This window comes from Cajanus cajan, chromosome 9 (genome assembly GCF_000230855.2).
Source record: "Cajanus cajan strain Asha chromosome 9, NIPB_CcT2T_4, whole genome shotgun sequence".
Lineage (NCBI taxonomy): Eukaryota > Viridiplantae > Streptophyta > Magnoliopsida > Fabales > Fabaceae > Cajanus > Cajanus cajan.
In genome coordinates this window covers 12,489,852-12,561,940 of record NC_138525.1, presented here as the reverse complement: position 1 = coordinate 12,561,940, position 72,089 = coordinate 12,489,852, and the positions used below count along the sequence as shown (strand labels likewise).

Below are 72,089 nucleotides of genomic sequence, written 5' to 3'. Positions count from 1 at the left end.
ATTAACATTTTACTTTATAATTTAGAATAAATAAATATTCTTGAATATTTAAGATTAATTGCTTTTCCCTATGTTGCCGAGTATAATGAATAGTTGCTTATCATATATAATGTAATTAAGATGAATAACCTTAATAACGATATGAAGTGAATTATGAACTCGTGACGTATCATCTACTTGGTATTTTTTGACTAAGACTCATTGAGATCCGGACATATTACAATTAGTATAAATAGTGTCACATATCAAGATAAGATTATTGTTTATGATATGTTCGTATTTATTATATTAAGTGAGTTATTTACTTAAATATTAAAGTATCTTTACAAATATATCCCTTTGACATAGTAAGATAATCGATTTAAAGAGTAAAAAGTAAAGAAAGCATCGAAGAGAGAAAACATGAGGTATTTCAAGACTGATATAATATTTTAGTTAAAAAAACATAAAACTTATTTTAAGAGCTGAATTTTTTTTCTGTATAATTTAAATTTTAAACAATTTTTTAAAATCAATTTAAACTAAATTATGTTTTTGTTAGTTTTTTTTTTTAACTATATAAAATAAAAGTTATACAGATACAAAGTTATGTATTTTTATTTTCTTGGTTTTTATGAATAGATATAAATTTGAAAATATCAAAGAGTTTAAAATCTAAGATATTTTTAAATCTGAATGTGAAATGAAACCTAAATTTTTGTGTAATCAACATATTAAAATTAGATATTAGGTATTTAATTGAAATTGTTTAAAATATATAGAAATAAAAGAGTAATTAGTGTATTAAAAGGTGTTTATATACCCAATTGTCATAAGTTAACGAAATTTTAACAACTTTAATGAGTAGATGATTTAATTACGAGATTTTTGAATTATAAGGATTTTTTTAGAGTGTTTTTAATTATTGGGACCTGATTAAAATTTTTGGAAAAACTATAGGAACTTACAGATTAATTTAATAAATTATTTTAAAGAATAATTAAATTATATATTTTAAAAAATTAAATAATTTACTTTCTTAATTAATTTTAGTCATTGAATATTCATAATATTTGAACAAACGAATATTATGAATGCAAATGTTTATTAAATCCACCTAATATCAACTCTGGAAGATCATTATAGAAGGAGATGTCAATGTCACAAAATTAGAGAACCAACTTACATAGGATGACTACAACATATTGTAGCTTAACACCCAAGCTAGATACATATTGGCTTGTTCATTATCTAGAATCGAATACAAGAAGTTTTGTAGCTGCAAAACAATAAAAGAAATGTGGAAAGATATCAGGATAATTCATGAGGGTACTGAGGATGTCATACATAGACGAGCTGTCACTCTTCAAAGAAACTATGAGTTGTTTCCCATGAATAAGAATGAAATCATTGATGAGATGTTTGGAAGATTTTAAACAATTATTTATGAGGTAAAATCCCTGGGAACTAAGATTTTCAAAGCTCAGAATAATCTCAAGATCTTGATAGTCTTTCTAAGATCTGGAAAGCTAAAACCACGACCATATTAGAAGCACGTGATCTAAAGATCCTTACCCTTGATGAGCTTCTAGGAGCTTTAAGAGTTCATGAGGTTCACTTGAACAATAGGGACCATTTTAAAACAAATGATTATGTTGCTTTAAGAGGTGATGAATCTAGTAAGTGGGAAAACGATAAAGTTATGAAGGTTGAATCTAAGCCCAATAGCCCAGATGAAAGTTTTGAAACCTCAACAATAGATGAGATATCTCTTATGTCCAAAAAGTTTAAGAACATGCTTAAGGAAAAAGGGAAGATTGGGGATTTTACACAGAGTGACAAATTCAAGAAACTTGGCCAAGATGACAACAAAGAGGTCATTCGCTATAAGTGCAAGAAGCATGGACATATGAAGACCGAATGCCTTACACTCAAAAAGCAATGGACCAACAAGAAAAAGGCCAAGAAAATTTTAATGGCCATATAGGAGGATCTGGACAACTATATTAGTAGTTCAGACGATGAGAAAGCCAACATTTGTCTCATGGTAGACGCAGGCACAAATGATTTAGGGATAGATGTAAAATCTGACTCCAACTCTTATTTTTCTAATTATTATAAAGAGGAAGAGATGCCCTACGAAACTCTTTTGGCAAACTCTCATATGATATCTCCTGAGTGTAAAACATTTAGAGAAAAATGTAAAGTCTTAAGAGAAGAAAATGACAAACTCAAGAAAAACATGATCACATGCTACTAGAGAGATTTATATTTTCTAACAAGAGATCACTAGCAATGTTTCTCCTGAGATTACAACACTATAAGCTAAAAATACAAAACTTAAAAAATATCTTCCTAAATTTGTGGAGCGGTCTTCTAAAATGAACATGTTTTTAAAATATAGAAGACTCCAATTTGACAAAAATGGCCTTGGGTTTGAATCCAAATCTAAGACATCTCACTCCAAACCCAAGAATACTTTCTATCTAATCGGCGAAAAAGGAAAACAACCTCCAAAATATAAAAATAAACAAAAAGGAAAGTCTAAGGTCATGTATACTAACAAGAAAAGACCCAAGAAAATTTGGGTATCAAAGTCTAAGATAATCTCAATTGTAGATATCTTTAGTAGGAAAAAGGAAGGATTCACATTGGTATCTAGATAGTGGTTGCTTATGACATATGACAGGAGAAAGGTCTATGTTCCTAGATCTTCAACCTCATGAAGGGCATGTCTCATTTGGAGGCAATAGAAAAAGAAAAATTAGAGGTACAGGTAAGATAGGTAAAAATTCTATACCTAGTTTTCACAATAATTTATATGTTGAAGGTTTACAGTACAATATGCATAGCATAAGTCAATTTTGTGATAACGAATATATTATGATCTTTGACAAAGATGCATGCATAGTTAAGTAAGAGATAGATTTGTGCTTTTTACTGCCTACAGGAAGAATAATCTCTATGATATTAATGTAGGTAATCTGGGCAAACAGAATGTAACAAGTTTGGTCTCCAGAGAAGATGAAAGATGAATTTAAAATAAAAAGCTTAGGCATGTCAATCTAAAACATATTTCAAAATTAAGCAAAAAATGTTTAGTAAAAGGATTGCCTAAAATTTCATGTAAAACTCATCTTCTATGTGAAGCCTGTTAGAAGGGGGAAACAAGTTAAAAATTGTTTTAAACCTAAAAAGATTATTTCCATTTTTAGACCTTTAGAATTGTTACATATGGATCTGTTTGGTCTAACTAGAATTTTAAATCTAGGTGATGAGAAGTATGTACTAGGTAATGTTGATGACTATTCTAAATATACATGGATATACTTCCTAACCCACAAACATGAGTCTTTCAAAATATTTGAGATATTCTACAAAAGAGTTCAAAATGAAAAAAATTCTAATTTTAAAATTTTTTGCGAAAAGAATGATGTTTTTCACAACTTTTCTTCCCTGAAAACACCTTAACAAAATAGGGTAGTTGAAAAAAGAATTGAACTTTACAAGAAATGGCTAAAATTTTTCTTTATGAAAATTCTTTGCCAAAACACTTATCGGTAGAGGCTATTAATACAACTTGCTATATTCAAAACAAAATATTAATTAGGCCTTTGATAAATAAGACTCATTATGAATTGTGGAGCGGAAGACGATCCAACATATCATACTTTCATCCCTTTGGATGTGAGTGTTATGTCTTAAACCCTAAGGATCAACTTTAAAATTTTGACTCCAAAGTGGATAAAGGCATCTATAGAGAAAAGATAGACACTAGAAGGAGTTTGAATAGTATATATAAAAAACTTGCATGTTTTTAAGTCAGTGAAGTAGTATCTATGACAGACGAAGTGTTAGCAAGAATAATCAATGAACACAAGAAGTTTTTATATTAGTTCACCTTAACCATCAAGGCTACATCCAATTTTCAATCAAACTAAAATGAGTTCAACTAAATTTTAACAAAATTATAAGTTTTTTTTTCACCAAGCCACTTCTGCCTCAAACACAAGTGTTCTTTGATTGGCCTCTTCAAGCCACTACCAAAGTCTTCTTTTTTACAAATAAGTCTCTCCAAGCTCAACCCCAAGTATTTTTTTATAGATAAGCCTCTATGGGCTCTACCTTATAACAATGGTTATAAAGGTATTACAAGGTTGCTATTGTTGTCTCCTTAATTTAGACATGATAATAACAAAAGTTTAAGTGCAAGAGATCTTTTGAAGAATATTTTCTATGTATGTGGTTCTCTCTTATGTTGTACGTGTTCCATGTGTGTCTCTTGAGTTTTAGAGCTTCGTATATAGTAGCTTCCAAAGAGATGATTGTTGCAACTTCTTGAGAGAGAGGAAGTATCCAATATTGGTGTCGTTCACCAAAACGTACTCCTTATCTTTGATAGATCAAGCTACGCATTAGAGCAAAGTAGAAAAGAGAGAACAATTGGAAGTAATGTCAGTGTGCAACAAGGATGTAGAGTTTTTCTTGTGTCTTTTTCGTAAGATTCAGGATCTTTGTCTTTTGTTCTAATACTCTACATACCTTTGTACACCTTTAATAGAATGTGGGTTCCATGACAATGGCTTTCAATCTATTAAGGTATAAAGCATTCATTTGAAAATTCAAACGTGTCAATCACAATAAATAATAAACATTAAGAACATAACAAACAATTGTATGCTTCATTTGATTTGCTTCGTCTTACAAACGCTACTTCATCTTACATAGTCTAAAATAGTGAATTTTCAAAAATTATTTTTTGTCGAAAGACGTAGAGTTTGTTATCATTAAAACTTACGAAAAATGAGGGATCTAAGATCATTTTTTGACTTAACAACATCTTTCTTTGAAGATACCTCAAAGGCATATAGAGTATTCAACTCTACAACTTTATAGTAGAAAAATTTATTCATGTGACATTTAATGATGCTCAGACAATTGATAGAAAATTATCATATCTAAAAAAGGAATTTAAAGATTTACAAGTAAACTCTGAAAAGATGAATGAGGCAAACATACTAGTTAGAGATAGCTGAATCTAAAAAGGAGATGAATTAGTCAAATGAAGCTAATTCCAAGACTCACAAAGATTGGAAGTTTTTCAGCTATCATCCATAGGATCAAATTCTTAAAGATAGGACTAAAGGTGTCAAAAACAAGGTATTCTCTCAAAGACAATGTTTCCTATGCTTTAGTATTAGACATTGAACCAAAAAACATAGATGAAGATCTTGGTGATAACGAATGGATTCTAGCAATGGAAGAATGACTCTATTAGTTTGAAAGAAATGATGTCTAAACTCTAGTTCCAAAGCTAGATCATCAAAGCATCATTGGAATAAGATGGTTATTCAAAAATAAGCTAGATGAATAAGGTAAAGTTGTAAGAAATAAAGATAGATTGGTAACACAAGGCTACAATATTAATAGGAAGATATAGATTTCACGAAGACCTTTGCACCTATTGGAAGCTATCAAAATTATATTAGCTTTTATAGCTCACAAAGATATTAAATTGTTTCAAATGTACATAAAGAGAATTTTTTTAATGGAATAATTGAAGAAGAAGTTTATGTTAAACAACCTTCTGATTTTGAAAACCCAAATTTTAAAGAACATGTTTTGAAATTGTAAAAGGCTCTTTATAGTCTCAAACAAGTCCTTATGGAGCTTGGTACGAAAAACTAAATAGTTTTTTTTGAAACAATAATTTTGTGAGAGTTAAAATTGACACAACTCCATTTAAATTGGTTCAAATTTTATTATAGTACAAATTCATGTTGATAATATTATCATTGGTGTTATTAATGAAGCTTTGCGTGAGAATTTTTCTAAGCTGATGAAGAATAAATTCGAAATGAGGAGAACTCAAGTTCTTCCTAGGTTCCCAAATCATCAATTTTCTATATTGGTTATGATTGTATAAACCTTTGCTTTTAGTCTTTATAGTCGTATGAATTTTCCGTGTTATTCTCTACAAAAATAGATGACGGAATTTAAAAGAGAAAAAAATGGTATATATAAAAATTAAAATGAAATGTATTTAAATATAAATATTATAAGGTAAAATTTATAAAAGTATAACGACGAAAAGAGGAATTAAACAATAAACATGGCATGCATACGAGAATCTGTACTGTCATCGTATTCTTTCTTTCTCTCGATCACTTTCTTCCTCCTTTCAATGCCTCTCAATTGCGTCATGCAATGTCTACTATGTTATAATCTTTGAACTTTCTTTCTGTATTTTTGGCTCAGAAAATTCTTCATTAATTTTACTAATTAATAACTAATAATCAGCCAACGCCGTGAGGAAAAAAAATCAAATTTTGAAGTTTATAAATAAATGGAACTCTCATCTCTCAGACCACAGTGCAGCGCAAGCAAAAGTACTCAATCATCTCCAAAAGCCTGTTTTCTAACTTGTTACTCAAGGTAATGGAAAACTTGCAACTGGGTATGTTGGGTTTAGCCCTGGTAGTAGTAGTAGTAGCTGCTGCACCTGATGAAACCCTCCTAGCTGGTTGCACTTCCACTTGTGGAGATATCAAAGTTCCCTATCCATTCGGTATAGGCTACTCATCCACACATGATCAACAACCTTGTTTCTTGGAAGACGACTTCAATCTCACTTGTGTTGTGCCCAAAGTGTGTGGGTATCCTCCAAAGTCCCACATTGAGTAGTTTGTGTTGTGCCAAAGTGTGTGGGTATCCTCCAAAGTCCCACATTGAGTAGTTTGTGTTGTGCCAAAGTGTGTGGGTACCTTCCAAAGTCCCACATTGGGTAGTTTGAAGAAGGGTAGTGGTAGAGTACTACTATAAATAAAGGGTGAGGGTTTGTGTTTACTCACCACAACAACATAGGTTCCTTTGAGTGTATTAGGGACTTGGGTAGTTGTGTGCAAGTGTAAGGTTTCCAAGTTTTTCCAGAAAACTTGTGTGAGAGGTTTTGCAATTTTGTCCTTGTAAAAATTGCTAGTAAAAATTTGTTTGTGGATGTAGGCAAGAAGTGCTGAACCACGTTAATTCTTGAGTTTGTTTTCTTTAATTTGTTTCTCTTGTTGTGTGTGCTTCCGCTGTTGCAGTTTTTATTTTCCCTCTGGTACCCAACAGTGGTATCAGAGCTGATGGTCTGATCGGGAGACCGGCTCGGTGGTAGGTCTCTGGGGAATTCTTAATTCTTAGTATGCTCTGTGGTTGCAGCATTGTCTGATCTTCCACATCAAAAAAGAATTGAGGTTTTGCTCAAGGGAGGAAGAGAAGCAGAGTACCAGGGAGGAAAAGAAGCAGTACGTGGGCCAGAGCAGAACGGTGCTATGACTACGATGAAGTTAGATGTTCCTTTGTTTGATGGGAGGATAGGGCAATGCACAATCCAGGACTATTTAGTACAGCAGGGTCTTGATTGTGCCTTAGAAGAAGAAAAGCCACGTGAGATGAAAGATTCAGAATGGAGTACAATCCAGAAAAAGGCAGTGAGCACAATTCGATTGGCACTAGCTCCACAAATCAAAGTGACTGTGTTGAAAGAAACCTCTCCAAGGAAGTTGTGGAATTTGTTGGAAGGCAAGTTTGCATCGACGACGTTGACCAATCGATTGATGATGAAAATGGATCTGTACTCGCTGAAGATGGAAGATGAAGGTAATGTGTTTGATCACATTAATAAGTTTAATGAACTGGTATCTAGACTGATGAATGCAGGGGAGACTATCAAAGATGAAGAGCAAGCATTGTTGATATTGGCTTCTCTACCCAAATCTTATAAATCACTAGTGCAATCATTGCTAGCTGGGAAGAGTACATTGCTACTAGATGAGGTGATAAGGGCGTTGAAGGAGAATCAACAAATGATGGGTGGTGATAAATCCTCTGGAGACAGTCAGATACTGCTAGCTAAAAGCGAGCGAGGAAAGAAGTATGGTGATCAACATGGTAGAAGATTCCAGCCGAAAGATATGAGTAATGTTCAGTGTCATTACTGTGGAGAGTTTGGTCACATTCAATTCAAATGTCCAGAATTCAAGGAGGACTTGAAATGTATGAAGGAGAAGAAGAAGAGTATTCCTTCTGTAAGTGTGGCCTGTTATGATGATGGATTAATGTGAGACCTTGGATGAAGGGAGGAATGTTGTGCCCAAAGTGTGTGGGTATCCTCCAAAGTCCCACATTGAGTAGTTTGTGTTGTGCCAAAGTGTGTGGGTATCCTCCAAAGTCCCACATTGAGTAGTTTGTGTTGTGCCAAAGTGTGTGGGTACCTTCCAAAGTCCCACATTGGGTAGTTTGAAGAAGGGTAGTGGTAGAGTACTACTATAAATAAAGGGTGAGGGTTTGTGTTTACTCACCACAACAACATAGGTTCCTTTGAGTGTATTAGGGACTTGGGTAGTTGTGTGCAAGTGTAAGGTTTCCAAGTTTTTCCAGAAAACTTGTGTGAGAGGTTTTGCAATTTTGTCCTTGTAAAAATTGCTAGTAAAAATTTGTTTGTGGATGTAGGCAAGAAGTGCTGAACCACGTTAATTCTTGAGTTTGTTTTCTTTAATTTGTTTCTCTTGTTGTGTGTGCTTCCGCTGTTGCAGTTTTTATTTTCCCTCTGGTACCCAACAACTTGCGACAACTCCAACTTAATATGGGGTAAAAACATCCCTGTTCTAAACATAAGCGTCCAAGCTCATCATATGGACGTATCATTTTGGGTAGCACGCTTTTGCGATGATTCAGACAAAAACAATCCCTCGATGACAACAGCTGCTACTTTCAGCATTTCAAGGACAGAAAACAAGTTCCTGACTGTCGGCAACGACAGTTATGGCTATCTGAATAGCGTTTTCAACGATGAAACTTATTCAACAGGGTGCTTAACGAGATTTTATGACAACGATGTGGGGATTGATTATGGAACATGTTCGGGAATAGGGTGTTGCCAGGTCGAAATTCCTCCTCGTATGAGGAATATCAGTATAGAAGCATTGAACTTCCCCGATTCAACAAATTACCAGGGCTGCACCTATTCCTTTGTTGTCAAACAAGGCTCCTATAATTTTTCTACCTCTCATTTAACCAGTTTTCCAAACAAGACGCTTCCTTTGGTTCTTGATTGGAGCCTAGGAGAAAATAATTGTACTAGTTTTGAGAGCAACAGAGGAGAGTACGCGTGCAAGGAGAATAGCCATTGCAACGACACAGACACTGACTTTGGTTACCGATGCACATGTGATCATGGATATGAAGGAAACCCATATCTTGGCTGCACAGGTAATTTAATTTATTTACCCAAAAATTAATTTACCAATTTTCTTTATATAATTCAACAGTGGAGGTTACATGTAATTTAACATTTCTTCAAGAAATTTGATTTAAAGATTAACTCATCCTTATAAAACAAATTTATAAAATGAGAATTATTTTTTACATTTATGTATTATTATATTTTTATTTCTATAATAGATATGAGATTTTCAATATTTAAACTCATTATTTTTAATTTTAAAATTGTTGAATAATTTTTTTTGTTGATATTTTTTATATGATATTTATGTTTTATAAATAATAATTATAATAATCTTTTAAAATAAATTGACTCGACTAACTCAAGTCCTAATCCTCACAATTTTACTGACTTGCAATCGTAATGCTGTTTTGGATTAACTAAGAAAAATACCACTGTTTTTATTTTTTTGCTGTTTTTATGATTAGTTATTTTTACTATTTATCTTATTATCTAATAATCCTTTGCTCTGCTTTTAGCAAAAGATAGCGAACGTCACAAATATCGGGAAAAAAAAGGGAAAAAAAACATTTTTTTTAATCTTTTTTCCATCTTCTTTTGTTATATCCATATTTTGGAGATAATTAGAGATTCATGTATGTCAAGAGGTCAATGATATCTTTGTTTTAGACTTTCAAATTGTTTAAGCACTAAAATATTTATATATATTTTTAATAAATTATATTATTATTTTAAATTTTATGATTTAATCACAATATGTTATTTACTACTATATTTTTTAAAAAAGTTAAAAAGAATATTTTACATCTATATATTTTGAATTATACCTCTCTTCACCTTAAATTTAAACTACTGAAATTAATTAGTAGAGTATAAAGTTAGTGAATAAATTTATGATTATTATACAAAAATATTTTATTGGTGAAAAATGTTAATAATAAAGTCACATATTTAACTAAAAAATTTTAAAAGTAAATTAAATTAAAAGTTGATTATAAAACTTTGTTTAGCCTCATAATTTCTAGACACACCGATTGTAAAGTTTGAACTTAATTATTCTTTTTTGCACAAAATTTAAATTAGGGACCTCTCACTTGTTCACAAATTTAGTAAAGTAAAACAAAGAAATAAAGTGTTAAAAAAAAATAAAAACTCGGAGTAAGTATATATTTAATACTTACCGTGTATTTAGAATTTTTCATAATATAGTTTTGTTTCAAAATTTAAAACTTTACGTACATTTCCCGTATATAGTTTTATGTCAATTTTCTATATATAAAAAATAATAAATAAGTGAATTTGTCTTTCCCTACATTTATCTCTCTCGTATAATCTATAACATATATAAAAACAATATTTTAATTTGGTGTATATAATTTATTGAATAATTTTATTCTTATAATAATTGTCAAACTACTCTCTCTCACTATTTCTCTTCCACAATTTTTTATTTAATTTATATTTTTTTGTTACTTTCAGTAAACCTTTGACTAATCAATAATATATATATTTTTAAAATAATAAAAATAGATAGTACCTCTCCTCCACTAGTCTAAAAGAATGAAAATAAGAGTACATATTACATAGGAATAAAATTGTTTCAATACATGAATATCTCTCCTATTAATTATTTAAACTTTGATTATATGTATGATGCATTTGTAGATATTTTGGAATGTTCGACCAGAGAACACAATTGTATAAGTGAACAAAATTGTAGAGAAATCCCTGGGTCTTTCCGATGTTTCTGTCTTGAAGGACAAATCGGAGATGGAACAAAAGAAGGCGGAGGATGCCAACCAAAGCACCGAGATGATGTATTTATGAAGGTCGCCATTGGTAAGAAATTAAGCTCATTTCACTTTTGTTTTTTTCCTCCCTTTTTGCCCTTAAACTAAGGGTGTATTTGTTACGATTTAAAATGATTTTTTCTTATATAAAAAGTAAATGGTAACCAATCAAGATTTGTATTTCAATATAAAAAAGTCGTGATGTTCAAATAGGACTTTTCCTTTTCTTTCACACACGCCTGACACACACACACACACACATATATATATATATATATATATATATATATATATATATATATATATATATATTTTTTTTTTTTTTTAATTGATATTTTTCATTGAAAAAAAAATTATTGCAATAAAAAAAATATGAACTTCAATTGATTCTTTTATAAAATAAATTTTGTAAAACATTCCAGTAAAATTTATACACAATATATTCTCCAACAATCTTATCCACAACTTTGATAATTTGTAACTTTTTTTTTTCTTCACGATCATCTTTCTCATCTTTATGATTTTTTTCCCTTTATCTTCTCCTATATACTCTTTTCTCTCTCTATTCTTTATTCTTTCTCCTAAATTTATTTTATATCTAAATTTATCAATATTTATCCTTTTGAGTTATAATATTTCAACTTTATTTTATAACTAATAAATAGTATATCTACTATTATTTTTTTATTTCTTAAACATTTTAAATTTGAGTAATATTTATTTATTTTTATAAAATTATAATATTTTATAATATATATTTTCAATGTTATGAATATCATATTTTAAGTTTTTTTTTCCTTCAAACTCAAGAGCTTCAACGATGTTAATGTAGGGAAAAAATATATATAGAAAATACTACTTAGGAGTATAAGAAACTTAAAAAAAATGCGCTGGTTTTACTTTTATTTATTCAAATATTATTATTTGTTATCTTTTTTATTAATTATATCCTTTTTCTATAAAAAAATGTTATCCTTTGAAATCTCATAATATTCATTCAAATATTATAAATTCTTATGATATAAGTTCTTAGAAGTCCAAATTAAAAAATCTTAAAATACTTGTTACGTTCATACAATATTTTTTAAAATTCACGTTAAAATAATCTTTTAAGATTCCAATCTAATATCCCTAATATTTATCTTTTTAAATATTATTTTATATAAATGCTCAATTCGACAATTGCATTTATTATATGATGAAAACAGGTGTAGGTGTAGGATTAATTGCACTATTTATGGGGACTTCTTGGTTGTACTTGATATATGAAAAAAGGAAATTCCTCAAATTAAAAGAGAAGTTCTTTCAACAAAATGGGGGCCTCATTCTAAAACAACAACTTTCTACAAAAGAAGGCTTATCTCGCCTTCCTACAATTTTCACAGGCGAGGAACTTAAGAAAGCCACTAACAATTTTGATGAGGACTTCATCATTGGTAAAGGTGGATTTGGTACAGTTTTCAAAGGATTTCTCTCAAAGAACAAGATTGTCGCTATCAAAAAGTCCAAAATAGTGGATCAGAGTCAAGTTGAACAATTCATTAATGAGGTCATTGTACTATCACAAATTAATCATAGGAATGTGGTCAAACTCTTAGGTTGTTGTTTAGAGACAGAAGTTCCTTTGCTAGTCTATGAATTTGTTAACAATGGTACCCTTTTTGATTATTTACACAATGAAGGCCAAGCAGCTAATGTATGTTGGAAAACTCGTTTAAGGATAGCAACAGAAGCAGCTGAAGCTCTATCTTATCTACACTCAGCAGCTTCGATACCCATCATCCATAGAGATGTGAAGACTGCTAATATACTCTTAGATGACAATTACATTGCCAAAGTGTCTGATTTTGGAGCTTCAAGATTGGTTCCACTTGATCAAACTGAGTTGGCCACAATTGTGCAAGGAACTATTGGCTATTTGGACCCAGAGTACATGCAAACAAGCCAATTGACAGAAAAAAGTGACGTATATAGCTTTGGGGTAGTGCTTTTAGAAATTCTAACAGGGGAGAAACCTTTCTCTTTTGCCCGCTCAGAAGAAAAACGAAGTCTTACAATTCACTTTCTATCTTGCTTGAAAGAGGATTGCCTGTTTAAAGTTCTTCAAGTGGGTATTTTGGATGATGAAAACAAACAGGAGATCATGGAGGTTTCTATTCTTGCTGCCAAGTGTTTGAGACTTAAAGGGGAGGAAAGACCAAATATGAAGGAAGTGGCAACGGAGTTGGAAGGAATAACACGAATGGGGAAACACTCAAGGAATAATGAAACCCAAAATTTTGAGGAGAATCAATACCTACTTCATGAGACATATAACACTTGTGAACATGGTGAAAGTAGTAGCCATCAAAATACTGGGTATGATAGCTTGAGAGATGTTGAATTAATTGACTTCGGTGATGCAAGATAATTAACGCACTTGGACAATAATATGCTTTTTTGCTTTAGTTTATTTCAACATACATGATATTTTAACTTTCATTTCATGTAGTATGTATGGATATAATTTAGACAATGTTCAATATATGATATTTACAATAAAATTTCTATGTATTGCTACAAAGTTCAAATTACTTGTGTCCATTTAGCTAACTTGTTTCAAACTCTTTGTTATTATATTTTCTTTATTTTATATAAAACAAAAAAAAAGTCAGGTGTAATATTGATTGATTGTTTAGGAATTGCTTATAGATGCACTAATATCAATTTGCATAACAACTCTATTCATGAACAGTTCATAAACATGATTGGGAAGAAAATAATCTAGAAAATTTAAAGAGTATGGAAAAAATAAAAATGAAAATAAAAACTAAGGTAGTTGGTGTTCAACTAAAAGATTAAATAAAAAAGCTTCCTCAGCACTCACATTCAACTAAAATGATTAAAAGACATGCTTTGCATCAGAAAAAGACAAACAAATCCCTCAAACCATAGAAAGTGTTGATCAAGCTCAAGATGAAGACATAGTTTTAGTTAGTTTTGATGATTACAAATAAGTCTCTTGAAAGATAAGAGTTGAAGTTGTACTTTGTTTTGTGTTTTGAGCCTCTTAAAAGAAAAAAGTGCAAGTGATAACTTTTTTAAGTGTTTAAAGCCTTGTTGCTTGTGTGTTTTGTGCGTGCTTGGTATGTAACTTAACCTTTTATCTCTATCTAAATAATGATTGATAATCAAAATAAGTTTTAGAATTGATTTGTAAAGAGGAATAGTATAAAAAATGAAGATATTAAGTTTTCACTTAAAATAATCGATTATTTGCTTTATTTTTTAGTAACCTGAGGAGTAGTTGTTATAGTAATCGATTATTCAGCAAAATAATCGATTATTTCAAAAGCTAGTTTCTTGAATAATCGATTATCATTGAAAATAATTGATTAAATTATTCTTAGTTGATTTACAGATCTGCTAAGAACAAAATAATTGATTATTAATGTAAATAATTAATTATTTTTGTCAGAAAACTTATATGTATCATTTTTCATATATAGAACAAAGAAACTTGAATCTGTGATATCTTTTTTGAAAACACTTTCTAAGAAACATTTTTTTTTTGCAAGAAGAGGTTCTTTAACCTTAATGGTAACCTAAAGAAAGATTTCAAGAATTGAATTAATCATCATATTCATCGAGTGAAAGGATAAACTACTTTAGTTGATTTACCTACTTTAATATGTTTAGTACATTAGGTGAATTCGTTTCTAAACTTTTGTATTGTGTTTTCTTAAGTAGGTTTCATAAGAAGGGAAATCTTGTAGTGAGGTGCTACAAGTAAATGCTTTTTCGGGTGCAAGAAGTGATTTATTTAATAGTATAGAAGTGTGTTGCATGTGGTTGTGGTATTGTGATTGTAAAACTCCTAATATTAAAGATTAGTGGAAAACCTTAATTGGATTGATTGGGAACTAAATATAGGTCACAAGTGAATGTGACTGAACTAGTATAAATTAGTAGTACATTTTTCTCTCTACCTACACTTGACTATATATTCTTAGAATTCTATTTCTATGTTTGTTGTCATATGTTATGAGGCATAAACATTGTATATAGAATTAAGTGATTTTAGACTTGTATTGAATCTGAACTTAGTATCCTATTATAGCTATCGATTAATATACTTCCTTGGAAAGATTTAGAAAAGTTTTTCAAAACTAAGAAAGTTGCACACGAAATTTTTAAGCAACCAATTCACCCTCTTCCTCTTGGTTAAGCCATATTTTCTAACAATTTGGACAGAAGTTAGTAGATAGGTGCCTTCTTTTGATACAGCTAGGCATGATATAATTATTTGGGAGCATTCTAAGGAGAAAGTTTTTTTTCCTGTAAATTAAGTCCGGTTATGAAGCATCAGTTCATAATCATCTTCTTCATCTAGAGTCAATCTTTAAGCTTATCTAGCAATGAAGAGGCCTAGAGAGAGTAAGAGTCTTTTGATGAAGAGTAGGCCATGATAGCTTTTTGATGAACTTTAGTAGAGTTAAGAGGGGTCTAGCATCATAATCAACATGTTAGATTTGCATGCATGGAGTAAAAGACATGTCATATGTTCTTAGGGATTGTCTTTATGTAGTGATAATTTGGAGTAAGATTCTTAACAAGAACTTTGATGTGAATTTCTTCATAAATAGTCTGTGGTCTAGTTGCATAAAAATTTGTCTGGTGTGATCTGATACTCACTGGACTAGGATACCAAATTTGCCATCTCACTTGGCTCACTTTGGAAACATTGTAACAAGACATCTTCAATAGTGTTCAACAAACACTGGATAAGCTAGTGGTAAAAATCAATGCACGCACCACTGTCATCTTTGATAGTAGCATTACAACTCATATGGGTAGGTATCAAATAGATTGCAACATGGTTCAACATTCTACTCCTCATTGGTCGAACCCTCCAATGGGACTTTTCAAGCTTAATTGTGATGGTGACGTAACTCAACAATGTGAAGCTTATTATATATGGAGGCATAATTCAAGATGATTTGAGGAGGTACGTCGTAGGATTCTCTTGTTGGCTGGGTAGATGTTCTATTATTCAAATTGAACTTTGGACTATTTGTCATGGGCTTCGACTTATTCAGGACCAGAGGTTGGGCAAGAGAATTTTGATAGTTAGATTCAGCTTTATAGCAGTGAAGTTCATCAATGAGGGATGTGTTCGGTCTTATCCTTGTTATGACTTGGTTCAAGAGGTTGTCAAAATAATGCAACAAGAACATGTTATCGCTTGTACCTACACACTACGTGAAGCTAATTTAGTGACGAATGCTTTAGTCAAGAAAAGACTACTCTCAAGAAAAGGTTTATCAATATATGAATCTCCTCCTGCATTTATTCATGTTTTGTTACAAGAAGATATGTCTAATTTCTCTTCTCCACAATTATTTATCTCTTCCTTAAAAGAGTTAAAAATTGTAAAATTTTATAATAATTTACGATTAATTCATTCTATTTTTTCCTTTTTAAAAAATAAATTTATATATTTAAATTATGAGTCAGATTTACAAATATCCTATCCTATCTATCTGGAAATCTTGATTCGATCATTTTTTCGATTGTTCATACAATATATAAGGACCGTTACTAAAAAAAAAAAAATTACATACTTGATTGTATCGTGACTTGTTGAACCTATGAATCATGCTTGTGCGGACCCTATCAATTCCTTTGAGATACATTCTTCTGAATTATAATTTGAGTTATTTAGTCTCTTTGATTAAAAAAAACAAAGGATTGAATAAAACATACACTAAACAAACATAATATAACAATACTATTATATCCTTTTGATGCATCAAATAATAAACTGTAACATGAGATAATTATCCTATCATATTGGCGCCGCTAAACGAGCTTACTCGGAATTAGAGGACGTGACTCGTAGACCAAGTTAATCAAGTCTTCGTCAACCGTCGACATTGTTTTTTTTATTTGTGCTGAAAGAAAGAAGACAAAAAACTAGAGAACTACGAGGGAATAATATCTCAGACAAGTCTCCGTCTAGCGTCAACATGTTTGTCCTCTTCTACACGTAACACACGTATAAGTATTTGTGCAATTTTTTCTTGTTTTTTCTTTTACTATTAAACTATCTAAACATGTGGTACTCGTACAACAACTATAACATTTTCATATTTTTTATAATAATCTACATTTTGACTTGTCTTTTTTTTTTCTTAAAAAAATAACCATTTTAAATAAAAACAAGTATTCTTCTCAAAAGGAAGTGCAATTAGATTTCATAACTTAAGAAAAGACAAACATCAGAAGAATTTTTTCTAATTTTTTAAATATCTAAACATTTATTACATATTTAATATTTTAATAAGAATAGTTATAAGAGGTATATTTATAATATTGTTAATTATAAATTAAAGTTTTATTATTATTTTTATATCTTTAACTATATAGTCCTCGTCGGTAAAGGGTAATAGAGAAAAAGAGGAGGGAAGAGAAGGTAAGTGTAAAAAAAATAAAAAATTTGGTATTGTTTGGTAAAGAGGAATTGTGAAGAAAATAGGATAGAATCCAAAAAAAAAAAAAAAACTTTTCCTCTAAAATGAGGAAAATTGTGAAAAAAATTTACTTTTTATAAAAATAAGGAAAGAGATTGTATATAATATATATATAATAAAAATTATATATTTTTAAAATAAATTTATAAATAATTAAACTCTTAATCATTATAAATACATATAATAATAATAATTTTATTTATTATTTTTAGATAAAGTTATTTATAAGATAATAAACCCCAATAATAGTAATAAATAAATATAACAATAATAACAAAAATAATTTGCATTTATTATTTTTGTATAAAATTATTTATAAAAATTATATATATATATATATATATATATTAATAATAACAAAATAATCTAAACTATATTATAATTATGAATATTATTTATTTTATATAAAACATAATTTTAAAATACAAAATTTACTATTTCTCACTGAATTTCACTTTATCAAATAGCTACAAATTTAATTAATTAATTAATTTATTATTAAATTAATTTTTACATATTTTCTTCTATTTCTTTTTATTTTTTCTCCTCTGCCAAACAAAGGAGAGAATGAGTCGTAGACCAAGTTGATCAAGTCTTCGTCAACATGTTTATCATCTTCAAGACTTCAACACGGACCATATGTATAAGTATTTGTGCAATTTTTTCTTTTTTCTTTTTTTATTTTCCTATTAAACTATCTAAACTGGCATATAAAATTAGTAGACTATTCTCTTACTTATTTTAATGTTAGATGAAGTCAATTTTTAATTATAAGTAATATATATATATATATATATATATATATATATATATATATATATATATATATATATATTATTTGCATTCACATTTGTAATAATATGTTTGCATTCAGGTGTATGAACTTGAGGAATCAAAATTTAAATATCAATTATAGTTTAAAAGTTGCATCGATGAAAATTATTTTTTTTCTAGATTTGTGCCAATTTATCCTATAATAAATTCCAATTTAATTTCAAATAATTATTAAAAAAAATTACACTGTTTTCTTATTATTTTTTACAAGAGATAAAGGGAAAGGCAAAAGAAGGAAAAATTTAATATTTTCTAAATGCTAATAATCACGTGCTATGATAATATTTAATGATATTGCTTTTCTTTTGGTGCTGTTGCGTATAAAAAAGTAATTCGATGAGAACGACTATTAATGACTTAAAAGTACAGTGCATTGACTGAGTGATCAATTTTGAAACGAATCAATATCATTTTGTATAGGGGTGAGGAATGGGTGGGTTTGGTTGGGTTCGGATGAAAAATGTTCAACCCGTTGTAAACCGACTTTAAAAAAATGTGACCCATATCCGACTGACTGAGCTTTCGATTTGAGGCGGTTCGAGTTGAAACGGATTCGGATTTAAGTGGGTGGGTATAATCGGATTTGAATTTTTTTGTAGACCAATTTATCTTAACGAAGATGAAGCTTAAAACGATAAAAAATATTTTTAAAATAGTGTATAAAAATAGAATGAAGGTGACAATAGATGGTGTAAATAGATTCGTAGTTGAAACATTTACAAACTAAAGAAACAAAAATAAAAGATAACAAAATTCATAGTTGTTACATGGAAAAGAAATATAAAGTTAGATTACAAAACCATAAGAAATCACAGTCACACAAAATGTACTCAAAATGGAGATAAGAAGATGGAAAAGAAAGACAAAGAAAGAAGCAAAAAGATAACTCTAAAAATGGACTAGTGTGTTGAGAAGTTGAATGAGGAAGGAGAAGACAAAATAAATATCTAAGTTATGAGAAAAAGGAAAAAAATAAGTTACAAATTGATGGCTATATTATACTTGAAATAAAGACTTTTAAATTTGGACCATTGTTGTTTAGTTATACAAAAGTAATAAAAATTTAAACTTATCTCATTTTCGGTTGGGTTCGGTTTTTAGCGGGTTTAAAAATTCAAAACCGAACCCGCCCAATATAACTCGTATAAAATCAAAATTTTAACCCGATTTACCCATAAGACTCGCCCGAACCCACCCAAAAACAATATTTTTTTTCGGGTTTTTCGGGTTCGGTTCGGGTGTCGGTTTAATGCTCACCCCTAATTTTGTACACCACAAAAAAAAAGTTGAATACAAAAAAATAAAGCACCGACAGTTTTTTTTTAATTCTCTATTTGATCATCATAATTTTAGTTTTTAATTTCTATGATTAAAACTATTTATTTTAATCTCACATATATCATTTTTTATTTTTATCTTTTTTAGTTTCTATAAAAATAAGAAGAGATTAAAAGGAAAAAAAAATAGTATATATATATAAAACTTAAATTGAAATATTTTAATTATAAAATGTAAAGATATTAAAAAAAGTTATATAGTGACACACACTCTATAGTGATACAATATTTGTCATAAATTATTTTTATTTACACAATTGCACAATATATGTTGATATATTGTTAAAAAAAATATAAGTATAGTCTATAGTGAGACAATGTTAAATCTCAGGGATAACAAAAGATAGGGTCCGGGTAGGGTTCTATATATAGTACCCATTCCCAGCGGCGGACCTTCTTAGTAACGGGGGAGCCACGGTTCCCCCAAAATTTTCTATAAAAATTATATATATATATATATATATATATATATATATATATAAAATATTATATTTGTATGATTATTTTATGAAATGATTAATGAATGATAATATTTTTTTAGATTTCATTATCACGTATCTTTATTTTGAAAAGAAAAAAAAGGAATTATATTATTTTTTAATTAGTAAAATATTTAATTTATATATAAAAAAATTAATTTGGTATTCCCAAATTTTTTATCCAAGTTCCGCCACTGCCCATCCCAATAATCATGTTTAAAAATAATACCCATACTCAACCTCATACTCATGTGAATAGTAATTTTAATTCGCATTCTCGTACCCGCTAAATACCTGTGTACCTATACCCGCACCTTTGACCCACATTTTATTTATGTATAAAGTAAATAAATCAATAAAGAGATAACATTTCACACAAGCAAACATAATATTAATTTGTCAGGATTTTAACATTACAAAAATATAATATAACAATTATTATAAATAAAGATTACAAAACATTCAATTCTTATAAATAATTTTTTTTAAAAATTAACAGAATATACGTTGTAATATTTTTTTAATTAATTTTATGATTATTATTATTATTATTATCATCTTTTATTTAAATAATTATTGTTTATTTATTCAAATTAAAAAAATACCCTTTAATAGTTCTTACATTATTATTAATATTCATTTTTTCATATTTTTATATGATTATTATAGATTTTTTATTTGCAATAATTTTAAAATATTTAAAATATAAAATATATTTTTATATTTTAAAAAATATTTTTTAAAATGACGTTTATAATCCATGATAAATTTAGGATTGTAGCATAGTTAATTGTAATGTCAAATGATGACAAAAAAAAAAAAAAAACACAAGCATTTATTTTTAGATGAATTTCAGATGTAAAATATTTTTCTCAACAATGATATTTTTGAAAGGGTCAACAAAATTACTTGAGAGAGGATGAAGAAAATTTTAGTGGGAGAGGATTCAAACTTCACTTTTTTTTTATAATTATGTTATGTATTCTTTTCATTTTTTATTCATAATTATTTTATATTATTTCTTTTTTCTTTTTTTAATGATTTATTAATTTTTTTTATCTTTAATAATTAACATATATTTATTGAACAATGTATTTATTTATTTTTTAATATACTTATTTCTTTTTTAACTACTTAAAAAGTATAATAGAAAAATAAGTTATAAATATTTAAAAAAATTAAAATATTAATTATTTTCTTAATTTTTTGTAATAACCTATGTAAAAAAAAAACGGAAAGAGTAATATTTATTATGATAAATATTAATAAAATTATAGAAACAAGGTAATTAAACTTTTTGTAATTATTCTAAAAACCTTGGCTCCTGCTATAAATTTAGTCAAAGAAATACGAACAACCAAGTTATCCTGTCCCTTCACTATATAAAATTACTAATATACTACATAAAAAGAGAGTAATCTTGTAATTAATTATGAGAAAAATGGGATTGAAGGCCACGCAGATGCTGTTCATGATTGTGTTAGTGAGGATAGGATTAGGAAGTGATGAAGCAGATCATGACCTAGCCATGGATGGCTGCAGAAGCAGTTGTGGGAAAGTTTCAGTTCCATATCCATTTGGCATAGGCAACTCATCCTTCACCGGCGACAGGTGTTTCTTGGCACCAGAATTGGAGCTTAGATGCATCGACGCTGACTCTTTGTACCGCGGTCACGGTAACGTCCAAATTCTGAACATAACCCTCCAAGGTAAAATGGACATGCTTGCAGCCGTTTCTCATGTTTGCATAGACAAATCCGAAGGAAGGGAAGCAACATGGGGTGAGGAATGGACTCTCAGCACTCCGGCTTTCGCAATTTCCAGCGAGGACAACAAGTTCGTGAGTGTAGGGTGCGACACTTATGGCTATCTCAACAGTTACGTCAATGGAACCAAATCCTCAACGGGGTGCTTGACAAGATGTGACAGCAAAGAGAGCATGCAAAGCATGCAGAGTCATGGAAACTGCACGGGAATAGGGTGTTGCCAGGTGAATATACCTCCTGGAATGAAGAACATTAGCATACAAGCCTTCAGCTTCTACAATTTCAATTCCTCCTTCGGCTTCAACAACTGCAGCACTTCCTTTGTTGTCAAAAACGGCAGCTATACTTTCTCCTTGGATCATCTAAACCACATCCCCTTCAACGAGGCACCCTTTGTCGTTGATTGGACTGTTGGAAACGACACGTGTCGAAATTCCGAGGGTACAACCGACAACTATGCGTGCAAGAATAATAGCTATTGTGAGGACTCCAACACTGGATATGGTTACCGATGCAAATGTAGAGCAGGCTTCGAAGGAAACCCGTACCTTCCCCAAGGTTGCCGAGGTAATTAATTATGATAAACATTAACCTTTGTTTGTATAGCTTGCTCTATCCATTAATATTTGCAGGAACCATAGCTACTGAGACGACACACATGGTCACCGATAATGATGTTATTTTTTATTTGGTACTTGCAGACATTGATGAATGCTTGAAAGGTACACATACATGCATAAATGTTAAAAATTGTCACAACACCATCGGAAACTACACATGTTCTTGTCGTAAGTGGCAATCTGGAAATGGAAAGGAACGAGACTGCCGCATACATACCATGGTTGTTGTTGGTAAGCAATTAAGCATATCCAATTTATATAATTTTTCTTTTGTTAGATCTTTAATTAGTTGAACTCTTACTTTTCTTGCATGAATATCACTGATTGAAAAAAAACAAAAAAAACATTATGTTGTGTTTTCACGAAAATTTTTAGAAATTTCAAGAATTTTAAATTTTTAAAATTTTAACTTCTTTGATTATAATTGCTATCAATTTTTAAATATTTTGTTTGCATAAATTAATTTAAATTTCTTAAATTTTAAATTCTTAATTTGAATATGATAATTTAATTCTTACTATGGGTAAAATTGATTTTAAATATATATATATATGTATATATATATATATTGAAATTTTAACACTAAATTTTATAAAAATAAATATTAACCAATTTTAAATATTTCATAATTTTAAAAATTAATTTTAGATCATATTTAATAATTTAAAAAATAATTTCGAATATTTAATAATTAAAAATTATTATTGATATCTTTTGTGTCAACTTTGAAAGAGAGGTGAGGGAGGTAAGAGAAAGGAAAAAAAAAAAGGAGAGGAGACATAATAGAAGATAGAGATGATGAGAAAAGAGAAATAGGAGAGAGATCCTAGACAAAAAATAGATAGGAGTAAGAAGAGACATAAAAGATAGAGAGGGAGAATAAAAAATAGAAATAGGGAGAGTAAACAAAATAAGAGAGAAAAGGAAGAGAAAGGAGGGAGAAAGAAAATAGAGTATGAGAGAAGGAAGAGAAAGAGTTAAAAGGAAACACAAGACATAAGGGAGAGAGAATAAAGTGATAAAAAGCTATATTGGTGAAATAAGAAAAAAAAATATGAAAAATTTTAAATTATTATTTTTTGGAAAGAATTTTAAATTATATTAAATTTTAAATTTTTTGTAAAATTTTCATTCAAATAAAATATTTCATCCTAAAACATTTAAAATTTTTTTTAAAAAAAATAATAATAAATTACTCCATTTAAGTTGTGTTCAACATTTTATGAATGCAGGAGCAGCAGTTGGATTTGTTATTCTATTTGTGGGGACTGTCATGTTGTACTTAATACACCAAAAAAGGAAACTCAGCAAACTAAAAGAGAAATTCTTTCGGCAAAATGGCGGATTGATTTTGCTACAAAAGCTCTCTAGAAGAGAAGATACTTCCCAAATTGCTCAAATTTTCACAGAAGAACAACTAAAGAAGGCCACCAACAACTTTGATGAGACCTCAATCATTGGCAGAGGAGGTTTTGGTACAGTTTTCAAAGGATTTCTAGTAGATAACAGAATTGTAGCTATCAAGAAGTCCAAAATACTTGATGAGAGTCAAAAGGAACAATTCATTAACGAAGTGATTATTTTGTCCCAAATCAATCATAGAAATGTGGTCAAACTTTTGGGATGTTGTTTAGAGACAGAAGTGCCTTTATTGGTGTACGAATTTGTTGAAAATGGTACCCTTTATGATTTTATACACACTGAAGGAAAAGTAAATAATGAAATTTGGAAAACACGTGTAAGGATAGCTGCAGAGGTAGCTGGATCTCTATCATACCTACACTCTGCAACCTCAGTACCCATTATTCATAGAGATGTCAAGACTACTAACATCCTCTTAGATAACACTTACACTGCCAAAGTGTCTGATTTTGGAGCTTCAAGGTTGGTTCCACTTGGTCAAACTGAAATAGCTACAATGGTGCAAGGAACTTTTGGTTATCTAGATCCCGAGTACATGCTTACAAGCCAACTAACTGAGAAAAGTGATGTGTATAGTTTTGGAGTAGTGCTTGTAGAGCTGCTAACAGGAGAGAATCCTCATTCTTTTGGCAAACTAGAAGAGAAGAAAACTCTTGCAAATCACTTTCTTTCTTGCTTTAAGGGGGATTGCTTATTTGATGTTCTTCAAGTTGGCATTGTGAATGAAGAAAATAAAAAGGAGGTCATGGATGTTGCTATTCTTGCTGCAAATTGCTTGAGACTCAATGGGGAGGAGAGGCCTAGCATGAAGGAAGTGGCAATGGAGTTGGAGAGAATAAGGCTAAAGGAGAAACATCCATGGATTAATACCGACCAAAATCTAGAGGAGACCCAACACTTGCTTCATGAAACATCATCTAACACTTATGAGCCTAGTAATAGTAGCAACCATCAATATTCTGGGTACGACAGCATCAAGGGTCGTGTACTAGTTGCTTTGGATGATGGAAGATGATTATGACACGGAAACATATATCAAAACTCAGTTACAACCTTTTGTAGTCGTTATAAAAAGTCCTATATTAATTAGTTATTGTCATGAGTGTTATTGGTGTGTTTTATTATGTTTTCATATATGTTTATGAAGAGAGGTTAAAGTCCTTAGTTATAAAGAAGTTGCCTAGGGATTCAAACTTCAATCAAGATGGGTTGGTTGATGATCTGTTACTTATGTATATGTGCAATGTGATAGTGTATAATTAACATATATTTTAATAAATTGTATTGAACTTATTTGATATTTAGAAGTGTCTTAAATTAATGAATTGGTTGAAATTTATTTTAGTTAATTATTTTGATTTTAATTCTAATTAATTTCTAGTTAATTTTCATAATTTTTATCCACTTTGACATGTTATCTTAAGCATGTCATATCTTGAGATCTTGAATTCATAATTGAACATTTTTAGTGTCCTGTGAAAAGCTAAGACAGAACTCTACATTTTTTTTGTTGAGAGTTTTACCCAATTCAAATCTTTAAAGGTCCAAAAATACACCTCATTAATATTACCCATCCGCACTTTATTTTAGATTTACTTTAAAATCTTATTGTATTAGTAGTCCAAAAGTTCACAAGTGTAAGGAGCACACTTACGACTATCTCAACAATTATCACAACGAAACCCAATCCACAATGGGGTGCTTGACAAGATGTGTGGCAACAAAGAGAGCATGCAAAGCATGCAGAATGGTCGAAACTGGACGAGGATAAGATATATAGGGTGTTGCTGTTAGGTCCAGAGTAGGCTTAATAGTTACTCACAGCTAAAATAAGAGATGAGTAAAAAAGAGACAAGGGAGAAAATAACCACAGTAAAAATATTATTTACTGAAAGGGAGGAAATTACAACACTTCTCTCTCTATAACTTACTCCTTTGAATTAGGAGACTACTACTACCGAGAACAGATCTCAAGGTGTATAAGAGAGGAAGAGAGAAGAGAAGAAGATTTGGGATGAAAATTATGATTTTCAGCTTCCCTATTTATAGGAAAGTCCCAATGGCATTTTCGTAATTTCTCCTAAACTTTTAATATTATTTTATTATGTGGGACCCGCTTTTTAATTAAAAAACCACCGAAAGTTTTTCCTTTCGGTGCAGCTGTACCCAACATTTCTCCCACTTGAAGATTATGATTAAGTTAATCATATCTTCACACCATTGATACTTCATGTTGCTTATGTTTCCAATAGGCCAAATAAGGATTGACACCATGTAAACTTGTCAGTGTTGACAGGTTTTGTCATTACGTCTGCTATGTTGTCTTTTGTATGGATCTTCTGCATATCCACTTTTCCTTCTTCTACTACTTCACGAACAAAGTGATATTGAATTCCTATGTGCTTTGTCCTGGAATGAAAGGCTGGATTCCTTGCAATGTGCAAGGCACTCTGACTGTCACAATACACAGTAATTTTCTCCTGCTTGTGCCCGAGTTCTTCCAGTAACCTTTGAATCCAAATTGCTTCCTTGCATGCTTGCGTAGCTGCCATGTATTCAGCTTCTGTAGTAGATAGAGCTACAACAGTCTGTAACTTAGACAACCAGCTCACTGCTCCTCCAGCAAGTGTAAACACATAACCAGTAGTAGATTTTCGTTTATCCAGATCTCCTGCAAAATCTGAATCAACATAGCCTCTGACAACAAACTCCGATCCTTCAAAACATAATGCAACATCTGAGGTTCCTTTGATATATCTAAGGATCCTCTTTACAATACTCCAATGCTCTCTACCAGGATCTGCCATAAACCTACTGACCGCTCCCACTGCTTGTGCAATGTCTGGTCTCGTACAAATCATGGCATACATAAGGCTTCCCACCGCTGATGCATACGGCACTCGAGACATTTCCATCCTCTCTGCTTCATTGCTAGGACTCATACTTGAGGATAATTTGTAATTGACAGGAAGTGGGGTAGTAATTGGCTTACAGTCTTGCATGTTGAAGCGCCGCAAGACTTTCAATAAATAATTCTTCTGAGAAAGCCAAATCCTCCTGTTTTTTCTGTCTCGGTGAATTTGCATCCCTAAAATCTTGTTTGCTGGTCCCAAGTCCTTCATATCAAACTCCCTAGCCAATTGTGCCTTTAATTCTTGGATCTGATCTTTGTTGGGGCCTACCACCAACATGTCATCCACATACAACAGCAAGATGATGAAATCATTGTCATCAAACCTATTGTAGTACGTACAATGGTCTGAACTCAGTCTGTTGTAACCAAGGCTAATAATGAAGGAATCAAATCTCTTATACCAACACCTTGGCGCCTGCTTTAAACCGTACAGAGATTTGGTCAACCTACAAACCAAGTTTTCTTTTCCTTGTTCTTTAAAGCCTTCTGGTTGGAGCATATATATTTCTTCTTGGAGTTCCCCATGAAGAAAAGCAGTCTTTACATCAAGTTGCTCAAGATGTAAATTAAATGCAGCACACATAGCCAGAACAACTCTGATTGTGGTTAATCGAACAACTGGCGAGAATATCTCGTTAAAATCAATGCCCTCTTTCTGAGCATATCCCTTAACCACCAATCTTGCACGATATCTCTCCACTTGATCATTGCCATCACGTTTGATCTTATAGACCCATTTGCAACCAATGGCTTTTCGACCTTTTGGAAGATCAACAAGTTCCCATGTTTTATTTCTATGTAAGGCCTCTATTTCTTCATGCATTGCTGCCATCCACTGAGAAACATCAGAACTCCTCAACGCCTCTTGAAAGGTTGATGGTTCTCCTTCTTCAGTTAAGAGACAGTACGCATCATGACTTGCCATAACATAGTCTGAATGCCAAGATGGTCTCCTTCTCTCACGTCTTATTTGTTGAACTTCTTCATCATTGGCTTCATCTGGTTCTTGTTCCTCATGCTCTTGTTCTGCTTCAGAGGTGTCATCCTTTTTAGACTTTCCTCCTATCTCCACTATACTGGTGTCTTTGATAGTGCTGTCATTCTCCTGCTCCTTTTGCAGTTCAGTTTCTGCAAAGACTACATCCCTGCTGACAACAACCTTGTGGGCAGTGGGATCCCACAAGCGATACCCCTTAACATTGTCAGCATAACCCAAGAATATACATTTCCTGGATTTTGGGTCCAGCTTTGTTCTTTCTTGGGAGTTGTACATCACGTACACCGGACATCCAAACACATGTAATGAAGAATAATTTGATGGTTTTCCATTCCACATCTCCATTGGTGTCTTCAAACCAATTGCTGTTGATGGTGAGCGATTGATCAAATAACAAGCAGTTTTGACTGCTTCTGCCCAGAAAGACTTGGCTAATCCTGCAGTTCTCAACATAGCTCTTGTCCTTTCTAGAAGAGTTCGATTCATCCACTCTGCTACCCCATTCTGCTGAGGTGTATGAGCAACTGTAAATTGCCTCTTGATACCCTCTTGCTTGCAGAATGCCAGAAAATCACCATCTATATATTCTCCTCCATTGTCTGTCCTTAAGCACTTAATCCTTTTTCCAGTATCAAGTTCCACCTGTGCTTTAAATTCCTTGAATACTGGGAACACATCTGACTTCTTTTTGATTGGGTACACCCACAATCTCCGGGAATAATCATCAATAAATGATACAAAATATTTTGCTCCTCCCATGGAAATTTCTGGTGATTCCCAAACATCAGAATGGATCAAGTCAAGTATGTGTTTGCTCCTTGTAGTTACTTTGGCAAATTGTAATCTATGTTGCTTGCTTGTCACACAGTGCTCACAAAATGGTAAGGTTACCATTTTAAGCCCTGACAAGAGATTACGTTCCGCAAGAATTTTCAGGCCTCGCTCTGACATATGTCCTAGTCTACGATGCCACATCATCGTTGCCTCTTCTTGACTTATTGCTGCAACTGATGCATCTGCTTCTTGCAACGTTTCTCCCAAAAGCAAGTATAGATTTGATGTGATCTTCTCAGCTTTCATCACCACCAAATTGCCTTTAACTACCTTTAAGATTCCACCTTCAACGTGGATCTTGCACTTGAGATCATCTAGTTGCCCAATGGACAATAGATTCTTTTTCAAGCCCTTCACATGTCGTACCCCTTGAATTGTACGAACAGTACCATCATACATTTTTAATTTGATAGTACCAACTCCAGCAATTTCCAAAGCATGATCATTTCCCATAAATACGGATCCTCCTGAGATTGATTCATAAGTGCAAAACCAATCTCTATTTGGAGTCATGTGCCAGGTTGCACCTGAATCCAATATCCAACATTCATGGAGTTGTTTTTCGCCTCTGGAACTTATTGCTTCACTGTACAAGATTTCTCCATCTTCTTGGGTACTAGCAACACAACCTTGAGAGGTTGACGCTTCAGAATTCTTCCCTCCTCCACTCTTCTTGTGCCAACAATCTTTCTTCATGTGCCCTCTCATGCCACAATTATAGCATTTGAGGTTCTTCCTTCCTCGAGATTTTGATCTACCATGATTTTGACTCCCACTGGAGCCACGTTCCATTGATCTTCCGCTCATCATCGTCAAATGCTTCTGCTTGCTTTGAACTTTCCAGTCTGTCTTCCTTATTCTTTCGCCTGGACTCTTCTTCAAGAATAGCTCCGGCAACATCCTCAAAGGATAGACGACCAACAACATTATTGTTTGTTATGTTGATGATGAGTTGATCATATGAATCTGGTAAACTCTGAAGTAGAAGCTCCGCACGTTCATTTTCCACTATGTTGAAATCAGCTGTTGAAAGCTGAGCAAATAGCGTATTCAGATTGTTGATGTGGTCCGTCACTGCTGTGGACTCACTCATTTGAAGAGTGTAGAGTTTCCTCTTTAAGAATATTCTGGTGTGAAGTGACTTGACCTCGTATAATTTTACGAGCGTGTCCCAAATCTCCTTTGCAGTTGTCTTCTCTGCTATGCTCGACAAAACTGAATCAGCCATTGCTAAGTGCAAATTGGCAACAGCATTGTCATCCATTTCTCTCCACTTTTCATCAGTAATATCTGATGGCCTGCCTTCAATTGCTTTAAGACAGTTGTCTTTTCTCAAAATTGCTCTTATCTTCAATTTCCACAGGGAAAAATTGTTCCCGTTGAACTTCTCTATCTCAAACTTTGCTGCCATAATTTCTTCTATTAAACCAACTTAAGTAACTTCCACTAGAATAGTACCGCCTACTGGAACAATGATAAAATCCAGTAACAAGAATAATTCTTTTCTGATGTGACTGATCAGACAATACTGCAGCCACAGAGCATACTAAGAAATTTTCTCCGACACTATACCAATGTACACCACAGCGGAATAATAAACAACCTAGTGGCTCTGATACCACTGTTAGGTCCAGAGTAGGCTTAATAGTTACTCACAGCTAAAATAAGAGATGAGTAAAAAAGAGACAAGGGAGAAAATAACCACAGTAAAAATATTATTTACTGAAAGGGAGGAAATTACAACACTTCTCTCTCTATAACTTACTCCTTTGAATTAGGAGACTACTACTACCGAGAACAGATCTCAAGGTGTATAAGAGAGGAAGAGAGAAGAGAAGAAGATTTGGGATGAAAATTATGATTTTCAGCTTCCCTATTTATAGGAAAGTCCCAATGGCATTTTCGTAATTTCTCCTAAACTTTTAATATTATTTTATTATGTGGGACCCGCTTTTTAATTAAAAAACCACCGAAAGTTTTTCCTTTCGGTGCAGCTGTACCCAACAGTTGCCAGGTGAATATACCTCCTGGAATGAAGAACATTAATTAGCATACGAGCATTCAACTTTTTCCAATTTTGATTCCTCTTACAACTTCGGCAACTGCAGCTATTCCTTTGTTGTCAAAAATGACAACTATATTTTATCACTGGATCATCTAAACCACCTCCCATTCAAAAAGGGACCCTTTGTCATTGTTGGACTATTGGAAACAATACATGTCAAAATTCCAAGGGTATAACCAACTATCCGAGCAAGAATAATAGCTATTCGGCTTTTTGGCCCATATAAATTAAAAAAAAATTCAAAACACCACAAATAAATAATTTTAAAAACTACTTAGTTAAATAGATAATTTATATCATCACTACAAGATATGTTACATATAGTGACATACAAAAAATGTTACTATAGGTACAATATATATAAGTATACGTCTATTTGACATATAGTTACACACAATTTTAGTATTGATTTTGAATGAGATTTAACAACATATTTTGTGTGACATTATAGTTATTATGTAGGTAAAAGTAATTTTTGGTGACATGTATAATGTCACTATAGAGTGTGTGTCACTATATGACAATTTTCTTGTAGTGGATGTAGGCAGTGTAACTAACAATATGCCCCTAGACCTAGGCGCTTTGTGTGATAGAGTAATGTGAAACAAAAAAAACATATGGGGCCTTAGACCTTACTTGTTAATTTTTCAGAAAGGTGGATGGGAGAGGAAACACAAAAAATGCCTAGGACTCCAAGCATTTTCTGTTCATTGAGTAAAACAAAGGAAAGAGCATGGAGGACACTTTCTTCATTTTTTGTCTTCCACAGACGACGCTTGAAGGGAGGGTTTTGATAATGCTTAACCCCTTAAACCTTAACTAAATGTCTTAAATGCTCAGTTCGTGCATGCTCCCCTCCCATCCACACAAACTCAAATCCCATCCCGCAAGTGTTGTAGTTTTGAAAAGGGAGCGTTGTGTTTCAAATTTAAAAACACCTCCCTTCTTCTTTATATAACAACTACATACCTCCCATTCCTTTTTCATATTTACTTATTGTTCTCATTCATTCTCTTAGTTAAAAAGAAAAATGATGTTTCTTCCTCCTTCATTTGAACATTTTTTCTTATATAAGTTAGTTAAACATTAGTCATAATATTTAATTTTTATGCTTACTTATTTCATAATATTTGTTAACTTATAGTTTAAATATGATTAATTAAATATTAGTTTATACAATTTTTTATTATTTTAAAATTATTTTGTCAAGTATTGTATATTCAGTTAATTACTTAATGTGTAAAATAAAGAAATCTTGTGATTGTTTATATGTTATTTATTTTTTTTAGAATCTAAATTTAGGATTAATTATGATATATATCTGTTAGTTATATTTATTATTTCATATTTTAAATTATATGAATTGAATATTTGTCACATTCAATATTTTATTATTGAGTAAATTTTTGTGAAATAATTGTATATATTTTGTTAATTACTTAATTTGTAGAAATAAAAAAAATGTTTTTAGTATATTTAATAATTTAGTTTGTAAAATAGGATTGATTATTAAATATGATAAAAATTATATAAATTATATATATATATATATATATATATATATATATATATATATTTACTTATAAAGTTTTATAATGAAATATGTTAAAAATTGTACAATGTTATATGTTTTACTTCTAAAATTTTATAATAGATACATTTTTTAGTATATTGATAGAGATTAAATTTTAAAAAATAAATTATTTAAAGTATTATATTAGATTTACTTAATTATTATTTATTTAAATAATGTTAGAATTAAATATATAAGTTAATTATATTTTTATTTACTTCATATTATAATCGTATAAATTTATTAGAAACGTGAACTGTTTTTTATTTATATTTTAAAGTATTATATAAAAAGATAAATTTTATTATTATATTTTCATTGAAGAAAATTTTAAAATAAATTATCTAAAATTTATATATTTTTAGATTATGTTAGAATTGAATATAAAACTTAATTATATTTATATTTATATCTATATTTCTTTAGCTTTATATTTATATTTTATTTGATATTGTAAATGTATAAATTAATTATAAAAGTGAAATATATTTAAAGTAAATTATATTTAACGTTAAGAATATTTAAAGTTAATTAAATTTAAAGCATATTTTTTTTATATTATAAAAGTTAAGCATATATAAAGTTTAATTCAAAGTACAATATTAGATTAATTTAATTATTATTTCTTTTAAATTATGTTAGAAATAAATATATAAGTTAAATATGTTTATATTTAGTTGATATTGTGTATAATTTGTTGAATTTTTTTTTTTCATATTTTAAAGTATTGTAGAAGAATTTTAAAATAGATATACATGCATTTTATTAGTATATAATTTTTTTGAAATAGATATTTATGCATTTAATTAGTATAGTCATATTTAATTATATATATATATATATATATATATATTATAGTGGTTGAAATAAATTTTAAGAAACATCATTTGTGTTAATTATAAATTTTATTTGGTCATTTAAATTTGTTATGATTTAATAATATTAATATAAGTAATTTTATAATTGAATTTATTTATGATTTTAGTATCTTTCCACAAATCATTCATCTTGAACCTATTGATGACTTCTTACCGAAGTTGCAACCATATCATGTGTTTGAACATGTTTAGAGTGATGTTGAAGATAATATATTAAAGGTCAGAAAAGTCATAAAAAGTGAATTTTGTAATGGGGCAATCCTGGATGAAATTCAACCATTTTTACACTAATTTGGGTTTATAAGGGTGACAAAGATCATGTATTTTTCGATTGAACACCACTTAGTTTCTGCATTGGTTAAGGGTTGAAGACCGAAAACCCATATGCTTCACATGATCTTTGATGAGTGTACCATTACATTGACGGATATATTGTCATTTTATTTGGGTTGAAGGTTGATGGGGAGCTCATCATTGACTTTGCGACACAATATTGACCTCATTTGGTGGAACAACTATTAAGAGCTTCACCCCATTTAATATGTTGAGTGGTGGTAAGTTGAAGATGAATTGGATTGACCATCAGGGAATTAAGTTCTCTATAACTCAGAATAATCTCAAGATCTTAGACAACCCTTCCTAAGATTTGGGAACCGAAAGCCACAACTATCTTAGAAGTGTAAGATCTTAAAATTCTTACTCTTGATGAACTTCTTGGATCTATATGAGTTCATGAGGTTCTCTTGAACAACAAAGATCATCCTAAAACAATTTAATGACACTATTACTTTATAGGGTGGTGAGACTAACAACATGAGAGAAAAAGGAAAAGCTCTGAAGGTAGAATCTGAGCCTAAAAACTCAGATGGTAGTTCTAAGGGCCCCATAGTTGATGAGATATCTCTCACTACAAGAATGTTTTAATTTAGAGTCGGCCAAAAGCCGAATCTAAATCATAAAAGCCGACGCAATATTGTCAGTTATTCGTCGGTTTTTGGCCGACGCTAAATAAGTCGACACAATTTTTTTTGTGTCGGCTAAGCCGTCACTAAAAAATTTATTTATTTTAATTTTTTATTGTCGGTTAAGCCGACACTATGTTGACACAAATTTTATTTTATTTTTTTCTTTATCTTCTTTTTCTCGCTTATCATTTATTCGTTCGTATTTTTAACATTCTTGGGGCTCGATCCGTGAACCTTGAGGTCTTAAGTGAACTTGATAACCAAGTGTACTAGAACACATTATACGTATATAACATTGGAAAAATTATTTTTATCTCTTTGAAAGCACGTATATGATTTAAATATAGCGTCGGCTTTTCCGACGCTAAACTTAAAATAAATTTAATTTAAATTTATTTTAAGTTTAATGTCAGAAAAGCCGACGCTATTCTTTAAATATAGCGTCGGCTTTTCCGACACTAACTTAATTTAAATTTAAATTAAATTAATATTTAAAGAATAGCGTCGGCTTTTCCGACGCTAAACTTAAAATAAATTTAAATTAAATATATATTTTAAGTTTAGCGTCGGAAAAGCCGACGCTAAATCTTAAAATAGCGTCGACTTTTCCGACACTATTTGCGTCAGCTATTAGCCGACGCTTATTTTCCGCCGCTTATTCAGCGTTTTCTTGTAGTGTCTCTTGTCTAAGAAGTTTAAGACATATGCTAAAAAAGAAAATAAGATTAAGAAACTTCCACAAAAAGAAGGACGGGTTCAAAAGTTAAGTCAGACTGACAACAAAGAGGTTATCTACTATGAGCACAAGAAGCTTGGTCACATGAAGATTGATTGCCCTACAAAAAGGAAGAGGTAGTCTACCAAGAAGAAGGACGAAAAAAGTCTAATGGTCACTTGGGAGGATCTGGACAACAACAAAAGTAGTAGTTTAGAAGATGAGAAGGCCAACATATGCCTTATGGCAGACACTAAGTCAGATAATATAAATATAGAGATATTCTTAATGGGAAGAAGAAAGGATTCACACTAGAAAACCTCCATGGATGAACCTAGGCTCATGATACAAAATATGAGGAAACTAGTGGAGGAGAGGCTTGGTGTTTCTCTTCAACTAGCTCAATTAATGCTTCAATCTTCATCCATGGAACTCAAAGCCTCAAAGAAAATTTGAAAATGGTGGAGAGATGATAATTGTGTGATTTACTTACCCTCAAGTGTGTAAATCACAACAATTATCTTTATTTTCCCTTATTTCTAGTAATGCCAACCTCTTTTTAGTATAAGTTAGTTAGTTTTTCAATTCTTGATAATCCTTTAGCAATTTTAGACCAAATCTCATGAGTGGAACTCTTTTTGTAGAAAATTGAGGATGAAGGAAGTTGAGGATTCCAACACTTGAGGATCAATCAGGAGCACAAGAGTGATACACTTGAAAATTTGCCCAATGAGCTAGCCAATCTAGTTGCCAAGTGAGAATTGAAGGACAAAAAAAAATACTAAGCCATAAATTAGTATTCTAGCTCAACGAGGCTAGGTAACAAAAACTTTCTCTCACTAAGTGAGTCATGGTCATTGAGTGAGAAAGCCTTAGAAGAAGTAGAGACATTTCCTAGCTCAACGAGACATTATTATCGTTGAGTAAAAATTAGTGGACACATCTAAGGCAAAGAGAATGTTCTCTATCAGGACAGACCTAGAGATTTGAAGGAAGGATTGAATACACCATTTAAAAGACCTTTGGTAGTTGGAAGAACCCTAGTGCTCCATTTTTTCTTCTTTGTCGTTTCTTCTTCAATCTTTATGCTTTTCATGGCTACGAGTAGCTAATATATTTCGGATTGAGTGTAACTAGATGAACCTCATGTATTAAATTCACTTCATTAATCATTGTTTTATTCCATTATTTAGTGTTTTGTTCTTATTTTAATGCTTTCTTTATTATTGTTAGCTTGAGTTGAGGATTCTACTTAAGTAGTCATTGGGAAATTCTTCTGAAGTTGTATATCAGCCAAAACACCTATTGAATATCTTTTTAGGGGTAAATATGAGTTCAATGTACATTTTATATTTATCCATGTTTCTAATGTTTGTATTTCAATCAATTTAGCTAAGGGATTGGTGATTTTGGGTGAAATACATGGTTTTAAGCCACTAAGGGATTAAGGTTTGGAGATTTTCGATGATAATGTTGAGTAATGGTGTAAAATTTTGATAAAAACCTTTGTTAAACTAATACAAAATGGTGAACTAATGAAATTCAATCCCAAAGGTTCTCTCTATTTGATTCTCTTAATATCTTGCTAACAAGTGTTTGGTAAAATTTTCAAAAGCAACTTTATATTTAATTACATCTCTTTATTGCATTTAAAGTTTATTTATGCAAACATCCAACTTTAAAAATTATAATTTCATTCTTTTGAAATATAGTATAGTGTGTTGAGTTACATTTGTCATATATTGCACAAGTTCCTTTGAGAGACGATCTTAAATTGAAAATACTACATATGATTTGATATGCTTGCCAAACTGACAAACAAGAGACAAGGAGATTGAAGTGCCACTTTAAGGTGAAGATGAGCAAGAGGTGAAGAACTTGGCAAAAGGAGAAATTTCTTGATAAAAGTTCATAAGGAGTAGAATCTCCTAAGAGAGAACTAAAAGTTTTTGAGAGAGAAATTTGATATCAATTTCATTCATTCCTCAAAAGTGATGTCTTAATGTGAGGGGAACTCAATATATATAGTTTAGTAGCTTTTGATGCAAGTTAAGCTAACCATGGTTACATGTAACCTAAATTAGGTTAACTAGTACTTAAGACTTCTATAGTTACAACTTAAATTTTCAATTTTCAATTTTCCTCCTAAAACTATCACTATCTTAAATTTAGAAGAGCCAATAGAAGCTTGTCACATGAAAATGTGTAAAAAAATGTGACTCATATCAATATCATAGATTTAGAAGAGCTAATGGGGGCTTGCCAGATGGCAAGGTGCAAAAAATGTGACTAGATGTGACATATGTTACTTGTTAGAGTTTGAATGACCATGAGACACCTTGTCAACCAAGTGAACCTCCAACCACATGGACCATATGTTCAAGAGGTACTCTCATGGGTCATTCAAGCCTAATAAGTTCATATCTCATTTTCTAGTAACATCCCCTAAAATTAAAATTACAAAACAAAATAAATTCCTATACTAATTAATTAACCCAAAAATACAAGGTCAAAATTAAGGAAAATATTTAAAAAAAAAATAATACAAAAAATGGAAAGTAAGGTACTAAAAGTGACTCGGAGCTCAATAAGAACTCGAGTCTTCTTCCTTTAAATCTAGCTCACTCTTTTTGGTTCCTTTTGGACTTGGCCCTTGGCATGATGTTGTCACAAATGCAAAGCATTTGAGAGAAAAGACCACACGTTATTGGTAGGTAAATGTCTTGTGTGTTGTGAACTTCAACAAAACATGAAAATAAGACTAAATAAATTTTCTAACCAATTGCTTAATGGATTGACTTAGAAAATCCTTGCACTAAGGAACCTCTATGTTGATTAAGATGTTGTATTTGAATAAATGTCCTTAGAATTTGTTTTAGGAGTAATCAGCATCAATGAAATCACCACTATGTTTTAGATCGTTGAATTTCAATAAACTTATTTTCTAATTTAATTTCTAAATTTGCATAATTTTTTATCATGTTCTCACATTCAAAATTTATTCCTTCATATTATTAAAAATTTATTATAAGTTGATAATTGCTTGAACCTAATATTTTTGGATGGTCTCTGTCCATTAATTTTACTACTTTGATAGGGTACACATTCCCTTAAGTACATTTAATTTACACAATTAACATTAATCTTACAAAATGTATTAATTTTTATTTTTAGTTTTTACTTTTATATCTTGACAAAATATAATTACTGTTTATTCTCTATTTTTACAACAAAAATCAAAACAAATGACTACAAATATTATATAAATTAAAAACTCGAGTTAATTTTATATGCAGTAATATAACGAGAAAAAAAAATATACATATAAGAATGTAAAATATATATAAACTTATTTTAAATATATAATACATGAAGTAATAGATTAAGTTTCTTTGCTCTTATTAGGTATGATTTGGTGGAATCAACTTCGACTTCTTTAGTATTATATATTCTTTCAAATAACTTGCATCGAAGATGGGATATTCGATCTTAATATCTCTGAAAATTCTCAGAGAGATAGATAATTAATTTTGTAGCCTTAAATAGGATCGTACCTTTATTAAAAAAAATGAAGTCATAGGTTAACTAGGAAGCGAGAGGAATTAGTCAATTGACCCTTTCCAGTGGCCAATATCATAGTTTGAAAGTGAAGGCAACGGAAAGTGAAAGATGTGCACTTTGCTCTCGCAACTGGCCGGCTATCGCTACAGTTATTTTCTGCATTCAACGATTTAATTAAGGCAATATTCATTGTTTTAAAGGTTTGTACATCGACGTCATGACATGACTGTAACTATTTTGACATTATCAAATGTTATTAATATAATTGATTTTAATTATATTTATGTTTCTTTAGTTAAAAATTTAAGGTTTGATCTTCGAATTAGATATTTAGAGATGTCATTTTATTTTCAGACAAGATGACCCGGTGAAAGCGACTTGATTGCATTATTTTTATCCGAACAATTGCTCAGTCTTCCTCGCAAGTCAATAACACTTGGTCATTGAACATAGAGACAAAAAATTGAATAAATAACAAAATTATATACTTGGTCACTCTTTTAGTTAATAATGTATAAGTCTATTGTGATGTTAAACTTTCTGAAATAGGTAATTTTTTAAAGAAATTATTAACTAAAAAATGTAGTAAACAACAATTTTGTCAGCAGACTAATAAAATAAATATATATGGATCTAACACTACTGCTGGTTATGGCTGTATTTATATGGATTAAAAATGGGTTAGAGAATTAGAGTTGATGACACAGGAAGGCACTTGTAAGTAGTTTTTACATAATAAACTATTAATATGATTCTATAAGTTGAGGTTTAAGGTCCTACTCTTCCACTCTCTCTCTGATCAGTAAAATATTTTCTTAAGCACGTCTTACATATATTCTTTGGAGCCGTTTTTGGTTGTTGTTGGCATCACTGTTACAAACAAAATTTAAATTTAAGGTTTTGTGTATATAACTCTTATTACTGGACTGATATAGTAATTCTCATGTTTCTTTATTTTTTAAATATTCTATTTTTACTCTTCTTTTTTTGCTTTCTATTCTGTCAAAACATAGATAAAGTTCATAAATATTTGGCAAAGTATAAGGTGGTACAAAAGAATTGTATTAGTATACGTATGGCATTTCTCTACCCAAATAAATAAGAAATTAACTTTTCTTTTTACTTGTTCAAGATGAAAAGCTTTCCTGCCAGTCAACACGTATCCTACAGAGAATTTTATTTTATTTGAAGTTTATAAATAGATGAAACTACGAAGCACAAGCAGTACAAAATTAATATGGTCCCTTGCAAAGTCCAATTTTGTAACTTGGGATTGTAGAGAATGGAACAGTTGCAATTGTGGAAGGTGCTAATTTGTGCATTAGCAGTGGCTATGGTGGTAGCTGCCGCACCTGATCAAACCCTCCCCGGCTGCAATTCCACGTGCGAAGGTGGAAACGTCGAAATTCCCTATCCATTCGGCATAGGCTACTCTTCTACACAACATGGACAACCTTGTTTCTTGGAACCCAAATTCAACCTCTCTTGCAACAACTCCAACTTAATTTACGGCTCCAACGTCACAGCTTTGAGCATAAACGTCACAGCGCATCAAATGGAAGTGTCGTTTTGGGTGGCGCGGTCCTGCAACGAGACGAACGACACCAGCCCGTGGATGAAAACAGCGAATTTCAGCGTTTCAAGGACCGAAAACAAGTTAAGAACTGTTGGCTGCAACAGCTTCGGCTTGCTCGCTGGCGTCTACGACAACAGCACATATGCGACGGGGTGCGTAACGCAGTGTTACGGCAAAGAATTGAAGATCGACGACGGAACGTGTTCGGGTGTAGGGTGTTGCCAGGTGGATATTCCTCCTCGAATGAGGGATATCCGCATAGCAGCAGCTACCTTATCTTCCGACAATTTAACGAGGGACTGGGGAAGGTGTAGTTATTCGTTTGTTGCCAAACACGACTCGTATAAATTTTCTACCGCTGACTTGAAAAGTTTCCCAAACAAGACGCTCCCCTTGGTTCTTGATTGGACCGTAGGAGACAAAAATTGTAGCGGTTTTGAGAGCAACAGAGGAGAGTACGCGTGCAAGGAGAATAGCCATTGCAACGACACAGACACTGACTTTGGTTACCGATGCACATGTGATCATGGCTATCAAGGAAACCCATATCTTGGCTGCACAGGTAATTCTTTTATTGGACAAAACTTTATTATTTATTTCTCCTATCTCCTTTCTATACCTTTCATCCTTCACAATTTTTTAGAGTTTTGCAATCATATATACTCCTGCGTTTATATATAAACAACAAAAAGGGTATACTTTCAGACATATTAAAAAAATTAATTAAATGTATTTTAATTTTTATATGTTTACATAAAATATGAATAATAAATAATGTTTTCATTTATTTAGTTTAAAAATATAAAATAATAATTATTTGATTGAAATTTACTTAAATTATATTAAAAAAATTAAGTTCATTTATTTATTTATTTAGGTTTAGAGGAAGTACACTCTTTTCAAAAAAAAATTTCTTGATTCATTACTGTTGTTCCTGTTTTATCCGATATTCCCTTGCTCTGCATTTAAGAAAAGATAGTAAGTTGAAACAAATGTTTGAGGGGAGGGGGATGGGAAAATAAATACTAATAAACATGGTACAATTGGTTGATAAAAATTATTATTTATAATCAAAAAGTTTAGTAAATTATGAAAAAAAAAAATTTACTTTACCAACAAATCGTTGATTTAAGTGATATTGAATTCGATCTTTTTAAATAAAATTTTGTATTTGAATTTTGTGTATAAAAAAAATGACTTAGAGGAGATCCTACTAAAATTGGTCAACTAAGTTTCTAATTAAAAATTAGTTATCAATGAAATTTGTGAATATTTTATACTAATAATAATATAGTAAAAAACATTACTTAAGCATTTCTTTGTTTGACAATAAAATTATAAATTCTATTACAAACTTATTTGACCTTGACTTTAACAAATTGTTGGGAGGTAAAATTTAAAAGTCTATATTACTAATCACATATTTTTATTTACAAGATTTAAACCGAAATATTTTTTATTGATTTTTTTTTATGAAATCAACAAATTGTTATTTTCCTCATGATTATAAGCCGCTTTAAACTAACTTTAGGAGATTTATATAAAAAAAAATAATGAAAACAAAAAATTAGGTTGGTATTGTTGGGTAGACCAAATTAAAATATTTCTTGAATTATTAAAACTACTCATATGTCATAATGTTTCACTAAACTCTTTGCTGCAATGGACTCAGGCTCGGTTATGCCCATTTATTGCCGTAAGAAATTTGGATCTACGTATCCAAAAAAAAAAAAAAGTTCACTTTAGTAAGTTCTTTGTTTTCTATTTGGATTTGCAGACATTGATGAATGTAAGACAGGCAAACATTCATGCATAAGTGAACAACATTGTCACAACACCGATGGATCCCACATATGCTTATGTTTAAAGGGGCAATCCGGAAATGGAACAAAGGGATCAGAAGGGTGCCACGAAAAAGATGTAGTAACTAAGGTTGTCATAGGTAAGCAACTAAATGTATGCAAAATTATTTTATTTTAATATTTGTTTTCCACCAGAACTCTTTTTTCTTTTCATTTATCTTCGTTCATTTAGTATTTATACTTATAGTAGTTCAAATAAGAATTCAAGAATTGTGTTTGTCATGTTCTAAATGCAGGAGTAGCAGCAACAATTGTTATTCTATTTGTGGTGATTACTTCATTGTACTTGATATATCAAAAAAGGAAACTCATCAAACTTAGAGAGAAATACTTTAAACAAAATGGTGGTTCCATTTTGTTACAACAACTCTCTACAAGAGAAAATTCCCCCCAAATGACTCAAATCTTCACAGAAGAACAACTAAAGAAAGCAACAAACAACTTTGACAATAGCTTAATCATTGGCAGTGGAGGTTTTGGAACAGTTTATAAAGGATTGTTGGAAAATAACATAACTGTGGCTATCAAGAAGTCCAAAATTGTTGATGAGAGCCAAAAGGAACAATTCATTAACGAGGTGGTTGTTTTATCCCAAATCAATCATAGGAATGTTGTCAAGCTTTTAGGATGTTGTTTGGAGAGAGAGGTTCCTTTACTGGTATATGAATTTGTTGAAAGTGGTACCCTTTTCGATTTTCTACACACTGAAAGAAAGATAAATAATGAAACTTGGAAAATGCGACTAAGGATAGCTGCAGAGGCAGCTGGAGCTTTATCATATCTTCACTCTGCAGCCTCAATACCCATTATCCACAGAGATGTCAAAACTTCTAACATCCTATTGGATAAAACTTACACTGCCAAAGTGTCTGATTTTGGAGCTTCAAGGTTGGTTCCAGTTGATCAAACTGAAATAGCCACAATGGTGCAAGGTACTTTCGGTTACTTGGACCCAGAGTACTTGCGTACAAGCCAACTAACTGAGAAAAGTGATGTTTATAGTTTTGGGGTAGTGCTTGTAGAGCTATTAACAGGGGAGAAACCTCATTCTTTTGGCAGGCCAGAAGAAAAAAGAAGTCTTTCTAACCACTTTTTGTCTTGTTTGAAAGAGGATCGTTTATTTGATGTTCTTCAAGTTGGCATTATGAATGAAGAAAATCAAAAAGAGATCATAGAGGTTGCTATTCTTGCCGCAAGCTGCTTGAGACTCAATGGGGAGGAAAGGCCTAGCATGAAGGAAGTCGCAACAGAGTTGGACGCAATAAGGCAAATGGAAAAACACCCATGGATCAATAGAGACCAAAATTTGGAGGAGACCCAATGTTTGCTTCATGAGGCACCATCTAGCATTTATGAACATGGTGATAGCAATAGTCATCAGTATACTGATAGCATTAGGGATCATGTATTAATAGCCTTGGATAATGGAAGATGATTATGGTATGGCAGGATAAACTTCATTTTATTTTTTTGTCAAAGTATTTGCTATTGAGTATGACCTTGTGTAATGTTTATTAAATCATTTTTGTTGTTCACATATGTACATACATATATGCATGTATATATGTATATTCATGTATGTATGTACATGATTATGCATGTGGGTATTTATGTTATGTAAGTTGGTTAGGAAAATGTAGCCTTAATTACCATTCAAAAAGCACTTATAATGCAAAAATAAATGCCCAAAAGATTATGTTAGAATTTGTGATTTTGATTTTATCTATAGTATTGAATGTATCTTCAATTGTTGTTATTACTTGTAAAATTGTTTAAAATTAATGTTGCTTCTATTAAAACTAAAAAAGTTATAGCTCATGCATTTTAGTGTTGCTTCTTATATTTTGCATTATTCATGATTATTTTTTCACTTTGTCCAATGACGAGTTTGGTAGTTACTCATTTAAGCACTCACCATACATTACAAAAAAAAAAAACTGTTATTATCTATGAAATATTATCTACGGAATTTTTTCTGTAAATAATTTTTATATCTATAAAATATTATTTACGGAACTTTTTATGTAGATAATGTTTAGTTATCTACGGAATATTACCTATGAAATTTTTTCTATAGATAATTTTTAGTTATCTACAGAATGTTACTTACGAAATTTTTTCTGTAGATAATGTTTAGTTATATACGGAATATTACCTACGAAATTTTTCTGTAGATAACGTTATCTACGAATTTTCTGTAAATAACAACTTTTGTGGGTTATCTACAGAAAACTATCCGTAGATAACATTATCTACGGATAAAATCCGTAAATAACAACTTTTGTGAGTTATCTACGAAAAATTTTCCGTAAATAACATTATCTACGGATTTTCCGTAGATAACCATGGCGGGATGCAGGGAAAATTTTTTTTATGCTCTAAGTGATGTAAAGATTATTTAGTAAAAAATAAATATTATTAAAAATTATCATTTTAAATTTTTTATTTTTATAAATTAATGATGATAAAAAAATAACATACTAATATCTGGTTTTAAATTTGATATGAAAATATTATGATATAATTAGATAAGATTTTAAATTAGTATTTTATTAATGATTGATAATTAGAAAATAAAATAAGGATAAATACTTTTTTTGAATTTTATATCATAGATTTAAGATGAATAAATATATTAAGTTAATTAATAATTTATTTAAAATATTAAAATTTAATTTATAAAAATAATATTTTAAAAGAGAAGGGTTATAATAATACCGGTGTATTTTACTAAGTATTACACCGCTCAATAACTTTATATTAATTGTGAATTTTGTAAATCTAACCGTTAGATTGAAAGTTTATATCATTTTATATGTATATATTAAATTGTGTTAAAATTGAACAACAACTTAAAGATAATCAAAGTGTTCATATTTTAATATATTTTGAAATGAATATATTTCGTCAATTTTGTTTTTATAAGAATGAAGTATCCAGTCATCTTAGATTAATATAAAATTTTGTATACATGAACTAAGAGATATGAACTTTCAATCTAACGGTTGGATTTTCAAAATTCACATTTAATATAAAGTTATTGAGCAGTGTAATACTTAGTAAAAGTTACACCAGTGTTATTATAACCCTCTTATATATATATATATATATATATATATATATATATATTTATAAAGGTTTAATTTTTTTAAAATTACAAATATTGAAAATCATGATTCTTGTGAATATGGAAAATATGTTTGGTTACTCATAAATTTGTTTGAAGTTATTCATTTAGGATTTCCAGAAATTAAATACGTTTAGTTATAATAGTATATTCCTGAATGTATAAATATTTTTTTTATAAAAATATCTTTTATTAAAATAAACTCCTTAGATATATTTATTTACTCAAATATTATTAAAAATATGGCATTAAACTATTTTAAAAAGTTGAAGCATGGGGTAGTTAAAAGTATGGGAACCTAACTAAGTTCAATCCTCATTGCGACCATCTTTGTAATCTTTCTTATCTTTATAAAAAAAACCTATTTTAAAAAGTTAAAAACTTATTAAAATTATTTAAACATAGGATTCAACAAAAAGAATTAAAAAAAATAACAATTCTACATTATAATTAAGAAAAATAAAAATATATTATTTCATTTCATTCAAATAAAAAATATAAAAAAATTAACAAATATTATTAAAATGTAAAAATATAATAAATTTTAATAATATTATTAAAATTGACAAGGTTAAAAGATAATAAGATATAAAAGATAGAGAAATAGAGACATGGAAGGGGAAGAAAGAGGGGAGTGAGAGTAAGAGTGAGAGAGTGCAAGAAAGAGAAATAGAAGGAGAGGAAGAGAGAAGGAGAGAGGAAAAGAGAGGAGGAGTGAGAGTGAGACACAACGAGAAAGATACTCAAAAAGAAAAATAAAAAGAGAGAAAGATATTGTTTTATTTTAAAAAGAGATAATATAATTATATATATATAACTTTTTCTTAAGTCGAGAAAGTTAAATTCTCATCTTTTCAAAATGACAAAAATGATTATCAAAAAATTAATTCTTAAAAATTTCTTTTTCTTTTATAATAGTTACTAAATATGAAAAATCAAGATTTTTTTTATTTAAAATTCTAAAAAAATATAAAAATATTTCAGGTATCAAATCATGAAGAAAAGTAATATTGACTCTAAACCAAAACTAGATAGAATAAGGACTTTAGGAATTCATGTTGTAAATGCTGCTTATGTTTCGGTGACTGAATTTAGCACACCTTTGGTGTCAGATTATTTATCAGATTTGCACCCTTCTTTCTGATGATGTGGTGGATTTTCTTTTTTGTTTTTCTCTGTGGGGCATTCTACTGTAATAATGTTCTGAACAATGCTTATACATCTTTAGCATAAGGTGTGTGTCAAGGGATATGGAAATATTATAGGAAGGTAGAGTGTAACTTCCTTGTGAGGTTGTTATGTTGTTGTCGTGGGATAGCTAAAATCTGCGGCAAAGGTTCAAACATAAAAAATAAAAAAAATAAAAATAAAAAAATAAAAAATTTTAGTTTCAGTGTAAAAATTCTACTCAACCAATTAAAAAATCACCGTTGATATATTTTTTAGTTATCTAAAAAGCGAATAAACTTATATGTTACATATAATTTCTAATTAGACGACAGAATAATTAAACTCCGTTTAGACCGATATAGCTTAATATATACATAGATTATTTACTCATTTTAAACTGAAATCCACTACGGTAACTTCAACTACAATAATGTTTAAGAAGTTTTCACAACTACATTTATCTTCAATTTTTCGTAACATTCAAGTTTTGAAAGGAACCACCACTGCAATTTAAAACTTTGCTTATAAATGTCAACTCTTAACAATGTAACTCAAGTAGAAAATTATTAAGTCAATCTATATCATTTTTTCTCTATTTTCTTGGATGTTCTTCTTGCCTTGAACTAAGGACATTGTTATTGATCTCGTTCAGTAACACAGTATGTAAGAAGACTCAATTTAAAATGTCTAATTATAGTGATGAGTAAATCCAATTGCTAAGGCTTTAAAAAAGCTGTAAGTAGAAAAATTAATAAAGTGATGGCGGATGTGCAGCAGACAAAAAAGCAGTTTGAGAAAGAGTGTGACCCTACCTCTTGGTAGATGGAATTGCATTCTGCACCTTCCAACTGCGGAAGGAATTATTATACTAGCTTTAACCCGACAATCTTCCAATGATAGTTTTCCATATAATAAAATTTAGAGACACAAATTTGTTACATTCGGTTAGCAACATTGCATGATTTAAAAATGAAAAGAATAGTGTTGGACTAATATTCAAACCATCCTACTTGTAATTTCCCACAAAATTAACATGTCATTTCAGGCTAAGGTCAAGTTTTCATTTTTGTTAAACAATAAAACTTTTCCTTTATATTTTTACTGTTGTAATGAATTATAATTGTTTATATTACTAGATAAAGTTTTATCGTATTTATATTTGCTTATTTTAGTGAGTAATGTCTTGTTAAATATTTGATTTTTGACAAATTTATATAATGGTGATTATATATGTGTTGCTAGAACATTTATGATTATGATGTATGATTGTCACTACTAGAAAAGTGTCATTTTCCTGTGAATTTTTCTGTAAAAAAATATTCACAGAAATTTTTTGCGAATTTTTCTACAAAAATATATTCGCAGAAATTTTTTGCGAATTTATTTGTGAAAAATAATTTACAGATATTTTTTACAAAATTTGCTACAATTTTAATGATCATAAAAAAAAATTCTATGGTAAAAATTTGTAAAAAATATTGTAAGAATTTTATTTTGTTTCTTGCAGATTTTCTTGCAAAAATAAATTCGCAAGTAATGTTTACTAAATGGTAGAAAAAATTTGCAAGTAACTTTTCTTGCGGATTTTCCTGCAAATTTTAATCCGCAGGAAAAATAAAAAAAATATTTAAATTTATAAGTTTAATATAATAAAAAAACTTCAAGTCTCACATCGATTGAAAATAAAACAATTAAAGAGTATATAAGTTGGGGCAACACTTACCATACAAGTTGATTTGTATGGTTGAGTATTAGGCTTATAATCTACAATCCTAGAATTTAAAAGATTATGTATTATATGTTGGAAGCATGGAAACAAATGCTTCGAATGAATTCATTGTGAGCATTTGAAAGTTGAAGAATTATTGATATAATTTATAATAATTTTTTTTAATTTTTTTTGTAAAAAATATTCTTGCAGAATTTCCTGCGAATTTTTTTTGCAAGAAATTTCACATGAAAATTTCCTGCGAATTTTAAAATTCGCAAAAATATATTATCCACAAAGGTATTACCTACAAATAAAATTTCGCAGAAAAATTTGTAGGAACAACGTTTCTTGCGAATTTTTCATAAAAATTCGCAGGAAAAGTCTCATGTAATAAGAGAAATTCTAGTAGTGTTTTATTTTTCATGTATTTGCCTTATATATGAATGAATAACATGAAAAAAAAGTATGGCGATGCTTAAAAAAAATTGTAACACCATGAAATTTTTCTAATAATAATAATAACTAATTAATTAAGGAGATGATAATGATTTTATTTTATTTTATGGATAATGATTTTTATTTTATACATTTTAATAGATTCAATCAATCAGGGAAGTATTAGAAATAATTAAGATAAGAGGGGTTTAGAGAATAAGAGATATATTAGAAGAGAAGGGAAAAAGGGAGATATTATTATTCATTTTTTTATTTCACATTCTCTGACGCTTGGGTGCTCTGAAGATAACACATTTGGAGAGTAAGGAGAAGGGATCACCGGAGAAGAGAAAGAAGGTTAGGCTCGTACACTGCATCACTCCAGGTAAGGAGGAGTGAGAACACTCATTTATAGGATTTGGGTGTATTCATGAAGGATAGAGAGATTAGCCCCAATCTCATAAGTTTTTTGTTTGATGAAAGGTTGTGTGCGTTTGATGCAGTTTGTCAAGTAAATTCATAATATGTATTTTATTTGAAGATCATATGTTTTAGAATAATTAATTGAGTGCTCTGTAGAAAGGGGTTGGAACCCTAAAAGAGAAGAATTTGATAGATTAAAAGGGTAACAACTATATAGATGCTAAAAATGGAGAATTTTATGGATGTAAAACGAATTCTGAGTGCTTATAAATTGTATGATTGATTTAGGTGATGTTTGCTTCAAGATTTCGTTTTGTATTTGATGTGTTTGGGTGCTAGAACACACGTAGTGCTAGGCTCGAGTGCTTGACGTCAAGTGTGTCTTCATGTGTATGAAGGCACTACCTAGACATATTGGCACTAGACATGGAAATGTGCACGTTGGGCATGAGAAGATTGTGGTTCTCTCAATTATGGCTTAACGTCAAGCGTGTCGGGCGCGGGAAGACTGTGGTTCCCTCTATTGTGGCTTAACGTCGGGCGTGAGGTGTGATGTTGGGTAGGAAGAGATTGTGGTGCTCTCTGTTGTGGCTTAACACCGGGCGTGAGGTGTGACGTTGGGCGCAAGAAGATTGTGGTGCTCTCTATTGTGACTTAAAGTCGGGTGTGACTTTCCAAGCCTATTGTGGATTATCAGGAGGCCCTCCTTGGTGTTTAAAATGATGTTATTATAATGTTTATGATTGATTATATGATGAGGAATGTAATATATATATATATATATATATATATATATATATATGTATATATACACACACACACATATACACACACACACACACACACACATATATATATATATATATGTGTGTGTGTGTGTGTGTGTGTCTGATGAATGTTGATTTTTATCTTGATGGCACTACTACAAGATGCATATTTTACATCGGTTCTCTAAAGGCATTTACATCGGTTTTAGAACCGATGTAGAATAGAGCGACGTAGAAAATGTATGCATTTTTACATCGGTTCTGAAAAACTGATGTAGATTTAAGCATAAATCTACATCGGTTGTCTGAAGAACCGATGTAGATTTATGCTTAAATCTACATCGGTTGTCTAGAGAACCGATGTAAATTGTATTTAAAAATAAAAAAAAAATTATGCTTATTTTTAGATTATTTTTGATTACCTGTGATGAATATATATTTTGCTCTAGACAAAATAATTATCATTCCCAACTAAAATGTAACCACAAATCTGGCCATTCCCAAACAACATGCAGTAGCATAAATATTTGCAAATACCCACGACAAGATAAACAAATGGTACCAATGAAATAAATAAAAAATATTATTTCAATACAACAATTGCATTCCTCAAATTTACAATAATAAAGCATAGGAAGAAAAATAGAAAGCACACCTGCACCTCTGCATTGTATTTGGAGTGTACTTATACAAGTTAAACAGATTTTACCAATCAAATTTCACGTTTGGAACAACTTTTAATGAAGTAATTTGTTTTATTACATTTACTGAGAATCTGTGTGACAAATAAAACCAATAAGAGAAAAAATAACCATTCAAATAACTAACTAAAAAAAACAAATCTATGCACACAATCTGATTCAAAAGGATTTCAAAAGCAAATACAAGAGAGCCAGAGAACCCAACCTCCAAAAGCCCATTTATGGGATGTTGCATTATAATGTAGAAACTTAGGGTGCACCCGAGCATGTTCCAAGTGACCTGTAATTGGAGCGGATCAAATTCTCCAAATTCTCCTGATCACCAGTGTATCCCTATATAATCACAACCAAAATGAATCAATATTAGAAAAGCAATAAAATTACAATTAAAGGTAGCAACCCACAGTAACAACAAATGCTAGAAATGAAAACCTTTAATTGTCAAAACTCAAAACAAGATGCAAGGATCACATATAAATTTGTTAAGTTTCACCTTCAATTATGCTATCAATCAATTGTGCTAGACTTCATTGGTTTCAACTATGCCTCTTTTTAAAACTATCAAAATGACACTTATTCTAAACTACCAGTTGAGAATGGAATTTACATACATGACCCATTTTCAACTATGCCTCTTTTGAAAAACTATCAGAATGACACGTATTCTAAACTACTAGTTCATGATCCATCATCAACTATTCCTCTTTTCAAAACTATCAGAATGAAACTTGTTCTAAACTACGAGTTCAGAATTGAATATACATACATGATCCATATTCAGTGTGGTTACACTATATTTCAGTTGTGTTTAGCATATTTTGGTAGTGGTTCTAACAGTCAAACATTTTCTATGATTGAATGACATGCCAGCATTAAAATATTTTGAACTCACCAAATAGCTGCTGTTACTGCCCCTTCATTCTTAAGCAGACATATTCAAATTCAGATATATACATATATCTAAATGAGTAAAATATGTTTTTAGTTTCTGTAAATATAATTCAATGAGGACATATACAACGCAAAATAAAATTTTTTGGCACTACACAAGCAATGACCTTTACACACCCACCACAAAGTCTCCCACATTCCACGCACAATTCAGACGCTACACATTACAAAAAAGCCATGACCATGATTCCATACAAAGAAAGGCAACACAAAACCCCATTCATACGCACAACCTCATAATCCTCCTAAATCCATTCAATATGTGTTTGCTTCAGCACCGGTGATCAATACATGTATGAGAAATTCACATAAAAAACAACATAAAAAACAACTATTAGTTGCATCCTGGATCCATGTCCAGCAGTAACAAACATGCCACCAAATGCTCGGTCAAAAGCTAGCTAAAAAGAAAACCCCCCACACTATTCCTTGAGACCACAAGCGTCAATAAGCAACACTTCCTCACAGCCCAAAAAATGCTAAAGAAGACCCACGAGGAACCTCTTTTTTTTTTTTTTCAATGCACCAGACACAGAGTGATCAAAAGAGAAAGAGAATTACCCAACCCATTTCTTGACAGTGCGAGATTCAGGCAACAGTTTGGGCAAATTCTCCAAGGAACCACGCTTAACATTCCCAGCAACACCGGAATTCACAAATTGGCTCCGGCATTCCCTCAATCGAGGCCCATCCGCGTCCCCAATCGCAGCATTCAAATCCACGCCGAGCCTCGGTGCTCCCAATTTTCCTCTTCTTCAGCAGCCTCCTGTCGGCGTCGCTATCGGCATGCCTCTTGCGGCGGTGTGAGTAGACGAATAGGAGTGGGGGCTTAGGCGGGAGCGAGGACGACGTCGGCGGTGACGACGTCGTTTTCCTGTGGTGATCACTGCGCGAGCGTGAGCTTGCGCGCTTTCACCTTCTTCGACATGACGTTGGAGGAGCTGCTGGCAGCGACGCGGCACGACGAGGTGGCGGAGTAGAGGTGGTCGAGCGGGAGGTAGCGGATGGGGGTTCCACGCGTAGCGTGCACGTTGACAGTCGCGTCGTCCTCCCCGGCGGCGCCATTTTCCTCGAACGCTGCTGCCATATCGGAATCGAAAAATGTCCGTTAGGGTTTTCTTCTGCAAAGAGAGAAAAAAGAATAAAAAGCATGGTGGTGTGGTGCGGTGTGGTGTGGTGTGATTTGGTTTGGTTTGGTTTGGAGGGAGAGGAGGGAGTTGGGGAAGCGGGGGTCGGAGGAGGAGGAGGGGGAGGGGCGATGGAATCGAAGAGGAAGAGGGTTTGGGGATTTGAAGAGAGGGGGAGGGGGTTGCTGATGAGTGAAACAAAAAAATTAGGTCTCATATCTACATCGGTCATATGCAAAACCGACGTAGAATAACTCCTAGATTTCATTTTTACATCGGTCATGAGAAAAACCGACGTAGAATAACTCTCAGGTTTCATTTTTACATCGGTTATGAGAAAAACCGATGTAAATATGTTTATATTTTTTTATTTATTTACAAGTTTGCCACCGCGTTTATAATTTACATCGGTTCTATTAGAACCGATGTAAATATGGCGATGTTAAATAGTGTTTTTGTAGTAGTGTGGGTGACATTTGACATGGATGAATATAGATGTTGGTGAAACAACGAATCATTAGATGTTCATGATGTATTGATGTGAAAGCATTTGCATGGCGATGACATGCATCATATTTGCATGATTTTGTGATTCTGGTGGGAACACTTCTATGTTAGTAGCCTAAGGTTAACTCGGGACATAGGTACTAACTATATATTATTGATGATGATGATGGTCGGGCACCCCATGCATTTAGATGTAAGAGCACATCCCATTGCATTTTTGTATATGTGTTTTCGAATGGATGGTTGATGTTTATAAGTGGAATTAAAGTATGAATTGTTGAATTATATTTTGAAGTATTAATTTTTATTAATATGTTGTTTATTGTGAAGGGATGGGATGTCGAGGGTTATGGCTCATTCCCGATAGAATGAGATTGTTCTCACTCCTTGTCTATTTTTTGTGTGTCTCTTGTATGTTTTGCATATAAAAATCCTCAATCTTGGGAGGAGCAAGGAGAGATCTAGGTGTGTGTGGACTTTGATACCAATATGACACTAGGGATTTAGAATAGTTTAGGAATTATATTACTTTCTTGTTATTTCAGTATTTTTGAATTTATAAATTGTTTACTATTACCCTATTTACTCATTTTTTAGATGAACTGGATCATTCTATTTATAAATTTATATGAGGTTGTATTTGAGATTTTATGAATTTAATTGGTATCATATTTGGGGGTAGAAGGGTGTCACAAAAATGGTACTTGCGAACATACTTCAAAGCCGAAGGACAAATATGTGATTGGTGTCAAATGAGTTTACAAAACAAAATTAAATCCTGATGGTTCCATCAACAAGCACAAAGTAAGGCTTATTGTGAAAGGATATATTTAAACAGATGGAGTTGATTATGGTGATACATTTGCACTAGTTGCTAAGCATGAAACAACTAGATTAACTGTTGTTTTAGCAGCTTAATATGGATGAGAAATTGTTCATTTGGATGTTAAATCTGCCTTTTTAAATGGAGTATTTAAGGAAGGAATTTGTGTTGAACAACCTATTGTTTTATTCTTCCAACTCATGAAGAAAATGTTTATAGGCTCCATAAAGCCTTGTATGAGCTAAAACAAGCTCCAAGAGCTTGGTACCATAAAACTGATTCTTTTTTTATAGAATAATTTCAGGAAGATTCAAAATGAGCCTACTCTTTATGTGAAAGATTATGGCAATGGAAAGAAAGTTGTGGTTTCACTTTATGTTGATGATTTGTTGATTACAATTGATGATATTGATATTTAAGAATTTAAAAAGAGCATGTTGCAAGTTTTTGAAAGGACAGATCTTGGAGTGATGAGATATTTTTTCGGGATGGAAGTGCTTCAAATTGATGATGGAATTTTTCTCTCACAAAGAAAGTATGCTAATAACTTGCTAAAAAAATTCAAAATTGGAGAATTGTAATCATGTTTCAAGTCCACTTATTGTTAATGAAAAGCTTTCCAAGGCTGATGGGGATGCAAAAGAGGACGTCTCAATATAGAGGTTTGGTTGGTAGGCCTTTTTAATTGACTGCAAACAAACCAGATTTGATGTTTTGTAGTAGTTTAATTTCAAGATTCATGCTTTTCCAAGTTTAATACACTTTGGTGTAGGTAAAAGAGTATTGATATAGTTGAAAGGTACAACTGATTTTGGCATTTGGTATAACAAAAGTGATGGAATGTTGATAGTGATTGGGCTAGATCTATTGATGACTCTAAGAGCACAATGTGATATTTTTTTCACTTAATAATAGGGTATTTTCATGGAACTCAAATAAGGAAGATGTGGTTGCTCAATCCTCTACCGAGGTTGAATATGTAGTTTAACAGTAGCCTCAAATCAAACTATATGGGTTAGGAAAGTCTTGATAGATTTGAGTCATGTACAAATTGAACTTTTTGTTCTATGGTGTGATAACAAGTCAGTCACTCAACTGCTAAAAATCTAATTCAACATGGAAAAACCAAGCATATCAATGTCAAAATTCATGCTATAAGGGAAGTTGAGAAGAATAAAGATGTTTAGTTGATGTATTGTAGGTCTAAGGAGAAATTAGTAGACATACTTACTAAGGCACTTCCAAGTTCCAAGTGCTAAATTTAATGAGCTAAGAAGCAAGTTGGGAGTCTTTATGAAAAACTTTAAGGAGGAGTGTTAAACAATAGAACTTTTCCTTTGTTTTTACTATTATAATTAATTATGGTTACTTGTATTAGTGGATAAAGTTTTGCTATGTTTATGTTTGCTTACTTCAATGGATAATGTGATGCTAAATATCTAATTTTGAGCAAATCTACATACCTGATGATAGTGGATACATGTGTTTTGCTGGCAATATTTATGGGCATGATGTATAGTTGTCATTTCTTATGTATTTACCTATGAATGAACAATATGTACAACAATATGATCATGTAACACATACAAAATTATTCTGTTCCCTCACCTTTTCTCTTTTCTATTTTATGGTTTTTATGTTATATGATTCCGTAACTCATTATATGTCCTAAAAATTCTCCAAGTGTGTTGCAAAGAATGTTTGATCATTTAAAGATATATATAGCGAATACAAATTAGTACTTAATTATCAACTTTTGATATAGTATGTGAACTATATATTCATGAAAAAAAAATGGAATCAAAGATAAAACCAGCATAATTAAACGATCTAGCCTGTGGCCACTTAACATGAACCACTTTAACATATATAGCACTTGCGTTTTAGTGGGTTAAATTGTTTCAGTATAATGTATATATCCCTTGTGTATATGCTATGCACCTTTCAACTGATCAATGGGTATAGCACTGTCATGTTAAAGAATGTCTACTTTTCATTGACACCATGGTGCCTGCATCCAGTACTTTCATATAGTTAATACCCTCCTTTGTTGGTTAAACGGCATACAAAATATAAAGATGCTTTTCTTTGGGTGGACTCAATCAAATGAACCAACTTTTTGCTTAGTGAGCTTGAGACTTTTTAGCTTTATAGCTATATGAAACTACCTAAGGAAGAGCATTCTCCTCATGTTTGCATGATTAAAATTTGTGAAGAATAATACTACTAGAGACAGCCCTTGGCCTAGTTAACCTATAACCAAAAGTCTTCGATGATGAAAATTTAATTAATGACAAAATTGTGTATTAGCCAGCATCAGTGCATCATTATTTGTTAGTGTACCTATAATTATTTCACGTCTTAAGAAATTTTGAAGGTCGTGAAGATCAGTTCTGCTTTTCTGTAGCTTCTTTAATTCTTGTGTTAATATAACAAATTTTCAATAAACACAAAATTTAGGTGTAAAACAATTTTTTATATCCACTATAGGAAGATATGATTATCTGTCAAGGGTTGCACAAATTTCGAACTAACTTGGATTCCAAATCAATGCAAAATAAGTGAGAAACTCTTCCACACATGCCATAATTGCCAGTTGCTACAGCCCCACAGTGAGTAAGTGATACTGCTAATTATACACTTAGAACAAGTCTAACAACAACAAAGATATGCTAGCAGAAGCATAAAGAATTAAATATTAGTATACAACTCGTAAAGGGTAAGAGTGAATATTTTACTATTCATATTCCACACACATGCGCACTCGGATTCTATTATTGTATTAGACAATGAGATCAACAACGTGGGATGCTTAACAACTTTGAATTATCAAAACCTCATTGTCTGCCATTTACACACCCTTTCCCAAACAAACAAGTTGGCAGGCTCCCTACATTACTGAACATGTCTGCTACCATAACCTCTCTAAAGCTGCTATTTTGAAAGCCAAAGGGGAGGGCTCTGTGCACTTGCTCAGTGAAGAGTTATACCACTCATCATCATGAAAGTTTCTTTGAGACACCAGTGCTTGCTTTTGACTCTTCTTGCTTTTGTTGTTCTATCAGAAGGATCAAGGTTACCAAAGGAATACTGGGAACAGATGTTGCCAAAGAAGCTACCTTCTCCTTCCTCTTCTCCCTCCAAAGGCACAAATTCTGTGACTCCTTCCTCTTCCTCGACCACAAAAAATGATAGTCTTCCTACATCGGATGGAAAGGTTAACAGTATTCCAAAGTTGACAAAAAAGAACTAATCTGCATTTGTGAGGCGTGTATTTAAACACTAACGAAAATCGATACTGTGAGCACCAAGTCGACCTCCATGTTTCAAGGCAGGCCTTACATTAACCGGTCAACAGTCTTGGTATAGCAATCTCTCTCTAACTGTACATTTCAGTGCTGTCGTTCTCATTGCACAGTGCTGATTTGAAGAAAGAATCATTGTTTAGCAAATCTGTTATTATAAAACAGAATCACACTCTTGAAGATTCATTGGTCTTTGTCCGAAGACAGTGCCCTTGTCCGAAGACAGTGCCCTTGTAAAGATGTTTGCGTAACAATTCTTCATTGGACAGGATAAATTTATTAATAACAATTCATCTTGTAATCTATTGGGAAACATTTCAATGGCACATGCTATATTGCTTTCATGTAACATCCTTGATCATTAGCTGTTAGTTGTATTTTCCTCAATAATATTTCCTGTAAATCTTAATTCTTACCATAACATAGTGTCGCTCGATTTACTTGGTAGATAGAAATTATTGATGTAATGTAATTCTTGTAGAGCAATGAATATGCACAAAATGAACAACCCACCATTTCATCTCACATGAATCCATACTTTGTTTCTTCTCTCTATTGCCTTGATACCATAACTACTATTTTGCTTGCCATGTTAATATTTATATAGAATTTACTTTTTTACGTGAGGTGATATTACAAATAAGATTTTATCTTTATTATTCGTTCCTATCATACATCTGCTGCAAGTAAATTAGTAAATTAGGTGACCTGGGATCTCATTTACTTTCTGAGTAGAAAATTGTTAATGCAGTAAAACTTTTCATTTAGTTTTTACTGCTATAATTAATTATGGTTGCTTGTATTAGTGGGTAAAGTTCTGCAGTAATTATGTTTACTTAGTGCAGTAGATAATATCTTGTTAGGTTTCTGATTTTAGGCAAATCTACACACTTAATGATGATGGGAACATGTGTTTTACTGACAGCATTTATGGGCTCTATGTATGACTGTCATTTTTCATGTATTTGCCTTATATATGAATGAAAAACAAACAGAATAGTATGGTTGTTCAGCAAATACGAAATTGCTCTGTTCCCTAACCTTTCCTCTTCTCTGTTTTATGGTTTGTATGGTTTTTTATGTTTTATGCTTCCGCTGCCCATTGCTTGTCTTAACAGTGGTATCGAGAGCATTGTTCTTATAGGCTGTGGGTCTGAAAAAAATTGAGAGGAGAGATTAAACACTTGTGAGTGAGTGATAAAATGGCTTCGGGGAATAATGGTGTATTTGCTGTTCCTCAATTTTCTGGGGAAAACTATCACATATGGATTGTCAAAATGAGATCATGTTTGAAGTCTTTTGGCTTATGGGAGTATGTAGATCAAGATAAGGAAGTTCCACCATTGAGGGCTAATCCTACAATAGCTCAAATGAAGCAACATGAGGAGGAGACTTTGAAGAAGGAAAAAGCTGTCTCATGTTTACATTCAGCTTTGACAGATGATGTTTTTACAAGCATTATGCATTTGGAAACAGCAAAACAAATATGGGACGAGTTGAACGAAAGGTATGCCGGTGATGAACGGGTGAGATCCATCAAACTATTGACTCTTAAAAGAGAGTTTGAAATGCTGAAAATGAAGGAAAGTGAATCAGTCAAGGAGTACACTTCAAAGCTGTCTCACTTGGTGAACCAAATGAGATTGTATGGAGAGGTGGTCCATGACCACAAGGTAGTCGAAAAAATGTTGATCAGTCTACCCGTAAAATTTGAAGCCAAAGTTACTGCCATTGAAGAGTCATGTGATCTTAAGAAACTAACCATTTCCGAAATGGTCAGTAAATTGCAAGCTCATGAGCAAAGATTCTCCATGAGAATGGATGATGTAACTGAAGGTGCATTTCAAGCAAGACACAAGGGAAAGCAAGCTGGTCAGAAAAATCAAAAGAAGCAAAATTATAAAGCAGTTGGTGACCAAAAGGGGAAAACGAAGATGGATGGGAGTAGTGAATCTGCAGCAAACAATCATTTTCCTCCTTGTTCTACATGCAAAAGAACAAATCACTTGTCAAAAGATTGTTGGTATAAGGGGAAGCCTCAAATCCAATGTAACATTTGCAAGAAGTGGGGACATAGAGAAAGGTACTGCAGATCCAGGCAGAACCAATCTCAACCACAACATGCACATCAAGTTAACTTCACCGATCAGCAACTCCAAGATGAAGAACACTTGTTTATGGCTGCTCAAACAAGTAGTTCAGGTTCAAATGATGTATGGTATGTTGATAGTGGGTGCACAAACCACATGGCGAGGGACTCAAGTCTTTTTACTACTTTGGATAGGGCTGTCCAAACCAAAGTTAAGCTTGGAAATGGAGATAATGTACAAGCTGAAGGAAGAGGTACAGTTTCTGTTCACACTAGCAAAGGTCCTAAATTTATTCATGATGTTTTATTTATTCCTGATTTGGATCAGAATTTGCTAAGTGTTGCTCAACTAATGAAGAGAGGATATTCTCTTTCATTTAAAAACAATGGTTGTATCATATTGGATTCAAATGATTCTGAAGTTATTAAGGTTGAAATGTGTGATAATAGCTTTCCAATCAGTTTGAATCAAGTGAATGAATCAGCTCTTGTTTCCAAACATGATGATTCTGTTTTATGGCACAAAAGATATGGTCACTTTAATATGGGTGCTTTGAAATTTTTGCAAACTCATGATATGGTGAGAGACATGCCTATGATGGGTATTATTGATGATTTATGTGATGCTTGTCAATTGGGAAAAATGCATAGAAAGTCTTTTTCATCAACAAATGTCACACGAGCAAAGGAAAAATTGGAGCTTATTCACACTGATTTGTGTGGTCCAATGAGTGTTCCTTCTCTTAGCCAAAGCAAATATTTTCTTCTGTTTATTGATGATTTGACAAGAATGACATGGGTGTATTTTTTATCAAGCAAAGCTCAAACTTTTGATGTCTTTAAAAAGTTTAGAGCCATGGTGGAGTCTCAAAGTGGCTGCAAAATTAAAATGTTGAGATCCGACAATGGGAAGGAGTATACATCTAATGAGTTTAATGCATTTTGTGAAGATATGGGCATTGTTCATCAATTGACAGTAAGTTATACTCCTGAACAAAATGGAGTTTCTGAGAGAAAAAATAGAACAGTTATGGAGATGGCAAGATGTTTAATTGCTGAAAAGAAATTGCCAAAATGTTTTTGGGCTGAAGCTGTTTATACAGCCGTGTATCTTTTGAATAGGCTGCCAACAAGAGCTGTTCAAGAGAAAACACCAATTGAAGCTTGGAATGGAGTGAAGCCCACTGCCAAACACCTGAAGATTTTTGGATCTATTTGTTATACTCATGTTGCAGCAGCAAAAAGATCCAAATTAGATGACAAAGCTGAAATGGGGATTTTCTTAGGCTATGCTGCAAACTCCAAAGGTTACCGGGTGTACAATATGAGGTCAAAACAGATTGTGATCAGCAGGGATATTCAAATTGATGAGAATGCATACTGGAATTGGGAAAATAATGAAGTTCAAAGGAGCACAAAAACAGAACAGTTGACAACCAATTTTGACCAGGAGCAAGCTGCAAATGAGAATAAAAGTCAGATTGCTGAATCTGATTCTCCTGTGCTAAAATCCAAGTCTTTGGCTGAAATTTATGAAAAATGCAATTTTGTTGTAAGTGAGCCTTCTTGTTTTGAAGAGGCTTCAATGCATGAAGAATGGAAAGATGCAATGAAGGAGGAGCTGGCCATGATTAACAAAAATGGCACTTGGGAACTTACTTCAAAGCCCAAGGACAAACATGTGATTGGCGTCAAATGGGTTTATAGAACAAAATTAAATCCGGATGGTTCCATCCACAAGCACAAAGCAAGGCTTGTTGTGAAGGGGTATTCTCAAATGGCTGGAGTCGATTATGGTGATACATTTGCGCCGGTTGCTAGGCATGAAACAATTAGATTAATTGTTGCATTAGCGGCTCAATATGGATGGAAAATCTTTCACTTGGATGTTAAATCTGCTTTTTTAAATGGAGTATTGCAAGAAGAAATATATGTTGAACAACCTGATGGTTTTATTGTTGCAGGTCATGAAGAAAAAGTTTATAGGCTTCATAAAGCCTTGTATGGGCTGAAACAAGCTCCAAGAGCTTGGTACAGCAGAATTGATTCTCATTTTCTGCAAAATGATTTCAGGAGGAGCCAAAATGAGCCTACTCTTTATGTGAAAGATTGTGGCAATGGAAAGAAAATTGTGGTTTCTCTGTATGTTGATGATTTGTTGATTACAGGTGATGATGTTGATGAAATTGAAGAATTTAAAAACAGCATGTTGCAGTTTTTTGAAATGACAGATCTTGGAATGATGAGGTATTTTTTGGGGATGGAAGTGCATCAGTTTAATGATGGAATTTTTCTTTCACAGAAAAAGTATGCAAATGACTTGCTGAAAAAATTCAAACTGGAGAATTGTAATCCTGTTTCAACTCCACTTGCTGTCAACGAAAAGCTCTCCAAGGCTGATGGTGATGCAAAGGCAGATGTGACTCAATATAGAAGTTTGGTTGGTAGTCTTCTTTATTTGACTGCAACTAGACCAGATTTGATGTTCTGTAGTAGTTTACTTTCAAGGTTCATGCATTCACCAAGTTTAACACACTTTGGTGTAGGCAAAAGAGTGTTGAGATACTTGAAAGGTACTGCTGACTTTGGCATTTGGTATAGCAAAAGTGATGGAAAGGTTGAAGGTTTTGTTGATAGTGATTGGGCTGGATCTATTGATGACTCTAAGAGCACAACAGGATATGTTTTTTCACTTGGTAGTGGAGTATTTTCATGGAACTCTAAGAAGCAAGATGTGGTTGCTCAATCCTCTGCCGAGGCTGAATATGTAGCTGCAGCAGCAGCCTCAAATCAAGCTATATGGGTCAGGAAAGTCTTGACAGATTTGAGTCATGTGCAAATGGAACCTACTGTGCTATGGTGTGATAACAAGTCAGCCATTTCAATTGCTAAAAATCCAATTCAACATGGAAGAACCAAGCATATCAATGTCAAATTTCATGCTATAAGGGAAGCTGAGAAGAATGGAGATGTTCAGTTGATGTATTGCAGGTCCGAGGAGCAATTGGCAGACATACTCACTAAGGCCCTTCCAAGTGCTAAGTTTAATGAGCTAAGAAGCAAGTTGGGAGTCCTTAAGAAAAGTTTTAAGGAGGAGTGTTAATGCAGTAAAACTTTTCATTTAGTTTTTACTGCTATAATTAATTATGGTTGCTTGTATTAGTGGGTAAAGTTCTGCAGTAATTATGTTTACTTAGTGCAGTAGATAATATCTTGTTAGGTTTCTGATTTTAGGCAAATCTACACACTTAATGATGATGGGAACATGTGTTTTACTGACAGCATTTATGGGCTCTATGTATGACTGTCATTTTTCATGTATTTGCCTTATATATGAATGAAAAACAAACAGAATAGTATGGTTGTTCAGCAAATACGAAATTGCTCTGTTCCCTAACCTTTCCTCTTCTCTGTTTTATGGTTTGTATGGTTTTTTATGTTTTATGCTTCCGCTGCCCATTGCTTGTCTTAACAAAAATATAAGTTTTCTTTAATCTGCTTCATGGATATGGGAACCAAGTACAAGAAACCTGTTATACGTGTTCTATCTTGATCATGTTCTTTTAGTAAAAGGTGTTTGCGAGAATTCATTTCGGGTTTCTATGACATCAATCTTATACTGACTTGCCAAATTCATATATAGAATAACATAGCAAAATGGGAAGAGAATGATTATTGATTTTGTTTTCTTAGAAATGATAGGATGTGAAGATGGTTTCACACGTTTGAATACATGAGACATGAATGTGACTGGACAGAAATTGAGCAAAGAAACATGTTCTTTTTGCAATGAATTGGTGGCCACGCTGTGTATAAGAAGCCTAGACTCATGATCAGTTGATCTATCATGATTGAAGTTTGACTCCCTAGGCATTATTTTGCTTTGTGCTCTAGAAAGTTTATTCAGATTTCGGGCTACATTCTCCCAAACTCTCTAGATAATATACTAGAATACACACACAATACATATATTCATACACAAAATCATATAACCTTTCGATTATATTAACAAATACTATACATACACATGAAAACAACAAAAGATAATTTCATAAAGATTATGAGAACTTTGGTAAAAATCGAAATGGAGTGTTTGCTGCCATGCCACAATCATCGTCCATTATCCAAGGCAATTACTACACAATCCCTCATGGTGTCATACCCAGTATATTGATGGCTGCTGCTATCACCAAGTTCAAAAATGCTAGATGATGCCTCATGAAGCAAGAATTGGTTCTCCTCCAGATTTTGGTCTCCACTGATCCATGGGTGCTTCGCCACTTGCCTTATTGCCTCCAACTCCATTGCCACTTCCTTCATGCTAGGCCTCTCCTCCCCATTGAGTCTCAAGCACTTTGCGGCAAGAATAGCAACCTCTATGATCTCTTTCTGATTTTCTTCATTCACAATGCCATCTTGAAGAACATCAAACAGGTGATCCTCCTTCAAGCAAGACAAAAAGTGGTTTGAAAGACTTCTTTTTTCTTCTGGCCTGCCAAAGGAATGAGGTTTTTCCCCAGTTAGTAGCTCTACAAGCACTACCCCAAAGCTGTAGACATCACTTTTCTCGGTTAGTTGGCTTGTAAGCAAGTACTCTGGATCCAGGTAACCAAAAGTACCTTGCACCATTGTGGCTACTTCAGTTTGATCAAGTGGAACTAGCCTTGAAGCTCCAAAATCAGACACTTTGGCAGTGTAAGTGTTATCCAAGAGGATGTTAGCTGTTTTGACATCTCTGTGGATAATAGGTATTGAGGCTGCAGAGTGCAAATATGATAAAGCTCCAGCTGCCTCTGCGGCTATCCTTAGTCGGGTTTTCCAAGTTTCATTATTTATCTTTCTTTTGGTGTGTAGAAAATCAAAAAGGGTACCACTTTCAACAAACTCATAAACCAATAAAGGAACCTCTCTCTCTAAACAACATCCTAAGAGTTTCACCACATTCCTATGATTGATTTGGGATAAAACAACCACTTCGTTAATGAATTGTTCCTTTTGGCTCTCATCAATTATTTTGGACTTTTTGATGGCTACAGTTCTGTTATTTGCCAGAAACCCTTTGAAAACTGTACCAAAACCTCCACTACCAATGATTAAGCTCTCGTCAAAGTTGTTGGTGGCTTTCTTTAGTTCTTCTTCTGAGAAAATTTGAGTCATATGGGAGGAGTTTTCTTTTGTAGAGAGCTGTTGTAGCAAAATGGAACCGCCATTCTGCTTAAAGTATTTCTCTCTAAGTTTGACGAGTTTCTTTCTCTGGTATATCAAATACAATGAACTAGTCCCCACAACTAGAATAACAATTGTTGCTGCTACTCCTGCATTCAAAATATGTCAAACATAATTCTTGAATTCCTCTCTTAACTACTATCATTAGCATCATACTCAATGAACACTTGGAACATAGATAAATCTAGACATAAAAAAGAGGTTTAGTGGAAAAAAAAAAACGCAATTGAATGTTCTTAATGTTTGTTTGGATAAACTCCTCCGAAATTTTTTTTTATAAAAAATAACAAAAATTAAAACTAACTTATGCACAAGTAAATTTGTAAAAGTTTTTTTTTATTAACTTCTCCAAAATTTTATTTAACTCGTGCATAAACTAATTTTATCTTATAAAGTGACTTATTTTAATTTTCCTTTTTATTTTCTTCCTATAAAAGTTCTTATGAGGAAACATATCCAAATAGGCCTTAGTTGGTTACCTATGAGAACCTTGGATACTACATCTTTTTTGTGGCACCCTATTCCCTTTGTTCCATTTCCGGATTGCCCATCTGGACAGAAACATATGTGGGATCCCTCGGTGTTGTGACAATTTTGTTCACTTATGCATGTATGATTGTCTGTCTTACATTCGTCAATGTCTGCAAATCCCAAATAGTAAAACATAAAGAACTATAATTAATAAACCAAACTACAAAAACGAAAACAGTAGTATATGATAACAAAAGCTGAGAGAAATTATTAGTTAATCCTGACATCATCCCTGAATACTCTCCATATTATATATCATCAAGTGTCATTATTTTTTTTCTTATAAGTTGAAAAACTTAAAATTTTAAATACATATCATATATAGTGATTGATTGATGATTGTACTGTCTAATAATTTTTCGTCAAATTACCTGTGCAGCCAAGATATGGGTTTCCTTCATATCCATCATCACATGTGCATCGGTAACCAAAGTCAGTGTCTGTGTCGTTGCAATGGCTATTCTCCTTGCACGCGTACTCTCCTCTATTACTCTCAAAACCGCTACACTTTTTGTCTCCTACGGTCCAATCAAGAACCAAAGGAAGAGTCTCGTATGTGAAATTTTGCAAGTCAGTGGTAGAAAATTTGTACGAGTCGTGTTTGGCAACAAAGGAATAACTACACATTCCCCAGTCCCTCGTTGAATTGGAGAAGAGAAATGCTTCTACACTGATATCCCTCATGCGAGGTGGAATATCAACCTGGCAACACCCTATGCCCGAACATGTTCCGTTATCAATCTCCATGTCGTTGCCATAACATCTCGTTAAGCACCCTGTTGAATATGTGTTGTTGTCGTAAAAGCTATTGAGAAGGCCATAACCGTCGCAGCCAACAGTTAGGAACTTGTTTTGGCTCCTTGAGATGCTGAACGAAGCTGTTGTCATCCAAGGGATGTTGTCATTCGAATCATTGCAAAACCGTGCCACCCAAAACATCACGTCCATGTGGTGCGCTTCCACGCTTATGTTTAAAACTGTGACGTTACCCCATATTAAGTTGGAGTTGTTGCAAACGAGGTTGAAGCTAGGTTCCAAGAAACAAGGTTGTTGATCATGTGTAGATGAGTAGCCTATACCGAATGGATAGGGAACTTTGATATCTCCACAAGTGGAAGTGCAGCCAGGGAGGGTTTCATCAGGTGCAGCAGCTACTACTACCATTACCAAGGCTAATGCAAAAGTTAGCACCTTCCATAGTTGCATGTTTTCCATTCTCTACAATCACAGATTACAAAATGGGCATTTCGAAGGGTCGGTTTTGTAGTTGCCTTCGCTGCCTAGTGGCTTCGTGGTTTCATTTGTTTATAAAATTTGAATATGGTTTTTATTTTGGGTACTGCGTTGAATGAGTATTATTTAACGTGTCATGAAGAATTTTTCTTGAGCCAAAGTGCATAGAGAAAATTCAAAGAAAGAATGTAATATGCAAAATAATAATAATAATAATAACAACAACAACATGATGGATAAAAAAATGATAATATACATTGAGGGTCGAAAATTGAGATTTTTCAAACTGTGATGTTAAAATATCTAGTAAATTGAACTACCTTTTTATAAGATTTTGTGAAATTGTACACATTCTTTATTTTATTTCATAACGTTTATAGTCACTAGTACAAAATATGGAATTTATGTCACTGTATTCTCGTCGAACAAAGAAAAATTTGACGTAAAAAAAATGCGGTAGCATTTTTAAAATTATAATCAAATTTTTTACGTTGGACAACACGAGATCCGACGTAAAATTTGAAATCTATGTCGGATTTTAGCGAGACCCGACATAGATTTCAAATTTTATGTTAGACCTCGTGGTGTCCGATGTAAAAAACTTATATGTAAGTATATGTTATCAATTTGGTACTTATTTTGACTCCGTCCAAAATGTTCTAACCACACTCCCCCTCTTTGGCGTTGATCTCTGCCTCAAGCACACCCTCCTCCTCAAACTCCTTGAGCCCCTCTCCAACGACGCCTCCATCGCCTCCCTCTGCCACGCCTACCACGTCGTCGTCGAGTGCACTGTCAAGTACCTCGCTGTTGTCCCTAATGCCTCCTCCGCCGAGTACTCTATCGTTGTCGACTGCATCTGGCATGGCTGCGTGGCGGCATTAGAGGCGCACTGCAGCGGGATCACCTCCTCTGGCGAATTGGCACAACGACATAGAGGTTGCGGTTTGGGACCTCACGGTGCCGTGGGGTTCGAGGGTCAGGGACATGAGTGCCACCTCGAGGGTGGCGTTTTTGTTGGGGGGTTTTGGCGTCGTGGTAGATGTTGGGGTTTGTGAGGTCGGGGATGGTGATGGAAAGCGATTGGGTAGCACGTGAGGTTATTTCGTGTGCGTAGAGGGCTAGGAGGACAACCTTGAAGCTGGCCTGGGGCTTCCGGTCGGCGACGCAGGAGAGGTAGATGCCGCCGATGACAAGGAGGATGATTTGGCAACGCATGATGGAAACTATTTTACGTCGGACATGGTAGATCCGACGTAAATTTACGTCTCCGGCATTGACGTCGGACTTATTTACGACGTAAAAACTCCAAAATAACCGACGTAAAATACTTCTTTTACACTAATGAATATAACTTTACTTGCAGGAAATTACAATGGAATATAATGTTTTTTCAAGTAATTAATGTGTGTTAGTCTAACGTTTTCAAACAATTACAAGGGTAGAAAAAGTAAGAGGTCTTTTGTACGTAGAATTTCACGAAACCTCATAGTGTCATGTACTTTTCTCTAAAATATATAGATTTCTTCTTAAATGTCAACATTCTCTTTTTTCTTCTTAAATGTCAAAGTCTCTGATATACTTTTTTTTTTCTTCAAAAAACATACATTATATTATTTGTTAACATTTATTGAAAATGATAAATTTTTGTGGGGCTTGCATTATAATTATAGATTCTTTTTCCTAATTCTATAATTTTTTAATAAATTTTAACTAATAATAGATTATGTTAGAAAGAATATATCAAAGAGTGTGTCGATAGTAATTCTCAATTTTCTTATTACTTGTACATTTGATTAGGTTGCTTATGTTTAAATATAAGTTAATTGTAGGATAATGGTGCTTACTTTTATAACTTAGTTATGAGTATTTTCTTCTTCTTTTTTGTCCAATGAATATATATATATATATATATATATATATATATATATATATATATATATATGCTCTAGTTAACACTTAAAATAAAGAAAATTTGAAATACATCACATCAGTTTTTTTTTTCTCATTTTTTTTTCTTTCGTTTGTGTAGTTTTTTTGTTTTTTTTTTTATAACACGTTAAATTTGTAGTTGTGTTCAGGTCTGCAACATTTATGTGCTCTCCTATACCTAGTTTTTATATGTAGTTATTACCATTGTATTAGGAAAATAATTAATCTTGTAGGCACGGGGTTATTAACGAATCGAATTTATCAAAAATTTAAATTGAGTTCAACCAATTTATTTTATAAAAGTATATTGGTTAATCAATTAGTTTTTTATAAAGTAAATTGATATGATTTTTTAAAAATGTAGATCAATTTATTTTATAAAATTAGATTTTCTATTAAAAAAAAATCAAATTAAACTTAACAAAATCACTGTATGAAAATGGATCGAATAATAACATCAATTTTACAAGGTTGTCAGTTTGGCTTTTTGCTCTAATTAAATTTTTTAATATAAATCAATTTAAATATTTTACACACAATTATTTATTGGATATATATATATATATATATATATATATATATATATATATATATATGAGGGAGACAAAACTGAAATATAAAGTTTGAACATGAGAAAAAACTAGTAAGAAAACGTATACAAAAGAATTACCTTTTTAATGAGATTTTGTGAAATTGTACACATTCTTCATTTTATTTCATAACATTTATAGTGTAACTTTACTAGCAGGAAATTACAATGAAATAATGTTTTTTCAAGTAATTAATGTGTTAGTCTAACGTTTTCAAACAATTACAAGGGCAGAAAAAGTAAGCGGTCTTTTGTACAATTTCACGTAACCTCATTGTGTCATGTACTTTTCTCTAAAATATTTAACGGGTCTTTAGTTTTCTTCTTAAATGTCAAACTCTCTTATATGCACTTAGGGAAGCGTGTCCCATGGATTCATATTAGCGATGCGGAACTAACGGTAGCAGATGTTTGTGTGGATGGAGTTTGGCAACTTGGAAGGCTTGCGACCCAAATACCAGATGATATTTGTTTGGAAGTCATGGCGGTGTACTGGATGTCATCTGAGAACGTCAGGGATGTTTGGACTTGGAAGACAGAACTGACAGGATTATATTCAGTAAAGAGTGCATATACATGGCTATGTCGACAGCAATCTGATCAGCTTGAGGAAACAAATTGGGCTTGGATTTGGCGAACCTGTTTGCCAGCATCAATTCAATTCTTCTTATGGCAAATTTGCCATGAAGCGTTGCCAACTAGGGAGACACTGGTCCATCGGGGTATCATTGATAATAGTAATTGTCCAATGTGTAATGCTCAACAAGAAACTCTTTTGCATTGTTTGTTGGAATGCCCGCGAATTGGTGCACTTTGGAATTCACTTGGTTTGTGTCAACCTCACCTACCTACAGATTCAGAAAAGATTAAGGAATGGCTGAAGTGTTGGGTGGAGGAACAAGGTAGCATCATTCCGGTGTTGCTCTGGGTTATCTGGCGATCAAGAAATAATATGATCTTTAAGGGAAAATTGGATAAGGTGGCTGATTTAAAGGTGTGGGTTAGCACTTGGTGCTCAGCTATTATAAGAGCGTATGGTGGGGAACCTGCGACAGGGAGTATATGGCAGCAGAGAAGTACCCGTCTGGTGAGATGGACAGCAAAGGAAGGAGATTGGGTTACAATAAATGTTGATGGGAGTGCCTTAACAAACCCAGGGGCAGTAGGTGTGGGAGGCCTAGTGCGTGATAATACGGGTCTGTTCATGGTTGGATTCTATGGCAGTATTGGTATTAGTAATAACATCCATGCGGAACTTGTGGCCATGTGGAGAGGTCTCACACTATGTTGGGAACGGGGATATTCCCATGTGTGTTGTCAGTCCGATTGCCTATATGTCGTTCAATTGCTTCAACAAGAGAGCTCACATTACCATAGGTATGCTGTATTGCTGGACAAGATTAAAGAGCTAATATCAAGACATTGGACCTGTCAAGTGATACATATCCTACGAGAGGGAAATTTCTGTGCAGATTTTTTTGCTAGAAAAGGTGCGGTATCATCTGAAGGTTTGGTGATCTTGGAAGAAGCCCCTGTGGAGATGGAAGAGCTTCTCAGGAAGGATATTACAGGAACATGTGTGCTTCGTAGATAGTTTGGCTAGACATAGCTAGCCAGGAGAATTATGTTTTTGCTTTCTATTTTTTCTGGCTTTTATTTCTTTCTGCTTTGACTCTTATGTAATCAAAAAAAAGCTCTCTTATATGCTTTTTTTTATTAAAAAAAAATACACTATTATTTGTTAACGTTTATTGAAAATATGATGTTATGAAAAAGAAAGAGAAACAAGATAATATGTGATGAAAAAAATCTAACTTGTCTATTATTTTTTTTTTTTTTAGAGGACTGGCCTATTTATAAATATATGAAATAGTTGAATAATTATATAACAAAAGATATTTTTATATAATTTAATAAATATAATTAAAGTATATACTTTTGATTTAGTTATTCACAAAAATATAATTTTAATTAAAATACACACACTAAATTTATAATAATTATATCTTATTTAATAATAGATTTTTAATATAAATATATTTGTTTAAAAATTATATATTAATATATATATATATAAGTATTTTATTAGTAACATTAATTAATATATTAATTTAACACAAATATATATATATATATATATATATATATATATATATTGTACTATCCGTACTACGAAGCCGAGCTCCGAGCTCGGCACCACAACGCAAGCCGACCTCGGACGCGCACCGCGTGGCATCAGCTCGGCATTTAAGTGAATCATAACTGATTCTTGAGGATCTCGCCCCAGACGAGGTCCGTTATTTAATCATATTATATCTTATCTCAGGCCCAAGGCCCAAGGCAACTCTAAATCACACCAAGGTACGTGCATTATATATACGAGATTAATACTCACACAAAAACTAACTTTAGCATCGGAGTCTCTTTTGCAGGTACCACCCCCATCTTGGAGCACGAGTGTATCAGCGAAGGAGGCTCACCAATCTTACTCAGAGAATCATCCCTACGGCAGATTTTCGGTAAGAACATTTGGCGCCCACCGTGGGGCCGATCAAGACAGCACTTATCGGCCACGCTCATGGTATTCACCAGAAGCCATAGTAGATGCACGACAGACGATCCAGATCGTCCACCTACCACGAGTAGCAGAGCAGCAATAAGGAGGCTGATTGATCAGGTCGAACAGATGCGACAACAACACGACGCCGATCTGCAGGACATGCGTGCCAAGCACGAAACCGACCTAGCCGCAGTACGGACCGCTAATGAAGCTGACCTAGCGGCTCTACGCACGGAAAACAAGAAGATTCGCGCTCAACTCCAGCGGCGACACTCTGATCATCCCCCCGACTCTCAACTCAAACCCGGCGGAGCAATGCAAGCCAAGGAAAGCCAAGAAACAGGGTCAACTCCCCTACAGGGAGTAATCAGTACAATTGCAGGAGGTTTCGCATGAGGGGGCGCCAGCAGCTCAGCCCGGAAAAAACACCTGCGCAACGTCAACCACACACACTTCACCACCTCGGCTTTGCACCAGAGCTCGCCGACGATCACTTTCACCGACGACGACTATGCCGGGGTCAATCCCAACCAGGATGATCCCATGGTCATAGCCGTGGCGCTAGCTAATTGGGAGGTTCACAAGACACTGATCGACCAAGGGAGCTCGGCCGACATCCTATATTGGCCAACATTCCTCAGGTTAGACGTCCCCCACTCTCTCATACAATCTCACACAGAGCCCCTAGTCGGTTTTGCAGGAAGAAGCGTTCACACTCGGGGGTACGTGGACCTACTGACAACTTTCGGAGCACCTCCGGCTACAAGGCGGGTCATGGTTCGATACCTCCTCGTGGAAGCCGACACCTCCTACAACATAATCATCGGGAGGCCGACTTTGAACTAACTCGGTGCAGTAGTGTCCACCCCACACCTCACCATGAAATTCCCAGGACATGATGGGAAGATCATCTCCGTCAAGGCAAACCAGGAGACGGCACGACAATGCTACACCGAAAGCCTGAAAGTCGCCTC

General features: G+C 32.4%; 4 protein-coding genes across 4 annotated transcripts; 3 read left to right on the top strand and 1 right to left on the bottom strand.

The window, feature by feature from the left end:
* The first annotated feature begins 8,617 nt into the window (after positions 1-8,617).
* LOC109807271 (putative wall-associated receptor kinase-like 16) lies at positions 8,618-13,560 on the top strand. The gene is made up of 3 exons (XM_029273158.2): positions 8,618-9,234; positions 10,874-11,047; positions 12,207-13,560. The coding sequence occupies exons 1-3, from the start codon at positions 8,658-8,660 to the stop codon at positions 13,406-13,408; spliced, it is 1,953 nt and encodes a 650-aa protein (XP_029128991.2). The 5' UTR covers positions 8,618-8,657; the 3' UTR covers positions 13,409-13,560.
* Positions 13,561-21,512: 7,952 nt separating this feature from the next.
* Positions 21,513-25,291, top strand: LOC109807273 (putative wall-associated receptor kinase-like 16). Its single transcript, XM_020369793.3, has 3 exons — positions 21,513-22,493; positions 22,628-22,777; positions 23,779-25,291. The coding sequence occupies exons 1-3, from the start codon at positions 21,593-21,595 to the stop codon at positions 24,981-24,983; spliced, it is 2,256 nt and encodes a 751-aa protein (XP_020225382.2). The 5' UTR covers positions 21,513-21,592; the 3' UTR covers positions 24,984-25,291.
* A 14,329-nt stretch (positions 25,292-39,620) lies between these two features.
* On the top strand, positions 39,621-43,829 carry LOC109807275 (wall-associated receptor kinase 5-like). The gene is made up of 3 exons (XM_020369795.3): positions 39,621-40,608; positions 41,824-41,988; positions 42,145-43,829. Exons 1-3 carry the CDS (start codon positions 39,753-39,755, stop codon positions 43,341-43,343), a joined length of 2,220 nt encoding a protein of 739 aa, XP_020225384.1. The 5' UTR covers positions 39,621-39,752; the 3' UTR covers positions 43,344-43,829.
* An 18,576-nt stretch (positions 43,830-62,405) lies between these two features.
* On the bottom strand, positions 62,406-66,454 carry LOC109807276 (wall-associated receptor kinase 3). Its single transcript, XM_083064137.1, has 3 exons — positions 65,173-66,454; positions 64,750-64,911; positions 62,406-64,371 (listed from the first exon to the last, which is right to left on the bottom strand). The coding sequence occupies exons 1-3, from the start codon at positions 66,014-66,016 to the stop codon at positions 63,155-63,157; spliced, it is 2,223 nt and encodes a 740-aa protein (XP_082920263.1). The 5' UTR covers positions 66,017-66,454; the 3' UTR covers positions 62,406-63,154.
* Between the last annotated feature and the right edge of the window lie 5,635 nt (positions 66,455-72,089).

Bases quoted from the DNA above. Each gene is read 5' to 3' on its own strand.
- LOC109807276 (XM_083064137.1), bottom strand. From the start codon at position 66,016: ATGGAAAACATGCAACTATGGAAGGTGCTAACTTTTGCATTAGCCTTG. The intron at 64,912-65,172 runs GTAATTTGACGA...TGGGATTTGCAG, and splicing joins CCCATATCTTGGCTGCACAG to ACATTGACGAATGTAAGACA. The intron at 64,372-64,749 runs GTAACCAACTAA...ATGTTTGACATA, and splicing joins AGTATCCAAGGTTCTCATAG to TTTTGAATGCAGGAGTAGCA.
- LOC109807273 (XM_020369793.3), top strand. From the start codon at position 21,593: ATGAGAAAAATGGGATTGAAGGCCACGCAGATGCTGTTCATGATTGTG. The intron at 22,494-22,627 runs GTAATTAATTAT...TGGTACTTGCAG, and splicing joins CCTTCCCCAAGGTTGCCGAG to ACATTGATGAATGCTTGAAA. The intron at 22,778-23,778 runs GTAAGCAATTAA...TTATGAATGCAG, and splicing joins ACATACCATGGTTGTTGTTG to GAGCAGCAGTTGGATTTGTT.
- LOC109807275 (XM_020369795.3), top strand. From the start codon at position 39,753: ATGGAACAGTTGCAATTGTGGAAGGTGCTAATTTGTGCATTAGCAGTG. The intron at 40,609-41,823 runs GTAATTCTTTTA...TTGGATTTGCAG, and splicing joins CCCATATCTTGGCTGCACAG to ACATTGATGAATGTAAGACA. The intron at 41,989-42,144 runs GTAAGCAACTAA...TTCTAAATGCAG, and splicing joins AGTAACTAAGGTTGTCATAG to GAGTAGCAGCAACAATTGTT.
- LOC109807271 (XM_029273158.2), top strand. From the start codon at position 8,658: ATGGACGTATCATTTTGGGTAGCACGCTTTTGCGATGATTCAGACAAA. The intron at 9,235-10,873 runs GTAATTTAATTT...ATGCATTTGTAG, and splicing joins CCCATATCTTGGCTGCACAG to ATATTTTGGAATGTTCGACC. The intron at 11,048-12,206 runs GTAAGAAATTAA...TGATGAAAACAG, and splicing joins ATTTATGAAGGTCGCCATTG to GTGTAGGTGTAGGATTAATT.